This window comes from Lolium rigidum, chromosome 7 (genome assembly GCF_022539505.1).
Source record: "Lolium rigidum isolate FL_2022 chromosome 7, APGP_CSIRO_Lrig_0.1, whole genome shotgun sequence".
NCBI classification, from domain to species: Eukaryota; Viridiplantae; Streptophyta; class Magnoliopsida; order Poales; family Poaceae; genus Lolium; species Lolium rigidum.
The window spans coordinates 85,855,945-85,928,033 of NC_061514.1; the positions used below are offsets into that span (position 1 = coordinate 85,855,945).

Below are 72,089 nucleotides of genomic sequence, written 5' to 3' on the forward strand. Positions count from 1 at the left end.
GTCAACCGGCAAGGTGCCGTTGATCAGAAATTCCTTAATAGGTTTAACCCAAGATGGTGCCTCTCGAACCAGAAACACCGGTACGTCTATCTCCATGTTATCCACCAACATTGCTTCTTCCAGTATGGACGCTGCAGTCCCCGAGCTTACCGGAACAGTCCCCGAGTTTACCGGAACAGTCCCCGGGTTTACTTCATCGATATCCATCGGTACAACATGTGATTCCGGTATGAAAATTGATTCCAATTCCGGGCTCGGCTTGATTGATGGTACTCTTAAGTGTGCCAAGGCTATTCCGGGAGGAATTTCTTGCCTGGACGAGCCCAGCTTGGACAAAGCATCCGCGGCTTCATTTTCTGCTCGTGGCACATGGTGAAACTCACAGCCCTCAAAGAAGCCGGAAATCTTTTGCACGTGAAACCGTTATGAGGCCATGTTGGCATCTTTTGCGTCCCAATCTCCGGAACACTGCTGCACCACAAGATCTGAATCACCATAGCAAATGATCCGGTGCGCACCGATTTCTTTTGCGACTTTGAGCCCATGAATCAGAGCTTCATACTCAGCTACATTGTTTGACGCTCTGAAATGCACCTGTAGAACATACCGGAGATGATCTCCCTTAGGTGAGGTAAGTACCACACCGGCACCTAGACCCTCTTTGAGTTTGGATCCGTCAAAGTGCATCTTCCAGTATTCTATTTTTTGGTCTGGTGGCTTGTATTGCATTTCCGCCCAATCAACAAGGAAATCAGCCAAAGCTTGCGATTTTATGGCATCTCTTCTTTCGTATTGCGGTACGTATGGGGATATCTGAATCGCCCATTTGGCAATTCTGCCACTTGCATCTTTGTTACACATGATATCTGAAATGGGTGCCTCACTCACCACTTTCATGGGATGTTCTTCAAAGTAGTGCTTGAGCTTTGTGGCTGCCATGAACACGATGTAAGTCATTTTTTGGAAGTGAGGGTAGTTTTGTTTTGAGAGGGAGAGCACCTCGCTCAGGTAGTATACCGGTCGCTGCACGGTTTTTCCTTCCTCTTCTCTTTCAACTACAACCACCACACTCACAATCCGGTTTGTTGCTGCTATGTACAACAACATGGGCTCCCTTTCCAAAGGTGAAGCTAGTATAGGCGCAGTGGCTAGCATTGTTTTTAGCTCTTTAAACGCCGCGTCTGCCTGAGGGGTCCAGACAAAAGTATCGGATTTTTTCATGAGAGCATAGAGGGGCAGAGCTTTTTCTCCCAACCTGCTTATAAACCGGCTTAGCGATGCCAAGCTTCCGGTAAATTTTTGCACATCTTTGAGATCATGCGGTATGTTCATTCTTTCGATTGCCCGGATTTTTACCGGATTCACCTCTATGCCCCGGCTTGATACGAGGAAGCCAAGCAACTTGCTGGCAGGGACACCGAAGGTGCATTTTGCCGGATTGAGTTTCATCCGGAACCTTCTTAGGTTATCAAACGTTTGCCTCAAATCATCGATCAAGGTTTCCTTGACCTTAGTTTTTATCACAACATCGTCTACATAGACTTGCACGTTTTTTCCAATTTGATCATACAAACACTTTTGCATACAGCGCTGGTACGTTGCACCAGCGTTGCGCAAACCGAAAGGCATAGTGACATAGCAATAAGCCCCGTGCGGGGTGATAAACGCAATTTTTATTTGATCTTCCTTTTTCAAGGGGATTTGGTGGAAACCGGAATAAGCATCCAGAAAAGACAACAGTTCACAACCGGCAGTGGAATCAATCACTTGATCGATCCGGGGTAGCGGGAAAGGATCTTTTGGGCAAGCCTTGTTCAGGTTGGTGTAGTCGATGCACATGAGCCATACCTTTGGAGCTTTTGCTTCAAGGTTCTCTTCTTTCTTCTTCTCGACCAGCACCGGATTGGCTAGCCACTCAGTGTGCAGCACTTCCACGATGAAGCCGGCAACCAACAACTTTGTCACCTCCTCTCCAATGATCTTTCTTCTGTCTTCAGCAAACCGGCGCAGCGGCTGCCTTACCGGCTTAGCATCCTTCCGGACGTTCAAAGAGTGATCAGCCAGCTCCCTCGGAACACCTACCAAGTCATCAGTAGACCAGGCAAAGATATTTCGATTCTCACGGAGGAAGCTGACGAGCGCGCTTTCCTATGCCTCACTGAGACCGGCACCGATACGAACGGTACGCTCGGTGGTAAGCCGGGTCCAGCGACGATGTCTTTTGTTTCATTGGTTGGCTTGAATGCCGGTGTGCCCAAGTTTCCACTCATTGCCGCTAAACTCAACTGTGAGGATTGAGCCAGCGCAACCGCAGTTTGCATTCTTTTCTTTTCCTCTGCGATCACCAGCGATTCGGCCAGGTTTGAGCCGGCGGAAGCGGTTTCCAGTGAGACTTTGTTGTTTCCCACCACAGTTAAGGGTCCACGAGGTGCCGGCATCTTCATCTTAAGATAGGCAGTACGAGTTGATGCCATAAAAGCTGCCAGTGCCGGTCTCCCCAGCAGCGCATGATAAGGGCTTTCCAGGTCCACTACCTCGAACAGTAGATTTTCCACCCGACAATTATCACGTCCACCAAACGAGACATCCACCCGGACTTTTCCCATGGGCGAACAAGATAAGCCCGGAACGATTCCGTGGAAATTCGTGTGTGTTGGTTGCAGCATGTTCTCAGTTATCCCAAGTGTGCGCATAGTGTGCCGGTACATGATGTTTATGCTGCTTCCATTGTCTACCAGCACCTTGCTGAATTTGACTCGAGCCATTGGCCCATGCATGATAGGGTCCACAACCAGAGCGTAACCACCCGGATTAGGCATTATTTTAGGGTGATCCTTGAACGACCAGCTGATTTCTTGATCAGACCACAGCATGTATTTTGGAACTGCCGGCATCACCGCGTTCACCTCCATGGAACGGCGACGCGGGCTTTGCTTGTCTGTTGGCTCAGTAACAAACACAACACAGCACAAATCCGGATTGTGATAAATGTTCCGGCCTAAAGGTGCCGGTGGAGGTGGTTGGCCATTTCCTTCTCCCACCTGGTGAACTTGTTGTGGTGGAGGCCGGTTTTGCTGAGCTTGTACCGGTATGGCATTTGGTCCGGTAAGCGGGCGTGGTGGTGGTAACTTCCCGGCATCTTTTGTTGTGCCTTGGCCCATCAACCTTCTGGTCCAAGTACAATCTTTTGTCAAATGGTTTGCCGGCCTCCCGGGGTTTGGTGTGTGCCACCGGCATGGCTGATCCATGGCGGATTCCATGGTGTATCTTTCCTCATTATTTTGCCACGGCTTCTTTTCAACCCACTGTTTCTTTGGACCCGCCCATGGCTGTGATCCGGTTTTCTGCCTTTGGCTTCCGCTGGCGCCAGAATTATCCTGCACCGCGGCTACTTGCTGTGGACCATACCTCCGATCCGAAAACTCTTCCCTTCGTTTGTTTTGTCTGTTATCCCGGTATTGTTCTTGGCGTTGCTGAGGCTGGTTTGTTTGTTCCGGCTCAGCTTGTACTGCCGGTTGCATTGGGTCTCCCAATGCGTAGCTATCCGCCACACGTATCATTTCTGCCAAAGTTGTCGGCATGTTTCTCTGTAGCTTTTGCCACAAAGGTGAACCTCTTCTGCACCCGTTGCAAAACCAAGTAATGGCTTGTGCCTCGATCACCCCTTCACAGGAGTTTCTTGTGGAATTCCACCGGGTTAGGTAATCTCGATCTGTTTCATTGGAGAGCTGCACGCATAGAGCGAGCTGTTGCGGCCTGTTTTGCCTCCGGTAAGTGCTACTGAAGTTGCTTACAAAGGCCTCCTCAAAGTCCAGCCAGCCATTTATACTTCCTGCCGGCAAATTGTTTAGCCAGATGCGCGCTGGTCCTACCAGGAAAGATGGTACAATTCTTACGGCCCAGCGCCGGTTCCCTCCACCAGTGATGGTTCCTCCACCACCGGCAACATATACTGCGGTCACGTAATTCGTGAGCCAGTCTTCCGGCTTGGTGGTGCCATCGTAAGTTTTAGTGTCACGGGGCAACGTGAAGTTGCGAACCGGTGGTTCCTCTCTCATGATCCTTGGGCCAAAACACTTGGGGCATGGAGGACCTTCTGCCTCCACTATCTCAGATAGGTACACCCTATCCAGCATGTGCCGCGCATCCCGGTCTGGTAGGCATCTTTCACCTAACCGGTCTCCCAATGGATCCCGGTAAGCTGCAACTCTCTCAGCTCCTGAATCAACCTCTTCATATCTTTCCGGTACCGCGGCTCTTGCCTGCCGGTACCTTGGTGGAGGCATTTCCTCTTCCACGTACGCTGCTCTTGCAGCGCGAAAATTTTGCCCACTTTCTTCTCTGCCGGCATAATCTCTTGCGGTGTAGCCGTTTCCGGCATAGACACCGGCTGCCCCTTGATTTTTTCTACCGGCCTCGTACCGCCCGGCTTGTTGTTTTCCGGCAAGTACCGGATCGTACACAGTCATTTGCTGTGCATTCATTTTTTTCTTTTCTTTTGTCCGGATGGGGGACGATGCCTGCCCATGGGACTTGCTACCGGCATTATTCGTGGAACGCACAGATTTTGACGCTGCAGCCTTGTTTACTTTTGCGAGCTGCTCAGCATTTTGCTGCTCAATCATGTCAAGCAACTCCCTAACACGTTCTTGCTGTTTTGCCAACGCATCTCCGGTAAGCGACTCACATAGCTCTACCGCAGCCCTAGCAGCTTTTATGGTTTTATCCGGGCTACTGTACTTAGGTTTCTCTATGATGATCACAGATGCAGAGGTACTCTTACCGGCAAGAACTTCCTTACGCAGATCCTGATCTAGATTGCGAGCCTTAAGCCGGTTTTCCGGTTGCCTAGCCGGATGAGCGCTAACAGAAGCAAAGCCATGGGCAGCGTTATACTCACGTAGAGTTAGGTTCAGCTTGCGCTGCGCCCGGATGATGTCATTGCCGTTCTTGAGCAGCCTCTGGCGTTCTGCCTCCAGCTCCGCCTGATCCGCTGCCGGGTCGATGTTCTGCGCGATGGGCGTGGCGAGGACGTTCATCGCCGCTTGGAGTGGAGTTTCCAGTAGCGCTGCGGAAGCGCCCGCAACCACCTGGTCACGCTCGGTCGGCGGCTTGGCCGTGCACGTGGACTTCGTCGGTCCAGCGCCTTCCGCCGCAGCTCCTATGCCGGTGTCGCCTGCGCCAATGACCAGCACCTCGACGCTGCCGGCGGCGCGGCCGCTGGGAAGCGCAGATCTTGGCGGATCCGGAGCCACCAGCACCGGCGAGAGGTTCTGGCGCTCGGGGACGGTGCCGTAGTAGACGCGGAAGCTCCCGAGCTCGACGGTGTGCTTCTTCTTGGGGAACTTACCGCCGCTGGCGAAGTAGCCTGTGTTGTCGTTGATGAAGTCCATGTCGAGGACACGGTCGATGAGCGCAGTGACGACACGCTCGCCGTCGATGGTGAGGAGGCCCGCCCGAATATGAACTCCAGCAAGCGCAGCTGCTGGCCCCACGGTGGGCGCCAACTGTCGTCGTGGTGAATAGACAGATGCCATGGGATGGCTTAAGTTGGGGCCGAATGTGCGCTAGAGGATTCGGGGGAGGGTTTTGGATTAGATTGGATGAACTTCCGAATGCTTTCCTCAAGAACACAACCAAAGGCAGCGATACAAGAAGAAACACACAAGGAAGAACTCTGCTCTAGATCTTTCTCTTTATTGATCTTCACAGGATACATGTTTTTGGATACAAGGTCGAACCCAACATCACATGCCCGTGTAATGGGGCTGCCCCCTCTCCTTATATAGGGGAGAGGGTGGCTTACAGAGCAAGGAACCCTAATGGCATCTTTGACTAGACAAACTACTTTTACAAAGTAACTTTAATCATAAATGGCGGCGCCGGTATCTTTAATCAGGGAGGCTGACGTCATGCGGCTGCTTTTGGCGTCACCCTCCTCTTTGGCGTCAAGGCTTCGTTTAAAGCTACTTTGCTTAGCTCATCTTTGTCCTCTAGCTCTGAAGAGAATCTTTGACCAGCTTTGCCGACATGCTCTTCTTTACCGGTAGCCCGGTGTCTTCTTTACCCGGTTCCGGTATACCCTTTTTGGGGATACCGGCTTAGCTCTAGTTAGCCAAACACTTAACTTTGTCCTCCGGTATAAACATTAAACCGGTATCTTGATGGCTCAAACAATCCGGTTTGGCATGCCATTGGCATACCGGGGGTCATCCCCCCAACAGCAACAGTCTCCCACTTGCACTAGAGTCAATAATCTAGATTACATTGTAAGGTACCTAACACCCATGGCATTCTGGTGTTGGTCATGCTTTGCCCTAGGGAGAGCTTTAGTCAACGGATCTGCTACATTCGGATCGGTGTGTACTTTGCAAATCTTTACTTCTCCATCTTCGATGTACTCGCGAATCGAATGATAACGCAGCTTGATATGCTTCAGCCTCTTGTGTGACCTTGGTTCTTGTGCATTGGCGATGGCACCCATGTTGTCACAGCAGATGACTAATGGGTCCAATGCACTAGGAACCACACCGAGCTCTACAATGAACCTCTTCATCCATACCGCTTCTGATGAAGCCTCTGAAGCCGCTATATACTCCGATTCTGTTGAAGACTTTGCCACCGTGCACTGCTTTGAGCTTGCCCAGCTTACTGCAGCACCATTCAATATAAACATGTACCTAGACTGTGACTTAGAGTCATCAGGATCAGTGTTCCAACTTGCATCGGTGTAACTGGTTACAACGAGATCTTGGTCACCTCCATAACAAAGAAACATATCCTTAGTTCTTTTCAAGTACTTCAGGATATTCTTGACCGCTGTCCAGTGTTCCATTCCTGGATCACTTTGATATCCGCTAGTCAAACCGACGGTATGTGCTATATCCGGTCTAGTACATAGCATGGCATACATGATAGAGCCTACTCGCCGAGGCATAGGGGATCCGACTCATCCTTTCTCTTTCTTCTGCCGTAGCCGGTCCTTGAGTCTTACTCAAGACCTTGCACTGGTAACATAGGTAAGAATCCTTTCTTACTTTCGTCCATTCTAAACTTCTTTAGAATCTTGTCCAGGTATGTACTTTGTGATAGCCCTATTAGGCGTCTTGATCTATCTCTATAAATCTTGATGCCTAATATATACGATGCTTCACCAAGGTCTTTCATTGAAAAACTATTATTCAAATAACCTTTTACACTTGCTTAATAGTTCTATATCATTCCTAATCAATAATATGTCATCTACATATAATATCGGGAATGCTACAGAGCTCCCACTCACTTTCTTGTAAATACGAGTCTCTCCATGACACTTGTATAAACCCGAAGTCTTTGATCACCTTATCAAAGCGTCGGTTCCAACTTCTCGATGCTTGCTTCGAGTCCATAAATTGAACGCTCGAAGTTTGCATACTTTGTCGGCATTTTTAGGATCGACAAAACCTTTGGGTTGTACCATATACAACTCTTCCTCAATGTCTCCATTAAGGAACGCCGTTTTGACATCCATACGCCAAATCTCATAATCGAAAAATGCAGCTATTGCTAACAAAATCCTCACAGATTTTAGCTTCGCTACAGTGAGAAAGTCGCATCGTAGTCAACACCTTGAATTTGTCGGAAACCCTTTGCGACAAGTCGAGCTTTATAGACGAGTAATATTACCATCGGCATCTGTTTTTCTCTTGAAGATCCATTTATTCTCGACAACCTTTCGGCTATCGAGTAAGTCTACCAAAGTCCATACTTTGTTATCATACATGGATCCCATTTCGGATTTCATGGCTTCTTGCCATTTGTTGGAATACGGGCTCATCATCGCTTCTTCATATGTCGCAGGGTCCTCATCATTGTTATCCACAATCATGACATTTAGACAAGGATCATACCAATCAGGAGTTGCACGTTCCCTTGTCGATCTGCGAGGTTCAGTAGCTATCTCGTAGTTTCATGATCATTATCATTAGCTTCCTCTGTTGTCGGTGTAGGCGGCACAGGAACAACTTCCGGTACTGCGCTACTCTGATCAACCAGTGAAGATTCATCAATCTCATCAAGTTCTACTTTTCTTCCAGTCACTTCTTTAGTGAGAAATTCTTTCTCAAGAAAGGTTCCGTTCTTAGCAACAAAGATTTTGCCTTCGGATCTATGATAGAAAGTGTACCCTATAGTTTCCTTAGGGTATCCTATGAAGACGCATTTCTCTCGCTTTGGGTTCTAGCTTGTCCGGTTGTAACTTCTTTACATAGGCTTCGCAACCCCAAACTTTAAGGAACGATGACTTAGGTTTCTTGTTAAACCATAATTCATACGGTGTCGTTTCAACGGATTTTGATGGTGCTCTATTTAAAGTGAATGCGGCTGTCTCTAATGCATAACTCCAAAATGATAATGGCAAATCAGTAAGAGACATCATAGATCGAACCATATCTAAGAGAGTTCGATTACGACGTTCGGACACACCGTTACGTTGTGGTGTTACCGGCGGTGTCAATTGTGAAAGTATTCCGCATTTCTTTAAATGCATGCCAAACTCATAACTAGGATATTCACCTCCACGATCAGATCGTAGAAATTTAATCTTCTTGTTACGTTGATTTTCTACTTCACTTTGGAATTCCTTAAACTTCTCGAAAGTTTCGGATTTATGTTTCATGAAATAGATATACCCATATCTACTCAGATCATCTGTGAAGGTTAGAACATAACGATAACCACCGCGCGAGGCTACACTTATTGGTCCACACACATCGGTATGTATGATTTCCAATAAGTCTGTAGCTCGCTCCATAATACCAGAGAATGGAGTCTTAGTCATTTTTCCCATTAGACATGCTTCGCATCTATCAAGTGACTCAAAGTCAAGTGATTCAAGTAATCCATCGGTATGGAGTTTCTTCATGCGTTTCACTCCAATATGACCAAGACGACGAGTGCCACATCTAAGTAGAATTATCATTCAATTTAATTCGCTTAGCATCAATGTTATGAATATGTGTATCACTACTATCGAGATCGAACGAGAAATAAACCATTCTTTTCGGGTGCTCGACCATAAAAGATATTATTCATAAAAATAGAACAACCATTATTCTCGAGACTTGAATGAATAACCGTCTTGCATTAAACAAGATCCAGATATAATGTTCATGCTCAACGCGGGTACAAAATAACAATTATTGAGGTTTAAAACTAATCCCGAAGGTAGATGTAGAGGAAGGGTGCCGACAGCGATCACATCGACTTTAGATCCATTTCCAACGCGCATCGTCACTTCATCCTTTAATAGTCTTCGTTTATTCCTTAGTTCCTGTTTTGAGTTACAAATATGAGCAACCGAACCAGTATCAAATACCCAGGTACTAGTACGAGAACCAGTAAGATAGACATCTATAACATGTATATCAGATATACCTTGTTTCTTCTTCTTGACAAGGCCGCTCTTCAGATCCGCCAAATACTTGGAGCAATTACGCTTCCGGTGTCCCTTCTCCTTGCAGTAATAGCACTCAAGCATCGGGCTTAGGGCCGGTCTTAGGTTTCACGAGAGGCGTGGTAGCTTTCTTGCCACCCTTCTTGAATTTTCCTTTAGACTTGCCCTGTTTCTTGAAACTGGTGGTCTTGTTGACCATCAACACTTGGTGCTCTTTCTTGATCTCAATCTCAGCAGCTTTAAGCATGGAGAAGAGTTCATGTAACTCTTTGTTCATGTTCTGCATATTGTAGTTCATCACAAAGTTCTTGTAACTAGGTGGCAGTGATTGAAGGATACGATTAATCCCCAGTCTGTTAGGAATAACTATTTCCAAGTCACTGAGTTTCTTCGCATGCCCGGTCATAACGAGCATGTGCTCACTAACGGAGCTACCCTCTTCCATCATGCAAGCCGAAGAAGTGTTTCGATGCTTCATAGCATTCCACGGCCGCATGAGTTTCAAAAATAGTCTTCAACTCTTTGATCAACTCATGTGGATCGTGGTGCTCAAAACGTTTTTGAAGATCGACTTCCAGACTGCATAGGATGGCACACTGAACTTGAGAGTACCGAGTTTTCCGAGTCGCGTAAACATTCTTTACTTCATCGGTTTCAGTTTCTGCAGGAGGGTCACCTAGCGGTGCATCAAGCACATATTGCAGATTTCCGCCAGCGAGGAAAATCCTCACATGACGGAACCAGTCGGTGAAGTTGCTACCGTTGCTCTTAAGATTTTTTTTCTCTAGGAACTGGTTAAAATTGATTGGGGACGCCATATCTACAACATAATTTTGCAATAGTTTAGACTAAGTTTATGACAAATTGAGTTCAAATTTTAATTCAACATAATTAAAAATCTAGGTGAACTCCCACTCAAAACAATATCCCTCGAATTGTCTTAGTGATCACATGAACCAAATCCACCACACCTAAGTCCGATCATCACGTGACAAGATGTAATTTCAATGGCGAACACTCAAAGTGTTCATCATATCATGAAGGAGATATGCCCTAGAGGCAATAATAAAGTGGTTATTATTTATATCTTTATGTTTATGATAAATGTTTATATATCATGCTATAATTGTATTAACCGAAACATTAGTACATGTGTGATATGTAGACAAACAAGAAGTCCCTAGTATGCCTCTTAAACTAGCTTGTTGATTAATGGATGATTAGTTTCATAATCATGAACATTGGATGTTATTAATAACAAGGTTATATCATTATATGAATGATGTAATGGACACACCCAATTAAGCGTAGCATAAGATCTCGTCATTAAGTTATTTGCTATAAGCTTTCGATACATAGTTACCTAGTCCTTATGACCATGAGATCATGTAAATCACTTATACCGGAAAGGTACTTTGATTACACCAAACACCACTGCGTAAATGGGTGGCTATAAAGGTGGGATTAAGTATCCGGAAAGTATAAGTTGAGGCATATGGATCAACAAGTGGGATTTGTCCATCCCGATGACGGATAGATATACTCCGGGCCCTCTCGGTGGAATGTCGTCTAATGTCTTGCAAGCATATGAATGAGTTCATAAGAGACCACATACCATGGTACGAGTAAAGAGTACTTGTCAGGAGACGAGGTTGAACAAGGTATAGAGTGATACCGATGATCAAACCTCGGACAAGTAAAATATCGCGTGACAAAGGGAATTGGTATCGTATGTGAATGGTTCATTCGATCACCGAAGTCATCATTGAATATGTGGGAGCCATTATGGATCTCCGGATCCCGCTATTGGTTATTGGTCGGAGTGAGTACTCAACCATGTCCGCATAGTTCACGAACCGTAGGGTGACACACTTAAAGTTGGATGTTGAAATGGTAGAACTTGAAATTGGAATGGAGTTCGAATATTTGTTCGGAGTCCCGGATGAGATCCCGGACATCACGAGGAGTTCCGGAATGGTCCGGAGAATAAGATTCATATATAGGAAGTCATATTTCAAGTTTGGAAATGATCCGGTGCATTTATGGCAGGTTCTAGAAGGTTCTAGAAAAGTCCGGAAGAAATCACCATGGAAAGTAGAGTCCCGGAGGGACTCCACCTTGCATGGCCAGCCAACCCTAAAGGGGAGGAGTCCAAGGTGGACTCCCCTAGGGTGGCCGGCCAACCCCCTCATGGAAGGGGGAATCCCACCCCAAGTGGGATTCCCACCTTGGGTAGGTTTCCCTACATATGGGAGGTTTCATTGTTGGGGTCTTATTCGAAGACTTGGATACCAACACTTGGGGATTTCCACCTATATAATGAGGAGGAGAGGGAGGGGGCTGCCTACACTTGGCCGCACCACCTAGGGCTGCCCTTGGCCGGCGCCCTAGCCTCCCCTCTCTCCCCAAACCCTAGCGGTCTCTCTCCTCCACCACATCCCACACGCTTAAGCGAAGCTCCGCCGGATTTCTCCACCACCACCGACACCACGCCGTCGTGCTGTCGGATTCAAGAGGAGCTACTACTTCTGCTGCCCGCCGGAACGGGGAGGTGGACGTCGTCTTCATCAACAACCGAACGTGTGACCAAGTACGGAGGTGCTGCCCGTTCGTGGCGCCGGAAACGATCGTGATCAAGATCTTCTACGCGCTTTGCAAGCGGCAAGTGAACGTCTACCGCAGCAACAAGAGCCTCATCTTGTAGGCTTTGGAATCTCTTCAAGGGTGAGACTCGATATCCCCTCGTTGCTACCATCTTCTAGATTGCATCTTGGCTTGGATTGCGTGTTCGCGGTAGGAAAATTTTTGTTTTCTATGCAACGTTATCTTACAGTGGTATCAGAGCCGTGTCTATGCATAGATGGTTGCACGAGTAGAACACAATGGTTTTGTGGGCGTTGATGCTCTTGTTATCTTTAGTTTGAGTGCTTTGCATCTTTGTGGCATAGTGGGATGAAGCGGCCCGGACTAACTTTACATGACCGCGTTCATGAGACTTGTTCCTCGTTCGACATGCAACTTGTATTGCATAAGTGGCTTTGCGGGTGTAAGTCTCTCCTACTATAGTGAAGATTCAATTTACTCTTCTATTGACAACACTAGTATCACCGTTGTGGTCCATGTTCGTAGGTAGATTGGATCTTACTCGAAAACCCTAAACCACGTAAAATATGCAAACCAAATTAGAGAACGTCTAACTTGTTTTTGCAGGGTTTGGTGATGTGATATGGCCATAATATGATGATGACTATTTATGAGATGATCATTATTGTATTGTGGCAACCGGCAGGAGCCTTATGGTTGTCTTTAAATTTCATGTTGAGTAGTATTTCAAAGTAGTTGTAATAGTTGCTACATGAGGTGAACAATCATGAAGACGGCGCCATGGACCTTGACGCTACACCGACGATGATGGAGATCATGCCCGTTGATGATGGAGATCATGTCCGTGCTTTGGAGATGAAGATCGAAGGCGCAAAGACTAAAGGGCCATATCATATCACATATGAATTGCATGTGATGTTAATCCTTTATGCATCTTATTTTGCTTAGATCGCGACGGTAGCATTATAAGATGATCCCTCACATTAATATCAAGATAATAAAGTGTTCTCCCCTCGTATGCACCGTTGCACAGTTCGTCGTTTTGAAGCATCTCGTGATGATCGGATGTGATAGACTCAACGTTCACATACAACGGGTGTAAGCCATGTTGCACACGCGGAATACTTGGGTTTGCTTGACGAGCCTAGCATGTACAGACATGGCCTCGGGACAACGAAACCGAAAGGTTGAACACGAGTCATATGGATGATATGATCAACATGTTGATGTTCACCATTGAAGCTACATCATCTCACGTGATGATCGGTTTTGGTGTAGTGGATTTGGATCGTGTACCACTTAACAACTATGAGGGATGTTGTATTAAGTGGGAGTTCATTAGTAATTAGATTAAAACATGAACTAATTATCATAAACATAGTCCGAGTAGTATTTTGAATTAATTTTGTAGTATTGGCATCCGTTTTCTACCATGCGCTAGTCTTGTTATTGAGATAGAAATACTTGTTAAAATCGACAAGAAACTTTACGGATTGGTACCGTATTGTTAAAGAATCAAGAATTGATTAAGTCCTATTGCAAACTTTTAGTAAACCTCACATTGTTGATTCAAAGAGCTATGGTTTCAATTAGTACCTAAAGTTATCTTGTCTCCGTCAAACTTGAAGTTCAAATTTGTTTGAAAAGTAAGGAGCTGAAAATTTAGTTTTCGGAAATAATCAAGGTATGAGATATATGTGATATCTAAGACCTTATTGCAAGATGATAGAATATAATTTGGTGAGACTACATAAACTCATAAGTTTTATGGGAATGTATGAAGGTTGAAGACGCCGGGCGTCACAATCCTCCAACTATTGGGGCACTAACGATATTCGCATATCCATGAAGTTATCATCCTTAGTATGCACCGTTGCTAAGACTCGTCGTATCGAAGCATCACGTGATGATCGGGTGTGATAGATTCTACGTGTGCATACAACGGGTGCAAGCCAGATTTGCACATGCGAATACTGAGGTTAAAACTTTATGAGCCTAGCATGTAGAGACATGGTCTCAGAAAGTCATCATGATACAATGGATAAAATTATGAGTGAAATTGTTCATCATATTACAAGGTTACTAATAGTGAAATCCGAAACACTTATCATATGATGATCAACTTCAAAGTAAGAACCTCAAGGTTATTGGTATTTGACCAACAAACCTAGAAGTTAATGATGTTGAAGTGTTTTCTAAATAATGAGGAAAGCTAAAAGAGAAACGCAAAAGATATTTTGGCAAAAAGAAAAGAAAAGACTAGAAAGTCTAGCTCAGGTGTATATAAATGATATACATGTTATGGTTGTATTCCTAGTTAAGTCACACTATGAAATTCTTGGGTATTAGTACTATATTGGTTGGTATGAAGTGTCATACAAAACAACGCAATACAAGAATACAATGACCTAAGTGACTGACAAGGAATATGATAGGAATGCACGTCTGGAACAAAATAAAGTGTTATTATGTTCGTCGTTGGCATTCTATCTAGCCCTTAGAATTTATAATAAAGAACTTAATAATTGTTATTTTGCTCTGGTCAAATGAAAACAATGAGTTGTTCAAATTATGACATTACTCCATTTACGATGGATAAGTTATTATAAATCTTAATGGTGAAACACACATACATAACACTGACGCTAAAATGCCATAAGGCAAATGATTTGAATTCCACTTATTTGTGGAACCGCCATTTAGGTCATGTTAGAAAGAAACGCATGAAGGAACTCCATGTAAATGGATTTTTGGAGTCATTTGATTTTTGAATCATTTGGCGCTTGCAAATCTTTTCTAAAGAGAATGATTAAAATACCGTTCATAGGCCAAGAGTTGAACGGGCAACTAACTTAGTGGAAAAATACATGATGATGTATATGGTTCACTGGGCATAGTTGTGTGCGGGAGATTCTTATACTTCATGAAAACTTTCAACAATGAATTGAGTATATATGTGGATATATTCAATAAGGAAGAAGTTTGAAACATTTGAATGGATTCAAATAAATTTCAGCATGAAGTGGAAATCATCGTAATAGAAAAGTCAAATATCTATGATTGGATCATGGTGAAAATATTTGAATTACGAGTTTTAGCGAACATCTAAGAGAGTCATGAAATTGTTCTACAACTCACATTTCTTGGAGTATCACAATGATGATATAGTATCCGAGAGATGTATCCAAACCTTGTTGGATTAATGATGAGATAAAATATTATGATGCCATTATATTTTTGTGGATTATGCTTTAGTGACTACCGCTTTTACACTAAATAGAGCATCATCATGATCCGTTGAAATGACACCATACGAGTTATGGCATGGGTATAAATCCTAATAGTCCTTTCTTTAAATTTTTGGTCTAAGAGTTTACAAACCAAAATCGGATGAATGTCTTTGTTGGTTATCCCAGAGATTTAATTGGGAATTCTTCCCACGAGACAAAGACAAAAGTGTTTGTCAATGTTTCTTATTTCCGAGAAATTGTTTCTAGCGAAGTATTTGAGTGGGAGGACAATAGAACTTGATAAGGTTTATGAACCTGAGCATAATGATCAGAGTAGCGCAGCATCGGAAATTGGTTCCGGAAGCGACCGCGACAATCATGGCTCTCAAGACTACAAAGTGTTTTTAGCCATGAAGATCGAAGTACATATTGAACCTTGTAGGTATGGTTTACTTTGTGGTCAAATAAATGATTTGTGGACAAAGGATTGATTTTGAACAATGATAAACCAACTACAAACAAAGAAGTTATGATGGGCCCTGACTCCGTTAAAATGGCTATACGCCATGAAATCCAAGATAGATGAATACTTTTTGAAAGTAAATGGATCTATGATATTGATGGACTTGGATGAAATATCCTTGAAGAAGCTCTACTTGTCGAAAAAATTGTTTACGACAAAGTTCAAAGAGTTGACTACGATAAGATTAGATCTTCCGTAACAATGCTTATAGTCTATGTGGATTATTCTAGTAATCACTACATATTTCTTTTATGAGATATGCTAGTAGGATGGCAAAATACATTACTTATCAGAAGTATGTATTAAAGGTGTATACTAGATACAACTAAGAGTTTTGCTGATCCATGAAATACTAGATAGGTATACAAACTTCAATTGGATAAAGTGAGTATCGCGGAGTTGGAATCTTCACCAGATGAAATAGTCAAAGAGTTTTTGATTTCATCAGAGACGATGAAGAGGCTTGCGTTTGCAAGAAATTAAGTGGGAGCGCTGAGACATATTTATAATACTTATGTAGATGACATATAGTTGGTTATAAATGATGTAATTATATACTTGATTAAAAGGTTTCATTGAGAAATTAACTTCAATGAAAAGATAATGACTGAAACAAATTTAGTGTCAAGATCTATGAAGATAGATTGAAACACAAAATAAGTTTAAGTCAAAGTACATAGAATGGATATTGAAATAGTTCAATATAGAAATATTAAGAAGATGTTCTTGTCATGTAAAGTTTTAACAAGACTTGAGTGTATCTGACACTCAAAGAGTAAAAACACATGAGTGATTATAGATCACGAATAATATGTACAAAATCAGATATCATGTGCTATAAAGTGTTATGAGCATTTACCAGAATGATTCATATGATGATCATTGGACGACAGTAAGAATATCCTTGAGTACTTTAGAAGAACTAAGGATATATATATATTTTTGTATGAAGAAATGACAAACAAATCGCTGTAAGGTGTTACACCAATATTGTTTTTTGTCACATATAAAATATAATTTCAATCTCAAATTAGACTAAGTGTTGTTTAAAAGGTAGCACAATGAGCTAGAAGTTGTCTATGCTAGATTTAGAAGAGTTCTAAATATTGTGATGGATTCTACAAAAGAAGGCAGAGTATGTCATTGTTTTGACAATGACAAAGGATGTTAAGTCAAGAGGTTCTTTGAGAACTTGGTGTAGTTTCGACAGAGTCAGAACTTTGAAGCTATATTGTGTGTGACAATATTAGTGACATATTTCAGACCGCGGAATTAAGGTTCCACCGGAAGACCAAACATATTTAAATGCCGACTCATTTGGAAATGAGTGATGCGTTGAGACGCAAATGAATTACAAAATACATACGTTTACGAGCGTGTCAGATCCGTTGACTAAAAACCTCTCCCGTGAGCAATACATGATAAAGCACCATAAGGCCAAGGTGTTATATCTTTACAAATGTAAACTAGATTATTGACTCTAGTGCAAGTGGGAGACTGAAGGAGATATACCCTAGAGGCAATAATAAAGTGGTTATTATTTATATCTTTATGTTTATGATAAATGTTTATATATCATGCTATAATTGTATTAACCGAAACATTAGTACATGTGTGATATGTAGACAAACAAGAAGTCCCTAGTATGCCTCTTAAACTAGCTTGTTGATTAATGGATGATTAGTTTCATAATCATGAAACATTGGATGTTATTAATAACAAGGTTATATCATTATATGAATGATGTAATGGACACACCCAATTAAGCGTAGCATAAGATCTCGTCATTAAGTTATTTGCTATAAGCTTTCGATACATAGTTACCTAGTCCTTATGACCATGAGATCATGTAAATCACTTATACCGGAAAGGTACTTTGATTACACCAAACACCACTCGCGTAAATGGGTGGCTATAAAGGTGGGATTAAGTATCCGGAAAGTATAAGATGAGGCATATGGATCAAGAGTGGGATTTGTCCATCCCGATGACGGATAGATATACTCTGGGCCCTCTCGGTGGAATGTCGTCTAATGTCTTGCAAGCATATGAATGAGTTCATAAGAGACCACATACCACGGTACGAGTAAAGAGTACTTGTCAGGAGATGAGGTTGAACAAGGTATAGAGTGATACCGATGATCAAACCTCGGACAAGTAAAATATCGCGTGACAAAGGGAATTGGTATCGTATGTGAATGGTTCATTCGATCACCGAAGTCATCGTTGAATATGTGGGAGCCATTATGGATCTCCAGATCCCGCTATTGGTTATTGGTCGGAGTGAGTACTCAACCATGTCCGCATAGTTCACGAACCGTAGGGTGACACACTTAAAGTTGGATGTTGAAATGGTAGAACTTGAAATTGGAATGGAGTTCGAATATTTGTTCGGAGTCCCGGATGAGATCCCGGACATCACGAGGAGTTCCGGAATGGTCCGGAGAATAATATTCATATATAGGAAGTCATATTCCAAGTTTGGAAATGATCCGGTGCATTTATGGCAGGTTCTAGAAGGTTCTAGAAAAGTCCGGAAGAAATCACCATGGAAAGTAGAGTCCCAAAGGGACTCCACCTTGCATGGCCAGCCAACCCTAAAGGGGAGGAGTCCAAGGTGGACTCCCCTAGGGTGGCCGGCCAACCCCCCTCATGGAAGGGGGAATCCCACCCCAAGTGGGATTCCCACCTTGGGTAGGTTTCCCTACATATGGGAGGTTTCATTGTTGGGGTCTTATTCGAAGACTTGGATACCAACACTTGGGGATTTCCACCTATATAATGAGGAGGAGAGGGAGGGGGCTGCCTACACTTGGCCGCACCACCTAGGGCTGCCCTTGGCCGGCGCCCTAGCCTCCCCCTCTCTCCCCAAACCCTAGCGGTCTCTCTCCTCCACCACATCCCGCACGCTTAAGCGAAGCTCCGCCGGATTTCTCCACCACCACCGACACCACACCGTCGTGCTATCGGATTCAAGAGGAGCTACTACTTCCGCTGCCCGCTGGAACAGGGAGGTGGACGTCATCTTCATCAACAACCGAACGTGTGACCAAGTACGGAGGTGCTGCCCGTTCGTGGCGCCGGAAGCGATCGTGATCAAGATCTTCTACGCGCTTTTGCAAGCGGCAAGTGAACGTCTACCGCAGCAACAAGAGCCTCATCTTGTAGGCTTTGGAATCTCTTCAAGGGTGAGACTCGATATCCCCTCGTTGCTACCATCTTCTAGATTGCATCTTGGCTTGGATTGCGTGTTCGCGGTAGGAAATTTTTTGTTTTCTATGCAACGTTATCCTACATATCAATCATATGATTCATGCTCTACCTTTCGGTATCACGTGTTCCGAGACCATGTCTGTACATGCTAGGCTCGTCAAGGACACCTTAGTATCCGCATGTGCAAAACTGGCTTGCACCCGTTGTATGCACTTGTTGATTCTATCACACCCGATCATCACGAGTTGCTTCGAAACGACAAGTCTTGGCAACGGTGCTACTAAGGATGAACACTTTATTATCTTGATATTTTAGTGAGAGGGATCATCTTATAATGCTACCGTCGCGATCTAAGCAAAATAAGATGCATAAAAGGATTAACATCACATGCAGTTCATATGTGATATGATATGGCCCTTTTGTCTTTGTGCCTTTGATCTTCATCTCCAAAGCACGAACATGATCTCCATCATCAACGGGCATGATCTCCATCATCGTCGGCGTAGCGTCAAGGTCAATGGCGTCGTCTTCATGATTGTTCTCCCATGTAGCAACTATTACAATTTCTTTGAAATACTACTCAACATGAAATTTAAAGACAACCATAAGGCTCTCGCCGGTTGCCACAATACAATAATGATCATCTCATACATATTCATCATCACATTATGGCCATATCACATCACCAAACCCTGCAAAAACAAGTTAGACGTCTCTAATTTGGTTTGCATATTTTACGTGGTTTAGGGTTTTCGAGAGAGATCTAATCTACCTACGAACATGAACCACAACGGTGATACTAGTGTTGTAAATAGAAGAGTAAATTGAATCTTCACTATAGTAGGAGAGACAGGACACCCGCAAAGCCACTTATGCAATACAAGTTGCATGTCGAGCGTGGAGCAAATCTCATGAACGCGGTCATGTAAAGTTAGCCCGAGCCGCTTCATCCCACTATGCCACAAAGATGCAAAGTACTCAAACTAAAGACAACATAAGCATCAACGCCCACAAACCATTGTGTTCTACTCGTGCAACCATCTATGCATAGACACGGCTCTGATACCACTGTAGGGATTCGTTGCATAGAAAAAAAAAATTTCCTACCGCGAGAACGCAATCCAAGCCAAGATGCAATCTAGAAGACGTGAGCAACGAGGAGATGATCGAGACTCACCCTTGAAGATTTCCAAAGCCTACAAGATGAGGCTCTTGTTGCTGCGGTAGACGATCACTTGCCGCTTGCAAAAGCGCGTTGAAGATCTTGATCACGGTGCCACGATCGGGCAGCACCTCCGTACTCGGTCACACGTTCGGTGTTGATGAAGACGACGTCCTTCTACCCGTTCCAGCGGGCAGTGGAAGTAGTAGCTCCTCCTTGAATCCGGCAGCACGACGGCGTGGTGACGGTGGCGACGGAGATCTCCGGTGGAGCTTCGCTAAGCGTGCGGGAGAGGTGGAGGAGAGAGGGGGCAGCTAGGGTTTGGGAGAGGGGGTGGCCGGCCTCAAGGGGTGCGGCCAGCTTGTGGCTTTGTGGTGGCCGGCCCCCTCCCCTTGTCCCTCATTATATAGGTGGAACCCCCAAGTGTTGGACTACAAGTCTTCGAATAAGACCCCAACCCAAAACCTTCCATGTGTAGGGAAACCTACCCAAGGTGGGATTCCCACCTCAAGTGGGACTCCCACCCTTCCATGAGGGGGAGGTGGCCGGCCACCTTAGGTGGAGTCCACCTGGGACTCCACCCCTAGGGTTGGCCGACCATGGGTGGGGGAGTCCCTTCGGGACTCCGCCTTCCAAAGTGATTTCTTCCGGACTTTTCTAGAACCTTCCATAAATGCACCGGATCATTTCCAAACTTGGAATATGACTTCCTATATATGAATCTTATTCTCCGGACCATTCCGGAACTCCTCGTGATGTCCGGGATCACATCCGAGACTTCGAACAATACTTCGAACTCCATTCCATATTCAAGTTCTACTATTACAACATCAAACCTTAAGTGTGTCACCCTACGGTTCGCGAACTATGTGGGCATGGGTGAGAACTCTCTCCGACCAATAACCAATAGCAGGATCTGGAGATCCATAATGGCTCCCACATATTCAACGATGACTTAGTGATCGAATGAACCATTCACATACGATACCAATTCCCTTTGTCACGCGATATTTTACTTGTCCGAGGTTTGATCATCGGTATCTCTCTATACCTTGTTCAACCTCGTCTCCTGACAAGTACTCTTTACTCGTACCGTGGTATGTGGTCTCTTATGAACTTATTCATATGCTTGCAAGACATTAGACGACATTCCACCGAGAGGGCCCAGAGTATATCTATCCATCATCGGAATGGACAAATCCCATTATTGATCCATATGCCTCAACTCATACTTTCCGGATACTTAATCCCACCTTTATAACCACCCATTTATGCAGTGGCGTTTGATGTAATAGTGAAACTTGTATTTTTGCCGTACGTTGCCCATAGGGCCTCATCTCTATTTATACTCATAATCAACTTGTACAACAAGGTTACAATCAGATCGTGATCAAGCTATGATACGATTCTGTAGACAGGATCTCATATACATGGATAGGATCTCATATACATGGAAGCTACCGATACACAATTATACACAGCGATACACGCGCGATAGCCTCGTCTAACATTCCCCCTCAATCTGAACCTACTGAAATTAGGTTGAGATTGGTACGTAATTTTTGGAGCATCTGTTTAGTTACTGGTTTTGTGAATGCATCGGCTACCTGATCAGCGGAAGACACAAACCGAACCTCCAATGCTCCTAGAGACACCTTTTCCCTCACAAAGTGGAAGTCAACCTCGATGTGCTTCGTGCGTGCATGAAACACGGGATTAGCAGTCAAGTATGTGGCGCCCAAGTTGTCACACCACAAAACTGGTGGTCGAGGTTGTCTGACATTCAACTCCTTGAGCAAAGACTGCAACCATATAGCTTCAGCAGTTCCATTTGCGAGCGCCTTATACTCTGCTTCTGTAGATGATCGGGACACTGTCGGTTGCTTACGAGCACTCCAAGAGATAAGGTTGGGTCCAAAGAAGACCACAAAACCGCCGGTGGATCGCCTGTCATCAGGGCAACCAGCCCAATCTGCGTCAGTGAACACACTAATAAGTGTCGAGGCAGATTTGCGAATGCTCAATCCAGTGTCAACCGTGCCCTTAACATATCGCAGAATACGTTTCACCGCTTCCCAATGAACATCAGTTGGCTGTGATAAGAACTGGCACACTTTATTCACCGCAAAGGAAATATCCGGGCGTGTGAGCGTAATATACTGCAGGGCCCCAACAGTGCTGCGATATTGAAAGGCATCCTCATCGCCAAGAGAGTGACCATGCTCCCGAGATAGCTTCTCTTGAGCGCACATAGGCGTTGTGACAGACTTGCAATTCTCCATGCGAGTACGGCGGAGAAGATCGAGAGAGTACTTCTGTTGAGACAGACTGATTCCCCCTGAATTGCGAGTCACCTCAATGCCAAGAAAATAATGGAGGGGCCCAAGATCCTTGACCGGAAAGGAGAGCGTGAGCTGATGTAAAAGGTGCTCAGCAGCAGCAGTAGTCGAGCTAGCAATGACAATATCATCGACATAGACGAGCATATAGATGGTGACACCTCCCTGGCAGAAGACGAACAACGACGTATCTGCAGCGGAAGGGACAAAACCAAGCTGATGAAGACGCTCACTCAAGCGAGAGTACCAAGCACGGGGCGACTGCTTCAACCCGTACAGAGCCTTCTGAAGCTTGCAGACATAGTCAGGGTGATGAGGATCCTGGAACCCCGGTGGCTGCTGCATATAAGCTGTCTCGTCCAAAACGCCGTGTAAAAAGGCGTTGCTGATGTCGACTTGACGAAGGTGCCAATCACGAGAGACGGCGAGGGAGAGCACCAAGCGAACCGTCGCCGGCTTGACAACCGGACTGAAGGTGTCCATGTAGTCAATGCCATACTGCTGGGTGAAGCCGCGAGCGACGAGACGGGCTTTATACTTGTCGATGGAGCCATCAGCGTGTTGCTTTACTTTAAAAATCCACTTGCAACTGATGATGTTCTGGTCGCGGGGACGAGGTACAAGAGTCCACGTCTTGTTCTGGTGCAGCGCGTGCATCTCAGATTCCATAGCCGTCCGCCAGTTCGGATCAGTCAGCGCCGTGCGGTAGGAGGAGGGCTCGGCGAAGAAAGCACGCCGCTGCGGATCATACCGCACCGTCCCGTCCGTACGAATAAGCGGACGTGAGATATTGTTGCGCAGACGGGTGACTGGCCGAGTCACAGGTGGAGGAGCTGGTGAGGCCGACGGTGGCGACGAAGCTGGCGGAGTCGGCGGGGAGCTGGCCGAGAGCGACGGAGATGGATCCCGCGACGCGCCGGGCGACCCTGACGCAGAGACGCTGTTGGCCACGTCGCCAGCTTGGCCGGCCGATGCAGGCCCAGTGGAGATGGGCGATGGAGAGTCCGTCGCGCGAGGCGGGGACGGCGGACGGACCAATGGCGTCCCATGCAGCGTGGAGGCTGACCCAGCCTGGTCAGCTGGTGCACGATCGGCCGACGCAGCAGGCTCGGGTGCATGGCCTCCGGGCGAGGTCCCGACGTCGATCGCGGGAGCGCTACGACGCGGCAGCGCTGGCGACGTAGTCTGGGCAGCCGCAGATCCTCCAGTACCTGAAACGGACACAGAGCTGCTCGGGGCAGGATTAGGCTCCAACAAAGTAAGGTTGTAATTCCTCACACGATCATCATAGAGAACCGGTTCAGAAATAGGAAAATGAGATGATGGTGCAACGGGAGCAGATGCCGATGAAGAGTCGGCTGCAAATGGATACACTGATTCGTCGAACACGACGTCACGAGATATGTAGATGCGTCCCGTGGACCTATCGAGGCACTTGTACCCTTTATGCATATAGCTATATCCAAGAAAAACACATTGTCGAGAACGGAACGCAAGCTTCCGATTATTGTAAGGCCGCAAATTTGGCCAACACGCACTCCCAAAAGAGCGAAGAAAAGTGTAATCTGGTTGTTCATGAAATAAACGAAAAAGAGGGGAGGCATTGTTTAATGTGCGAGTAGGCATGCGATTTATAAGATATGTAGCGGTAAGGAATGCTTCGTCCCAAAAGCGAACAGGGAGCGAAGAATGAGCAAGAAGAGCGATGCCCGTCTCAACAATGTGCCTATGTTTTCGCTCGGCAATGCCATTTTGTTGGGAGGTATGAGGACAAGAAACGCGGTGAAGGATTCCCTCATCACGAAAGAACCTATTAAGGCGATGATATTCCCCACCCCAATCGGATTGAACAGCCAAAATTTTAGAGTTGAATAATCTCTCGACATGTTTTTGGAAAGAGTAAAAAGCTTGCTCCACCTCTGATTTGTGTTTGAGCAAATATATCCAAGTAAAATGGCTGAAATCATCTAGAAAACTCACATAATATTTAAAACCCCCGCTAGATGTAATAGCGGGTCCCCAAACATCGGAATGAATAAGTTCAAGAGGACTATGGGTTACATGAGTAGAACGATCAAAAGGTAATTGGTGCACTTTGGCACGTTGGCAAGCATCACAAACTAGAAAATCACTCGAAGGTGCACAAGCTATTTTATTTGTCCGAAGGACCGACTCGACGACGCTTTTAGATGGATGACCGAGCCTCCGATGCCACCGATCCGAGGAAACTTTGGCACCGGAGAGACCATGACGATGGGACGCTAAAATGGAAGAGATGGAGCTTGGCACCGGGTAGAGACCGTCATGGCATTTACCGCGAAGAAGAACCCTCCTCGTGGCTCGATCCTTAACATAGAAACAAAAAGGGTGAAATTCAACAAAAGCATCGTTATCATAAGCGAGTCGTTGGACAGAAAGGAGATGCTTGCTAAGCCTAGGAACATGTAAAACATGCTGAAGATACAAAGGCTTGGAAGAACCGGTTATCAATGAGTGACCAATGTGAGAGATGTGCAAACCTTGCCCGTTGGCGACCTGGACAGTGTCCTTGCCGGTGTAGCGCTCGCCGACGTGCGGGCGATCAAGGTCGCTCGTCAGATGATCGGTGGCGCCGGAGTCCATATACCAGTGGGGGTCGACGTGGTAGGAGCGATCACCGCCTGCTTGGGCGGAGTTGCCAGAGCGCTCACCACGATCACGGGCGTCCTCGGGCTGGAACGCGTGGTTGAAGCGTTGACGGCAGCGAAGAGCATCATGCCCGAACTTGGAGCAGACCTGGCACTTGGGGCCATTGCGACGCTGCTGACCGCGGCCGCCGCGGCCGCCGCCACGTCCGCCTCCCTGGCCACCGCCAGAGTGGCCGCCTTGGACACCACCTTGCCCACCAGATCCTTGACCGCCACGAGGAGGGCCGCGGCTGCCATCGAGGTGACGCGCGGCAGAGTTGGCGGAGGAGTGGATGTCGGTGACAGCAGCTTGTTGCTCGAGGCGCAGCTCGGCGCCGACGAGGTACGCGTAGAAGTGGTCGAGGCTGACCGCCGCGTCGCGAGTGGTGAGGGAGGCGACGAGCGGTTCGTACTCCGGGCCGAGACCGGCTAGCATGTAGCCGAGCACCTCCTCATCTCCCAGGGGCGAGCCGATGGCCGCCATGGAGTCGGCGAGGGCCTTCACGCGATTGAAGTACTCGGTGGCGGTGAGGTCCCTCTTGCGGATGTTGGAGAGCTGGTAGCGGATTTGCATCACCCGGGCGCGGTTCTGCGAGGTGAACATGGCGTGTAGCGAGGCCCATACGCCCGCCGAAGTCGTGAGCTGGGTCATCTGACCGACGAGGCCCTCGGACATGGAGCCAAGGAGCGCGATGAGGACGAGCTGGTCCTGCTGGTACCAGCGAAGGAACGCCGGGTTGGCGATCTGGCGGGCAGCGTCACCTTCGCCCTCGGTGAGGGTCGGCGGGGGCGCGACGATCGTGCCGTCGACGTAGCCGAACAGGTGCGCGGCATGGAGCGCAGGCACCGCTTGCGTCTTCCACAGGAGGAAGTTCTCCCGGGTGAGGCAGATGGTGATGAGGCTCGTGATGGACTGGATGGAGACCGCCGGAGCCGCTGTAGCGACGGCAGGTGCGGAAGCTAAAGCGTCGCTGCTGACGATCGCACCAAGGCGAGCATCCGCGGCAGCAGGCATGGTGTCCATGGCGTGGAGCGGAAGGTGGGATGGGATCGAGCCTATCTGATACCAAGTGAAACTTGTATTTTTGCCGTACGTTGCCCATAGGGCCTCATCTCTATTTATACTCATAATCAACTTGTACAACAAGGTTACAATCAGATCGTGATCAAGCTATGATACGATTCTGTAGACAGGATCTCATATACATGGATAGGATCTCATATACATGGAAGCTACCGATACACAATTATACACAGCGATACACGCGCGATAGCCTGTCTAACAGTAATCAAACTACCTTTCCAGTATAAGTGATTTACATGATCTCATGGTCATAAGGACTAGGTAACTATGTATCAAAATCTTATAGCAAATAACTTAATGACGTGATCATATGCTACGCTTAATTGGTGTGTCCATTACATCATTCATACAATGATATAACCTTGTTATTAATAACATCCAATGTTCATGATTATGAAACTAATCATCTATTAATCAACAAGCTAGTTAAGAGGCATACTAGGGACTCATTGTTGTTTACATAACACACATGTATCAATGTTTCGGTTAATACAATTATAGCATGGTATATAAACATTTATCATAAACACAAAGATATATATATATATATATATATATATATATATAATAACCACTTTTATTATTGCCTCTTGGGCATATCTCCAACAAGGCCCGCTGTCGATGCCTGACAACACCACCACCCTGCGTGCGTCCATCATCACACGCCACCTCTAGGAGGAACGCCGCCACTGATATCATCCACTGGTCCCTCAAGGAGAGAACGGAACGCCAGAATTTTCCAGCAAGAGAAAAATAGCCATGTGTTCGAGTTGTTGATCGATGATCTTCACTCCTCGAGATTGGCGGGTTGTATTGTAGCATTCTAACCCTAGTTTCATTGTTTCCTGGGTGTCATTGAGTCGGTGGTGCGTGCGTGCGCATCAAGGGTCTATGTTTTATACACCGGGTGTACTACGTCCTTGTACAATTGTTTCTCTTCTTCTAATAAAAGTTCGGCCATAGGCCCTTGAAATAAAAAAAAATATTTTTATTATGACGTATCAATCGTTCAACCGTTTGTGGTGGCATCATAGATTCATAGTCCCCAAGTTTTGTAATTTTAAGATCAAAATTATAAAATACTGTATATACATCAATTGAATCAACCATACATCCTCCATAGAATTGATGACCACTTTGACAATTTTTAAGTAGGCCTCTGTTAGGGTGAATTGACGGTACCAACTATCTTCATATCATTTTGTAAGGAAAATGGTTTAGTTTTTTGTTTTTTGAGAGGATGGAAAGTGGTTTAGTTTTTTTTTGAGAGAAGAAAGTGGTTTAGTTTTTTTTAGAGAAGAAAGTGGTTTAGTATTTTTTTTTTGAGGTTGAAGAAAGTGGTTTAGTTATTCCTTCCTTACAAGATTCCGTGCCTTGCGGCCCGTGCGGCCCACCTGGCCCTATCGACGCAAGTATTACTGATTCCCCCATTCCAGCTTCCACAAAAAAAACCATTCCACATTCCCCATCGGTCCAGCCGAGAAACGCCGCCGCCGTCGTGTGCCCGTGAGCAATCGACGCCTACGCCGCCGCCTCTAATCAGTTCCATTAATCAGCGCCATGGAAGAGAAGAGTTCTGGGAAGAAGAAGAAGACGCGGACGAGCAACCCTCCGGCGGAAGCGTCCGTGCCGGCGGCGGCGGTGGCTAGCCACCTCACGGACGACATCATCGTCGAGATCCTCTCCCGCCTTCCCGCCAAGTCCGTCCACCGCTTCAAGTGCGTCTCCCCGTCCTGGCGCGACCTCATCGCGGACCCCGCCCACCGCAAGAAGCTCCCACACACCCTCCTCGGCTTCTTCTACAACACCTACTCCAGGGTAGACCCCCGATCCCGCAGATTTCACTTCGCCAACGTCTCCGTCGGCGCAGCCCCGTCGGTCGACGTCGACCCGTCCCTCCCTTTCCTGCCGCAAGACAAGTACCTGTACGTCGCCCAGCTAGACACCTGCAATGGCCTCCTCCTCTGCCTCGGCTGCATCGCCCCCTCTTCTTCTGTTCTGGCGCCCGAAATGTGGTCGAATCCCATTACATCGTGTGCAATCCGGCCACCGAGAGGTGGGTTCACCTGCCCCCTCTACCCGAGGTGCCACCCGGCGCTGTATTCGCTCGTTTGGCTTTTGATCCAGCAGTCTCGTCCCACTTCCACGTTCTTCAGTTTGACGAGACCGAACAGGAGGAATCCACGTCGGGAGTGACTATATACTCATCGCAAACTGGAGCCTGGAAGCATAGAAAAACCAGTTTTGCAGCCTGCTCTGGCGTTACAAGCGTCTTCTTTCATGGCATGCTGCACCTGCTTGGTTGGCTGCACCCCTTGAAAACCGCCGTCCATGTTGTGCTGGTAGCGGTGGACATGGATGGGCGGGTGCGGAACACTATCCCTCTGCCGTCGGGTGGTATGAGTTTCTATACAATTGGATTGTCGCAGGGGTGCTTGCACTTTGCTACCACACCCATAAACTGTGTCGACAGGAACAAGAAAGGGAAGAAGCATGATGATACATCCCTACCTTGCAAGACAGCACAAGTCTGGTACATGAAGGATTATAATAGCAGAGAATGGGTGTTGAAGCATAGTTTCAGCAAGGATGAGCTGCGGACCGAAACTGGGGTGGAGTACAAGGTGGCTGCTGTTCATCCACACTGCGATACCATTTTCTTGAATTCGTGTGCCGCTGATACATTGGCATCATATGATACCCGACAGCGGAAACTCCGTCATATCCTTTATCTTGAGAAAAACAAGGCGGCTCTATTTGAACTTGTACCCTATGTTCCACTGTTCTCAGACTCATTTGCAGGCGCAGAAGGGCAGTAGTGTTGTGTTGCGACTTGCGACCCAAGCTCCAAGAGTTGGCTCTTCTGTAGGCTGAACTATATGTCTGAGTCTGCTCAAATCATCATGGAATTCCATTTGCTGCTGCTTACGCTCTCTCTGGTTTGATTTTCTTTTCGGAGCAATGCCTGGTAACCTTAGAAATTAAGCATACTAGTAATATTGTAATTGTCCAAAGAACATGGTATTCTTCTTGTTTGCCTAGCTATTATCCTGGATACCAATTAATTCCATGTGGCTAAATTATTCTAAAATCTGGTTTTCTTGATCTGTTTTTCCCCAAGATTGGTTTTATTTGTCCTAATATTTATGGATTATGTGTACTAAATCCTAATATTACCGAGTTCAGTTCACAAACTTTTTTAGTGTACTGAAAGTGTCGATCAAACTGTTGCAATGTCTATTTGATGCTACTCCTCAGGATTTCGGTGAGGTACTGCCACTGAGTTTCTTTTTATCTACTTTGGCTGTTTATCCAGGAGACTGCAAATTGCATCAATCATGAAAAAAAACACCAGCTTCCCTGAGAAACCTTTTTAGTGGGTGAGAAAAAAAGACATGGCTATTTATACCCATTATTTCTCTGTCCGGGAGTCATTAGCAGGTGTAGATGGGCAGTAGTGTTTAATTCAGACCATGTTTGTGTATCCCCCCAAGAATCTGCCTTTTCTAGACTGAATTATTTGTCTCTGGTTTTAAATCAACTTATTCTATCTGCTGGTGCTTCCCCTCCAGCTAGCTTGTTCTCTGTTTGGAATGATGCCTGGTATCCCAACAGATTATGCATACTGCAATTGCAAAAAACAGCATGGTTACTATTGTTGTTTGTCTAGCTATTGCCCTAACACAAATTTGTCCATGTGGCTAAATTATACTGTAGCCTGGCTTTCTTGGCAATAATGTGCAAGGAATATGATTGTCATAAACCATAATATTAGTGAGTGCAGCTTGTCAACTTGTTAGTGTACTGAAAGTCTCGGTTGGAATGTTGCAGTGTCTATCTGAATTATGCATTGCATTGAACAAGCTCCTTCTATCTACCTTCGGGAACCTGCCTGTTACAGTGGATCATGTTCATGTAGTCTTTCTTGATATATTTTTGTTATTCATCAGGTGATAAATCGAAGGTACATCACTTGTAGTCTTGTGTCTGTGGTCCACATATGAGAAAGGGATTTTGGACAGGGCATTTGTGTGAGGTGGCCGAATTTTATAGACAATGGGTCATCCTCTCATTTCCGAAGTTAGATTCTCCTCCTTGAAAGGATTCAGGAATCACAGTGCGCAGGGATTCAAGAATCACAGTCCTGAGTGACATTGCCAGGTTGTTATTTTTTTTACATTGATGTTATGAAGATCTATCGATTGTATAACCGGTGATTTATGGCCCATCAGATCAACGCTCATAAGAGGATTAGACACAAGAATGGTGATTGTATACGAGGGACTAGCTCTTGTAGGTTGCGGAGAATGTTGCTTCAGCATCTTCCACCTGCTTATTCCAGTGATTTTTAATCGCGCTCAGATCTCTTTCCCCCAGTCAGACAAAGCAGGCCGCCAATTGTCAGTTCCGTTGGGTTTTTAGCACCTTACGTCAGTTTAAGACGAGTGCCTGAGTGGGATGTCTGATGTTGCTTGGTCTTGACCAACTGGATTTAGTGTGAGACTGAGTCTGACTCCTATACTTGGTGTGCAGCATGTAAGGAGGTAAACCGTGTGAACTGGTCTACGTGTAGTCTTTTTCTTATCAGGCATTTAACGCATTTAGTGGTTGATAATTTGGAACGGTGACAGGCTGACAGCTGACAGATTTGCACAGAGCGGAAACGAGGAGGCTAATCTGGGATGGCTTTCCAAACACGGTGCTTCCTGGTGAGCGGGCGCCAACTGGACCAGCCACAAGTGACTTGTAGATCAGTATAGACAAGGAAACTGGGGAGTAATCAGTGTCCGATTCTTGCCTTACTCGAGTGATCTGCGTGCACACACCTCTCCCCGCCGTGTAATTCGAGGTGCTTGACAGCGCATGTCACATCACCGATAGGATTATCTGTGTGCTAATCACTGTCTTCTTCCTCGTACTCCCACCCAGCAGTCTCACTCCCCGTTGTCTCCTGCGCACACCAGGTGCGCAAGTGCTCGTGAAAGGCGCCGGCTTTCTTGTCGGGCGTCGCTGTTAGCCTGTTACTACCTCTCAACGCGTGAAGAAGCCCTCGAGCGTGACATCAATGGCGACGGAACGGTTCGCCCTGCTCGTCTTCCTGTGCTATCTGTCCTCTCGATTTGCAGGTACGCAGCCTCTGATTTCTTCTTCTTATATACGTCTGCTTTGCCTCTCTTCTTCCAACTCCTTTCCGTCTTGCGCGTTTCTCTCATGGATTGCGGCTGATCAATGGTGTCATTATGGCTGTCGCAGATGCATATGATCCGGTGGATCCGCAGGGAAACATCACCATCAATTGGGATTTTACGAGCATGGACACTAGTCAGTACACGGTGCGCATACCTTCTTGCTTGTGAGTTTTAGAATCGCTGTTTGTTTATACTGTCCGTAAATCATCCCCGTTTTCCTGATGAAATGGAACGCTACTCCTGACATAAATCACGATGTTTCTGCCACTGAAACTGTTTACAAATCAGTCATCTTCCTTTCCTGTGTGCGCAGGTCATGGTGAGCATCCACAATTACCAGCTGTACCGCCATATCGAGCGCCCGGGATGGCGGCTGGGCTGGGCGTGGTCCGGCCACGAGATCATCTGGGACGTCAGGGGCGCCGAGACGACGGAGCTGGGCAACTGCTCCGGCGTCCACTTCGACCCCGGCCACCCTCCGCACTGCTGCGAGAAGCGGCCCGTCGTGGTGGACCTGCCGCCGGGCGCGCCGTACAACATTCAGGTGGCCAACTGCTGCCGAGGCGGCGTGCTGTCGTCCCTCACGCAGAATAACAGCACGGCCACCGCCGCGTTTCAGATGTCCGTCGGCGGTTTCGACCGCGATGATGGGAACCCAGACGGCCACCCCGTGAAGCCGGCCAACTTCAGCCTCGGCGTGCCGGGCTACACCTGCAGCAACGCCACCCAGGTGCCCGCGACGAGGTCCAAGGTCGACGAGCAGCGGCACGTCCAAGTCATGCGTAAGGATTTTCTTTTCCTTCTTCACTTGACTGACATGTTGCGAGCGATGTCTCTGACCTAGCTTGCTCTGCCGTGCAGTGACATGGCAGATCATCTGCTCGTACTCGCAGTTCAGAGACGGGCCGTCGCCGTCCTGCTGCGTCTCCCTCTCATCCTTCTACAACAGCACCATTGTGGGGTGCCCGCAGTGCAGCTGCGGCTGCCCGCGCTCTCCATCGGCGCCGCAATGCTTCAGGCAAGGCCATCATCTTAAAACATTGGCTGCTGTAGGGAGATTGTAGAATGTATCTATCTGCTTTTTTCTTTGCCCTGTTTGCTCTGTTCTGCCCATCGTTTTGCCTCTGTTTGCTCTGGTTTTCAGGTCCGAGATGCATGATGTTCACTGAATTTCAGTTAAAATCTGAAGTGTTCGGTCAGTTGTTAGTCAGGTTTTTGGCAAAATTCAAATGAAAACTTCACATGTTTGGCCAAATTGAAAACCACAGAATTTCAGCACCGGGCGAATTCTTTCTGAAATTGAAAGTCGAAACCATGGTCCAGCACATGCCGCCTCCTTCTGATTTCTTCTATCGTGTTCTGATTCTTGTGTTTGATGTTTCTTCAGCGACGACGAGCAGTCCAAGCTCCAGGCTCTGCCTGACGCGGATGGCAATCCGCCGGCGCCGGTCATCCGGTGCACGGAGCACATGTGCCCGATCCGGGTGCACTGGCACGTGAAGCAGAACTACCGAGAGTACTGGAGGGTGAAGGCGTCGATCACCAACTACGACGTGGTGAGCAACTACAGCGACTGGAACCTTGTGGTGCGGCACCCCAACCTCGCCAACATCACTCAGCTCTTCAGCTTCAACTACCAGCCTCTCATCCAGTACGACACCATCAGTAAGTGCCACTCACCTGACAAACTTAGCATGGCCACATATGTAATCTGCCACAAGGTTAATTTAGCAGGGCGCCGAAGCAAGAATTGTAAGGAATTTATTTGATTTTGCAGATGACACGGCCATGTTCTGGGGGATCGTCAACTACAATGAGATGCTGCTGCGGGACGGGAACGTGCAGACGGAGATGATACTGAAGAAAGACCCGAGCGAGTTCACCTTCTCGGGGGGCTGGGCGTTCCCGCGGAGGGTCTACTTCAACGGACACCAGTGCGCCATGCCCTCGCCTGACCAGTACCCTTCGCTGCCCAACGCTGCCTCTGACGTGCGCGTATCCGCGGTGCAGAGGTGGCTCATCACCGGCTCCTGTCTGCTCTTGCTATCTATGTTCCATGTCGTGTAAGATGCATGGGAAGCAAATCTCTGCTTAAGTTTCCCGTACAAGTTACACCTGGTGCATGTGCGAGGTTCTCTGATTTTGTAGCTGATCTCTCTCTCTCTCTGTCTTTTTACCAGTTGCAGTCTTGTAGATTAACTAGTGGCATTGGTTTTCGGATGTTTATTCAGAGGGGATTGGAAGCACTACATAGATTAGCAACGGTAATAGAGTAAAAAAAAGTTGGTACACAGATAGGTTCAAAGAAAATATGACAATATGTGACCTCATGTTAAGCAGCAACTAAGGAAATATATTACACATATGACATGTTTCCCAAGGAGAGCACAGTGTTGTGCATCCATAAGAGCATCTCCAACTGCGTCCCCCAAAGGTTTTTGGGACGCGTCGGAGATATTTTCAGCCCCAGTCGCACGCCCCAAGCCTCCTTCCATCCGGCGCGGTCCAATACGATGTCCGGCGTCCCGAGCCCGTCCCCGCTCCAAGGGTACGCTCCGGGCGCGTCGGATATAACGAGAAGCGAGGCGGGGAGTGGCGGGCCTGACTCGTCATTGACACACGAACGACGCACTAACCGCCGGAATGGAGGGCGAACTCTTCAGAAGACAACCGCAACCTTCTTCAATATCTGTGCCGCCATTCATCCCCGCTCAGTAAGACCCCACCCCTACGTCTGCGCATTCGATCTCCAACCGGCTGGCGCCCTTCATCTCTCCTCTCCTCTCTGACCATGAGCAACCTCTCTTTGCCATCAGACACCGATAGCGAGGGAAAGCCGCAGGGATGGCGCCATTGGTGGGACAGAGTTGCAACGCCTAACAGCTCTAGTTCCCCGCTGACGGACGGCCAAAATGAGGATTGGGAGGCCGACGATGGCCATGAGGAGGAGGGGAAGGCAGTCGGCGACGACGTCCATGAGAAGGAGGAGGAAGAGGAATAGGGTGGAGATGCCAGGGGGAGACGGTTGAGGAGGCGGCAGAGGCAAAGAAGGAGGCAAGGGCCTGGGCGAAGGCGAAGGCAGAGGCGCAGCCAACGAGCCATGAGGAGGAGGGGAAGGCAGTCGACGACGACGTCCATGAGAAGGAGGAGGAAGAGGAATAGGGTGGAGATGCCAGGGGGAGACGGTTGAGGAGGCGGCAGAGGCAAAGAAGGAGGCAAGGGCCTGGGCGAAGGCGAAGGCAGAGGCGCAGCCAACGAGCACCGACGATGACGAATACAATAAGTACTACTCGTCGGTCGGGGACACACGATCCTCCAACATGTCGAACGCCACGACCTCTTCGGAAGAGGTGACGAGCATGAAGCGCCTCCGTGGGGACGACGAGGCGGGGCCATTAAAGAAGAAGTAGTTGAAAATTAGTTTGAACATATTTTTCGTAGTTTATGTTTTAATTTGTTTTAACATGTTGCACTACTTTGAAAATCTCGATTATACCTACAAATTCCTTCTCTCTATTAAAATAAAATAAAAAAATAAAAAATATTTTAATGTTTGGGGGCACGTTTGGAGGCTGTGGCTGGGCAGCAGCGTCCCCTAAACGCGACACGAAGCGGTCCCTCAAACGCCTCAACCCAACGACATTTGAGGGACGCTACTCGAGATGCTCTAAGGCTCACATACATAACCGGAGCTAGGCACAGCTATGTACAGGTCAGGCAGTAGGACACACTTGGGTCATAGGGGATTGGAACCACCGGTTGCAGCCCCGCCTCTCATCTGCTTTTGCAGCTGCGCCGCACGGGACTAGGAGAAGACCTCGATACGATTGATCGATCAAACTTATCCGGTTCGGTCCATCCACGCACAAGTTTTGATAATTTGCCAGGGGTATTATGCCATTCCATGTCGGAGTAAAAAAAAATTATAAAATAAAGAAGGAGGGCAAATTGTCAAGGGTAAACCTAATGCGGGGCAAATAACCAAGGTCCAACGTAAAACGGGGCAAATTGCCAAATCTCCTAGCCACCATCATGTCGTCTCATGTCAAGCATGGCGAATCGGTCACGACCCTCCTGGTGGGCGGTGGCCTAGTATTCCCCATCTAGTGAGATGTTGTGCCACGGTCCTATCCTTGCTTCTCGCTGCAATCTGATGTGTCACCCGGAGAACATACATCATCACTCTATTGTTTCGAAACCCTAGCGCCAAGAGAGCGCCGAACGCGACGGAGCAAGGGGCTCGATGGTAGAGAAGTTGACTGGTGGGGCAACAACGATGGTGATGTCGTTGTCGATGTCACCGTGTAGACCATCTCTATGGCCCACACTCACACAACCCCGAGATTGGTGGAGATGCGAGGGCTCGTCGGAGCACATCCATAAAGAAGCGGTGCTTGCCACTACTTTCGATGAAGGAGACCATGCGAGGCGACAATGCAAGTGGTGGCTTGCGCTTCTCCTAGCAATGGCTTGAAGTCCTCACCCTTCTTTGGTTCGGCCTAGGCGTCGGCCTCTTGTGCCACACAATGGTTGATGAGCTCCTTTTGCCGAACACCCATGAGAAAGAGAGGAAAGAGCACAACAACGACACCGCCCGACGAAGGGGGCATGACACAGTACGAGAAGGATTGGTGGAGTTGGAGAAAGAGGGTGAGGAGCTCAATGATAAAGGAGTAAATTAGACAGCGCCGGGGAAAGGAAGATGAGTAGGTGGCGGCCTCAATTTGGCGGTTGCGCCATCAATTTGACTGGCAGCGCCCGGGAATCGACCGACCGCACGCTAGCCTTCGAGCGATTGCGCGCTTCATGTCTATTTGAGACGATAGAGAGGATATGAGAGAAATACATACTCGCACCGATTCGGTGGTGGCACTTGGCGGTGGCATTTTTTTGTAATTTTACTAGATCGCGCTTTTACTGAAACGATGAGCGAGGCAAAGGTTGCTCCTCAAAATTGCATCGCCGCTCCGCTCCGTGGTATCAAATTCATGGAGTTGATGTGTTCGGCACCGCTCCGCCCGCTCCCAGTAGTGGAGTTCGGAGCTGAAGTGTTGCCAAACAGTGTCTATATATAGAGTAAACACCTCTTTGACTACTCTCCAATTGAATAGATGCTATTATTATGAAGAAGTTTTATCTTCCTGCCACTAAGTAAAACCAAATATAAAGTCTGCGCGTATCAAGCATAATGTCATTCCTGCGTGGCTGCATAGGCATATAACTCAACATCTTCACAAAGAAAGGGCAAATAAGATGTTCCAAAGAGGTTGTTGTTGTTGTTCCCCCTTGCTTTCGAACGAAATTTTCTCAATATCCATTGGGCAAATTTTTTCCTTTCCACCAATCATGTGCCTTTCTTTCCTCTTCCACTCGGCTTTCGAAGCCTGACCTACACAAGCTCCAAAATGCGGCTATAAAGTTTGTCCTAGTGCAGTCCATCGCCGATGTGCCCTAGAGCTGCCGTCGTCCCATAACTTACCGTCATCGTCCGCACCTTAGTCTCGAACCCTCCGTCGTCCCTTTCTCTGCCGCTCACGCGCGTCACCAGCGGTGGTGCCGTTCCCATTCCATCTCACCAGGACGTCGCCTCCCAACTGGCTCGATCCCACCGCCCGTAGTGCAGGCCACTAGTTTTTGAGGTATGAGCCTTTTGTTATCCAGGGATTAGTTAAACACCACTGACCTCCACAGATTGTGGGCGTGCCGGTGCACATCCTCCACAGATTGTGGATTTGGTAGCTTATGCTGCAACAGCTAGGTCTGATACTCGTTCGTTTTGCCGTTTTAATTTCGAAACATGTTTCTATCTCTTCTTGCTTTGAGTTATCGTTAGGTTAGTATAACTCCCTCCCCCCCCACCCCACCCCCACACACATCATACGCTTCTGCCCAAACACCGCACCGCATGGCGGAATGATTCATCGAAGTGTCTCTCACTGTCGCTGGGGAAGTGTTAGCTATAATACTTTTTCTGATCACATAAGTGTGACTAGCGCCGGGGGCATCAGGGGGGCGGGGGATTTTTGGACGGTTACAATTTGCGCTCGAAGTGTCTAATTCATGATTTTTCTGATGTCTTGCATCTTATTCTGCCATGGTAGAGAAGTTCTATCCAACTTAGCAGGCTGAATTGTTGCTTAAGAGTAGTTTGCTTGTAGGTGATGCTCTAATGTGTGGCAACGAGACATGGACCATGCTATTGTTGTTGTTTTGGATCATCTATTCCAGTGTCATGCTTAGCAAGTATAGGCATTTGAAGTGACAAGTCTAATTAGTTTTGTTCTAGTAGGTGCAAAACACAAGAGAGGTGAAGGTGGCTAACCTGTTTGGGCAGTCGCCACTGTATGTTATGTTTTAGGGTTTCTCCAGGAGAGAACCCTTCTATATAAACACACAGCTACATGGGCCACATGGGCCAAAGGGATACACGCTAGAAAAGCCCAGTATCGGTTCAACACTCCCCCTCAAGATGGGTGATAGACATCTAGCATTCCCATCTTGTCACAAGCCAAATTGCACTCATTAGTTCCCAGACCCTTGGTTAGACAGTCTGCCACTTGATGCCCTGAACTCACATAAGATATTTTGATAATTACTGCATCCATTTTTCCCTTGATGAAGAATTGGTCTATCTTCACATGTTTGGTTCGATCATGCTGCACAAGATTATTGGTAATGTTGATGGCTGACTGGTTGTCACACCACACATTTAGATGGCCATGTCTCTCCGCCACCTTCAGTTCACTAAGGAGATTTATCACCCACAACATTTCACTTAGCCCTTGAGACATTGCTTTGTATTCAGCTTCAACAATTGATTTGGACACTACGAGTTGCTTATTGGTCCTCCATGGCACCAAGTTCCCTCCAACAAAGACACAATAGCATGAAGTTGATCTTCTATCAGCCAGACAACTCGCCCAATCAGCATCGCTGTACCCATCAACTCCTAAGTGTCCATTGCTCCTAAACAATAGCCCTTTACATGGACCACCCTTTAAATACCTCAAGATTCGGTGAACAATATCCAGATGCCCACTCATTGGCTCATGCATATATCTACTCACAATACTCACTCCATAAACAATGTGAGGCCTTGTATGACACAAATATAAAATTCGCCCAACCAGCTTTTGATATCTCTCTTTATCAACTGGTTCACCAGACATAGCAATCACTTTATGATTTTGATCGATGAGAGTTGGATTTGCCCGGCATCCAACCATGTCCATATCACTGAGAAGATCCAAGGTATATTTTCTTTGAGACAGAGCAATTCCCTTTGAAACCTAGCAACTTCTATGCCTAAGAAATATTTAAGTTTTCCAAGATCTTTGACTTCAAATTCTTTACTCAAGCACTCTTTCAGCTTCACTATTTCAGCTTCATTATCACCAAAAATTATGATGTCATCAACATACACTGCAAGTATAGTGATTTTCTGGTTCGATGTATATAAAAGACGCTGTGATCTCCATTACATTGTACACTTCTTCTTTTAGATCACCATGCAGGAAGGCATTTTTAACATCTAGTTGGTGTAAAGATCACCCAAAATTAGGAGCACAAGAAACCAAAATCCTCACAATGTTCATTTTCGCCATCGGAGCAAATGTTTCATCATAATCTATGCCATAGGCCTGACTATATCCCCTCGCCACTAGTCTTGCTTTGTATCGATCGATCTTGCCTTCTGAATTTTATTTAATTGTATAAATCCACTTGCAAGACAGTGCCTTCTTTCCTTCTGGAAGATGTGAAAGTTCCCATGTTTTGTTCTTCCTCAAAGCATCTAGCTCCTCCATCATAGCTTGCCTCCACTTTTGATCTTGTTTAGCTGCTTTCCAATCAGTTGGAACTGAGATAGATTGCAGAGAAGCAACAAATGCTCTGTACGAGGGAGACAAGCACTCATAAGACACATAGTTTCTAATGGCATAGTCAACTCCATGTTTACTCTTCCTCAAAGCAATTGGCAAATTCATTGACTCATCAATGGCTACATGCTCATTTTGGGACTGGCTACTGCCACTAGACGTACTCTCATCAACATCATCCTCATGTTGCTCCCCCTCCATTTTTTGTTCCCCTTGCACCTGTTGCCTCCCCCCCCTGCAAATGTTGCTCCTGTTGTACTCCTTGTCAAGGTCGGCGCGAATACACCAGCATGTTGTGCCTCCACCTTTATACGTTTTCAGGTTGTACAACAGGTGGTTCAACATGGACATTAGACGGCGCATCAGGCAACAACTACAGAAATAGGGACTGAAACCACAATTGGTTGAGGGGCATGTTGTTCTGGACTTGCAACAATACTCTTCTCCCCCTCTTGGCCAACCTCATTATTCTTCTGTTGGTCAAGCTCCTCAAACAACATACTTATATCAGTCTTTTCACCATAAAAGGGCTCAGATTCTCGAAAAGTGACATACATACTTACAAAGGTACGTCGTTCTGATGGACTCCAACACTTGTAGCCACACTTCCTAGATGCATATCCAATAAAAATGCATTTTAATGCTTTTGGGTCAAGTTTACCAACAGATGGTCTGTGATCTCTAACAAAACAAGTACAACCAAAAAAAAATTGTGGGACTAGAAATGTATTCTCACGCATTAACATCTCATAGGGTGACTTCATGCCCATAACTCTAGAAGGCATTCTATTTATCAAGTAGGTGGAAGTCATCACTGCTTCACTCCACAAGAGCTTAGGTACATTCATAGTAAACATGAGAGATCTTGCAACTTCTAAAATATGTCGATTCTTCCTTTCTGCTACTCCATTCCGTGGAGGTGTGTCTGGACAAGAGGTCTGATTTAGGATGCCATGCTCTGACAAGAAAGTATTATCCTTTATTAACATACTCTGTTCCGTTATCAGTCCTGGTCATCTGTACATGCACATTGAACTGGGTTTTCACATAAGAATAGAAGTTCTTGAAACACTTGAATACTTCATCCTTGTGTTGCATCAGATAAACCCAAGTCATACGGGTATGGCAATCAATAAATGTCACAAAATACTTCATTCCACTCACAGATATAACAAGACATGTCCACACATCTGAATGAATAAGCATAAATGGGAATATACTTTGAATTCCCTTACTCACATAAATGGTTCGTGTGTGCTTGGCATACTCACAAGCATCACGTTTTAATTTGTTCTTATCAACTCCATGCATTACATCAGGGAAGACCCTGATCATCTTATCAAAAGACAAATGACCCATTCTACGATGATGAATCATGGTAATATTCCCTTTCATCAGCAACAACAGCAAACACCGAACCTCCACGATCCATGTACCACAGTCCTCTATGCCTGGTTCCAGTCCCAATCCTCATGCCCATCAGCCTCTCCTGAATCACACACATTTTCTTATCAAGATATATTATGCATTCCAGTTGATCAATTAAAGCACTTAGAGATATCAAATTGACAGGGAATGCTGGAACATGTAACACTGAAGATAGTTTTATAAAGGGGTTGCACTGAACAGTCCCTACACCTTTGATGGGTTGTGATGTGCCATCAGCAGTTTGTATGGTTTCAATCTGAGAGTAGAATATTTATCATAAGATTCAAATTCTCTAGTGTTGCTGGTCACATGTTTGGATGCCCCTGAGTCAAGGATCCACTCTGGATCAATTTTATGGGTAGCTATAGATGCTTTTTCAATATTACCTTATTTTGCGCAGGCGAAATGTGCAAAGTTTCCAAAGGTGGCATCCTCCTGTCTTCCCTTCTCGTTCTCGTCATGGGTGGTTGCACTTACCCGACCGTCTTTAGAAACAACAACATGCGCTCTCGGTGGTCCCAAGTTATTATGGCCACCTCGACCTCTACATCCACGATACAATCCCCTGTTGTAACCTCTTCCTCTACCCCGCCTGGGAGCTGTGCAATCGTAGCTCAGGTGGCCTGGTTTTCCACAAGTGTAATAGTCCCTTGTCTCTTGACTCTCTGTCACAAAGAAGGCAGGATTGGAGGCATGTTCACCTCCTTTTTCAAGTTTTAGCCTCATCTCCTCTTGTGCCATAGCTGCAATAACCTCTCCAATAGATGACAGTTTAGTTTGGTGAAAGAGATTTGCCCTCCTTCCTTTAAAACATGGGTTGAGTCCCTTCAAGAGCTTGATTACACGCCTGCGCTCTATCCACTGTTTTGCATAGACAATGCACTCAGCATGTGCAAGCTCAAGTGGATCACAGTCATCCAGATCAGACCACAAACGTTGCAGTTCAGCCACATACTCCATGAAAGGATTTTCACCTTGCTTTAAATCATGCACCTTATCCTCAATTTGTGCCATCAGCATGACATTTCCCTTCCCCGAGTACAAGTCTGACAGTGTACTCCATACCTCTTCTGCAGTAGAGAAAGCTTCCACTAATGCAGCAATCATAGGAACTAACGAGTTTAACAGCCAAACCATCACCACAGAATTGGTGGTTCTCCATTTCTTCCACTCTGAACTTGTCTTGTCCACTGACTCACCGACCTGACCAGATACATACCCCTCCAAATTCTTGGTCTTTAGGATTAGAAGAGCCCTTCTTGACCAGCTCAGGTAGTTTCCCACACCTTCTACTTTGATCTCATTTGGCATGAGATCGATCTTCTGAATTAGCTCTACCTGTTGAGGAACTGCACCGGAGTAGCTAGCACCATTGTCCTTCTTGGCGATGAGGAACTCCGTCAGTTTCTCCAAGACCTGAGCTAGCTATTGGTTGTTGCCATTCTCCCCCATCTCCTCCTTCCAGCACTACCACCAGCTCCTCCAAATCCACTGCCCCTGCAGCAGATCTGAACTTTCCCTTTCCTTCTTCACTCCACCAGAGAGGTGCACCTCCCAGCAGCAGCAGTCTTGGCCACCATCACCATGGAACTTTGCTTTGATACCATGTAGAACACAAGAGAGGTGAAGGTGGCTAACCTGTTTGTTGGGCAGCCGCAACTGTATGTTCTGTCTTAGGGTTTCTTCAGGAAAGAACCCTTTTATATATACACACAGCTACATGGGCCACATGGGCCAAAGGGATACATACTAGAAAAGCCCAGTACCGGTTCAACAGTAGGTGATGAAAGTTTCTGATTACCTTTGACTCTTCGAAAATCAATTGATTGCCCACTACTGAGAATTTTGATCACATTCGAGGACAACTCCCCATTCCTATGAAATGTCACTGCTTAGTAGATTTTTGTAAAAGCGGCCTCCCGATGGATTACTGGAATTCATTGACAGGATCTACGGTAAGCTTGTGAAGGACTGTTGGTTTGTTAACTTCTACACTGATGACCTCATTTGTTTATTTTCTGTACCAATTGATTTTGTATCTCACCATGTTGTGCAGTTTTTGATTCATGCTTCTGGACTGAAGTTTTGCCGCGTGGAATGTACCCTGTCTATTTGAATGGGAGCATTACAGAGTTGCAGGAAGAACGCGCAGAGTCTTCTTTTCTGGCGATTAACTTCAGAGATGGGGATATCCTACATGAATACGAAATTCCAGTAATTGACTACCCACGTCATTTTGAAGGCTGCCCAGTGCTCCCTCTATCTCTTATCCACCATTTCCTTCGTGTCTGTGAACACTTGGCTATCTACTGGGAACAACCAAAATATTATACTGCTCCACTGCGAGAGAGGGGGCTGGCCATCATTGACATTTCTGTTATCTTGTTTTCTTATTTTCAAGAAGTTACACAGTGCGGAACATAAAACTCTATGTTTGCTCCCACTGGACAGCTGCAGCAGAATCGTTGCGCAGGCTGCCTTTTGATGCTCAGTACAGTATATGCAGAGGCTCGTGGGACAGAGATTTGGTGCACATATCTCGTTTTTTAAATAAATGAAAATCATATTTTTAAGTTTCAAAGAATTCTGAAAATAAATCTGCATATAGCCAATAATGTATCCCACAAACGTGTAAAATATCAATTTCAAATACTTTATATTTTAAGCTACACAAACAAGACAAAAGTGCAGATCTGAGTAGTCATTTTCAAATCTCCAAAAACATGTCAGATTTTGTTATTTTTGTCCAGCACAGAGTAAAAAGAATTTTGGGTTGAGAGTTTCCAGGATTGTGAGATGTATCACTGACAATCTACAGAATTATTTTTCAGATTTTTTGATAACTAATAAACATTTTTTATTTTTTTTTTAAAATGGCGAGAGCACTAGAGCTCGGGAGTCAAAAGCACTTTTCGCATTAGCAAGTAGTAGTGTTATATCTACCGATTGTTCCAGAACGTTTTTATCTTGAAAAATAGCTATTCCAATAAATTTTTACTGGATTCAGTTTTCATGCTTATTTTGTTAATAAAAATATGCAGGTTGCGATTACAAGCTATGGAACTTTTTGTGATAGTCAACAGCGGGGGTGAGAAGTCTTCATGCCGCTGTAGTGTGTACATATAGCAGTTGCCGATATATAGCGGTGTTACATGTACATAAAGTTAGCGCAAGTGGAAACAAAAGCAAAATGCACGATCGTTGTAAAATTCTTGTGTATTATCAATAGCCCATGTTATCATACAATGTATTGTGCATTTATGCAACTTCTTGCTCGCGTAGGGTTCAAGTTTATCATTAACTAAAAATATCTTGAGAAAAGGTTATCTGGGACACAGCACCAGACACATCATATGTTACCAATACTTGATTTTACTCAACTCGCCGCTAAACACTCTACAAGGCACCTGAGTTGCAGCTGGGATGGTTTCTCAAGCAAACACGCAGAGAAGCCCTTGGAGAGCAATTACAACATCCTATATCGTTCTTACGCTAGCAAGCATCGACCGCAGACCTGGTACGTATTCTTTGGGGGCTACCAACGTGGTATGTTTTATTCGATTATCTGTTCAATCATTTACCAAATACTTGGCAGTAATTTCTTTTGGACAGACCCATTGAGTCAGGCTGGAAGCTGGATATAGCCAGTTCCGCTATTCATGTCCTGGATAGGCCGAGGAAGGTGAAGATGAACCGGATGTAGTTGTAGCGGTAGAGGTGGCGCATCATGGCGATCTTCTGCTCGTCCCAGGGCGGGTACCTGAGCATGGCCTCCACGAGGAAGCCTCGCTTGAGGACCGCCTTCTTGTGGCTGAACATCTCGAAGGAGTACTTGCCGTGGTACTGCCCGAAGCCGCTCTGCCCGACGCCGCCGAACGGCAGCGTGTCGATCCCGTACTGCAAAACGCAAAGGAATCCTCAGCTGTTGCTAGCACACAAATGGCGAAGAAACTAACTGTTCTGCATGTGCCTACTTGAACGACGGCGTCGTTGAAGGTGACGCTGCCCGACGACGTCTCCTCGACGATCCGGCGTTTCAGCGGCGCGCTGTTGGTGAAGGCGTACACCGCCAGCGGCTTCGGCCGCGCCCTCACGAACGGGATGCTGTCCTCGATCTTCTTCACCTGTGTGCAACAGGTAAACAGAGAGGCGTCACAATTACGTTCTGCTGCTTTGCTTGGAGCAGTTTGCCGGTTCAGTGTTGAGTTACCGTGATGATGGGGAGCAGAGGGCCGAATATCTCCTCGGTCATGATCGCCGAGTCCAGCGGAGGGTTCAGCAGTATCGTGGGCTCGATGCACCTGAAGTTAATTTGTGGCGAGAACGTCAGTCACAACTTCGAACGAGACGTGGAGATAGCAAGGATGGCTGGGTTCAGACTTCAGAGTTCGCTTACAGGCTCTTGGCGTCTAATTTGCCGCCGTGCAGAACGGACGCCGCCACCGCCGGGTCCTTGAGGAGGCCGGTCAGCCGCTGGAAGTGCCGCGCGTTGACGATCCGCGCCATTTGGTCAGAGTCGGCCATGAACCTCTTCAGCGTCGACTTGAGCATCTTAATCTTCAGCAGCGAAGAGAAATGTGGTTAGATGCAGCGCGGGCGATGCTCAACTCGCATGGTCTGATCATCAGAATTATGAACCAACCAAAACAGAAGCGTACCAGGGTGGGCGCGAAGCGTTCCTCGACGAGGATGTAGTCGATGGCGACGCAGGCCTGGCCGGCGCAGGACGACCACTTGGCGAAGATGACGCGGTTCACCGACGTCTGCAGGTTCCGGCCGGTGCCGACGGAGGCGGAGTCGAAGATGCAGGGGCATTTGCCGCCAAGCTCTAGCGCCACCGGCGTCAGGTGCTTGGACGCCGCCGCCATCACCATGCGCGCCACGCGAGGGCACCCTGACATTTTTCGATGCTAGCAGATCAGTTGCTTGCTGGTTTGCGGAATTATTGAGCAATGCTGGTGGTCAGTTAAACTTTTACCGGTGAAGAGGACCTTGTCCCATCTGTGCTCCATGAGCTGCTCCCCGACCGCGGGGCCGCCCTGGACGACCTTCACGGCCGTGGCGTCCATGTAGTCGCCGATGTTGTCCTCCAGGAACTTGGCGGTGGCCGGCGCCAGCTCCGACGGCTTCAGCACCACCGCGTTCCCGGCGGCTATGGCCCCGATCAGCGGCTCCAAAGACAAGCCTGCGTGGTACGTACACAAAGCAGGCATGCAAGTGACTTACAAGCCAAGCACGGTAACTTTTATACTGGCCTGTTTTTAACTATGCCGTGAGAGCACGATCCTGAGTTCTTGACACTAGGTAGATGCTGTGCCGGTACCACTGCGAAAATTTGTTTTTACACGCGCCTGTACCTACTGGAGTGACGTCAGCAATGACGTCAGCCATGTGCTGACCAATTTTTGTACCAAATTGTGAAACAAATTTGAAACATAATTGAAACATAACTGAAACACTAATATTTTTGTGAAACAAACCGTAGTGACGTCAGCAATGATGTCATCAGTTTCACTTTTTGTCAGGCTGTTTCACAATATTTTCCATGTATCACTTTAGTTTCAGAAAAGTTTCACTTGTGTTTCAATTATTAGTTTTATATTAGACAAATGTCAAAAGCCTCACCAATCTCAAAGCAGAGTATGAAGGGTAGATGTAACACCTACACCTACCGGCGCCTTTAAAATCACCGCTCTCGGTACCACTGTCTGTTAATGCGTTCTTTCTCTTGGCGAACGCAGCTGCGACAGTGTAATTCGAGACGCGCAGGTAGCGCTACAGGATAAGGTTACGGCAGGTTGGCGCGTTCCAAATGCGGTGGACCTCCTGGGACCTGGGGCACGCCGCAGAAGCTTATTACTATGTCGCTGACTCTGGTCTTTGAGATGGGATCCATGGGAATTTGCTGTTTTGCAACAGCGGTGAAATTGGAAGCACTGTGGCGTCATGTGCGCGCTGAACTAGCATTGAAAATGTGCTGCTCAGTAGGGGCTGAACTAGCATTGAAAATGTGCTGCTCACTAGGGGTGAAAACGGAGCAGATAGGTTGAATAGTAGTGAAACCATATTCATATTCATCCTTTCTTCGGAATCAGAGCGGATCGGAGCTTATCGGTTATGAATACAATCCAAATACGGAGCGGATACGGTTCGGTTCTGAATAAACATTTTGTTGGATCTATCTTTGAAAATAAAAGCAGCAACAACTAGTTGAGTAAAATTATCTTGTAATTTTTTTCTACAAATAGTAAATAGATGCTACGAGCTAGGGGTTCGGTGTTACAAGGAGGGGTATGGTGTAGGGGGAATTGAAGGAGGGTAGGGTTCCAATCACCATGGTTCCAATGTTAGGGTATATATATACACAGAGGTCGCCAATCGTGGGATGGGCTAAAATTTTATATATTAGTGGACCAAATATTTGATGTATTAGTTGCCGGATATTGGTCGAATATAACCATAAAATACAGTATATGTTCGGATACAGATGGATATTAGTAAAACCATATGAAGAAAGTTCACATTTAGTCCTAAAAGTTTTATCTGGTTCAAATTAGACCTTGAACTTTCATAATTGTTCAATAGGGTGGTTTTTCGAAAAAAAATTATCTAAAAACCGAAGATTGATCCAATTGGACTGAACCGGGCAGAATCCGTCTGTCTGGACCGATCTAAAATCCACAAATTTGAGGTCAAAATAACCCTCTCAATCTCGAGCAGCTTTGGCGCTCAACTGCATCTCTCGTGCTATTTGCCGCGCTGCTCGTGTGCATAACTCTTGTGCTCATCCAGTCCAACGGCGCGGCGGTCCTCCTTGTCGACTTGGCGTCGTTCCCCTCAAACTGATAGTGGGTATGTGGCTCGTCCCGTCATCCGAACTAGCTAGACGACGTTGGCAGCCCTCCTCTTCAATGCCGCCATCACGATGGCAACCGTCTTAGCATCCCATCTTCCTGACCGTGAAGCTTGTCATCCACTAAACTGATGGCGACGGCCATGCCATTCGCGTATCGTCAGCCACCATCCATCCATCCCGCCATTCAAGCGGTGGTCCTCCTCGCGGGCCCTCCTGTGGCCAGTAGCTAGAGTGTAGAAACAGGACAAAAAGGGCTCTTCTTCTCTTTTGCTGCGTGGGAGGGAGTTCGGTGGCGTAAGGCGCTGCAAGGGGCATGCGAGGGAGACGAGAGGAGACCACGACTTCATGATCGAGAGCGATAAGATGTGGATCCTTCTTTTTTTCATGTGGACCGTTTAACACTTGAACCGGTTCGTTGGTTTTTAGCAACAAAGGTCATGTTGACACAAATCAGCAAACTTGTTGAAAAAAAAAGTGATCAATTTAAGAAGTTTAAGATCTATTTTAGACCAAAAAAAATGTCTTGGGACTAAAAGTGAACTCTTAGAAAATTTGAAGGACGAAAAGTGGACTTTCTTCAAACCTATCTGTTTCTGTATCTGTTAACTGCTAGCCATATCCGTGACCGTTTCTACCCTCCGTAAGCCTCTGGTTGGTCGCTCGGTCGGAAATTATTCGTTCCATTTTCACCCCTAAGGCACGGGGCACAGAGATTGGGTCGAATTGGGGCCAGAGGAAGGTTGCCACGTAATGTCTTCACCTTCTTGCTCCTGGTGGTCGAGGACAACGCCATGGAAGAAGAGAGAAAGTGTTGCGCATCACAGCTCTGACACTATTTGCGAGCTGTTTAAGGAATTGCCAACTACTAGTCCTAGCCCATTACTCATGGCCAACAGAGCTGACTGGTTGATTGTTCGGCCGCTGAGACGAGTTTTATCCTTCAGCCAAATATATGCAATTCAGGTAAAGAAAAATCGACCATTCTGATGGGTCGTCCCTATTGAAGTGGTTATGGACTAGGCAAAGTAGCGTGGTAGGGTCGTTCACCTTTGTATCTGTAGCTGAGCGCGGGCCTTGTTTGTTTTATGCATGTAGTTACATAGCCTAGCTAGTGGCATACTTCATGTTCCGATGTATCGGTGAAAATTCAGTGGACCAATGGAAGAAAATGTGAAACGCGGTACTAGTGAGTGAAATTCAGTAGTGGGTGAATTCAGAGTAGCAATGAGTGATCGATGGTGCTGCACCATTATTTTCGCAGTTTCACGAAATGGGGGTAGAAGATTATCGGTGCTACAGCTTGCAAGAAGTGAAACGACGAACTAGCTTCGTAAAAGAAAAGAAATGGGAGTAGAATAGACGTGGCAAAATTTTCATCTAAAATAGAATAGACGTAGCAAAGGTGGAGAGATTGACAGCGAAATGCTTACCCAAGGGAAGTTCCAGCAGGAGAAGATGAGGACGACCCCGAGCGGCTCCGGCACCACCTGCGCGTTCGCCGGGAAGGCCACCAGCGGCGCCCAAACCTGTGCTCCATCACCATGGCAGCATCTCGGATGTGAGCGAGCAATATGCAGAGCGAATCGGAGTGAGGAAAAAATGAATCAAGCTTGCCTTCTCCGGCGCCACCCATTTCCCGACCTCCCGCAGCGCGGCGTTGCAGGACTTGATGAGCACACCGACCTAAACCCCCAGAGCCGTCCACCACAGAATACAGATTAGTGCGAACGAAATGGACGTCTGCACGGCGGCGATGTGAGTCGACGGCGACGGTACCGTGCAAATCAAAAAGAAAACGAGAGGAAAAACCTCGTCTCTGTAGGCCTCGGCGCGGTGCTTGCCGAGGTCGTCGTGGAGCGCCCGGAACGCCTCCTCCTCCTTCTCGGCCAGGAGCCGGAGGAGGCCGCGCAGCTGGGACTGCCGCCACGCCAGGGGCCGGGTCCTGCCGCTCTCGAAGGTCGACCGCAGCTCGCCCAGGTGCTGCAGCGCGTGCAGCTCCAGGGCCTGCGGCGCCGCCGCACCAATCTCCTCGACGCTGGCCGCCATTGTGCCCATGCTTTCTCTTCGATCTTTAACTCTCTGCTCTGCTGCGGTGCTCCACTCCACAGTGTGTGTGAGCAGGTCGCCGCTGGTAGGTGGTGGCAGTGGCGCACAAGAAGGAGAAGGCTCCGTCGCTATTCGCTAGAGACCGCCCTTCCTTCGTTCCCATTTATTTCGATGCTGGCGCCCATGCTAGGCACGAGGATTCAATGCTGGTACCAGGGCAGTTCACCGCAATTACTATTTTTTTCTTCCATCAATGCGGTTACTGCAGCTCGGCTTTGATTCATTGTACAACCACGGCCCAAGTGCATCTTTCATCTTTGGGAGCCGTGGCCACTAAATACGGTATTTCTCTTTTGCCACGGAATCGTACGGGCGTGCAATGTCGTTTCTGTCACGTTTCGTTATCGCGTTGCGGTGCTTCTTTGATTGGTTTGGATGATTGAGCATGGTGTGGTAGGGAAATTGGTGAGATGTATAAATGAGTCTCCCAACGTATGCATCAAGTAGCAGTATACTCCATTCTATTTGCCTACCGGTGCATCAGGTTGAAACTTGTGTGACCAATCATTTTTCTTCAAAATTGAAAGGGAATATTTTCTTTACGCTGCAACTGTTATTTCAGTTGCAGCCTTAGCTATTCCTCATAGGGTATATTGGAATTATCTTGATGCACAAAGGCCAGAGGGATTTGTACATTGCATCATATCATCTACCTGCATCAAAATGCAATGCCCATATAAATGCATATCAAACATAACGTACAATCTGCATTGAGTTATCATGTCATGTCTAAAAGTGCCATATTCGTATCAACATATTTATGAGAAAATTCAAGTGAACCCATGAAACCGGTCCACCATTTACTAAAATAAACATCTACTTTAGTTGCATTTATAGTTTTAGCACTTCCTTATTCCGAAAATACAAAAAAGCATTACTTTACTTGCATTTGCAGCATTTATTTACTTTTAACTTGGTTTCATTTTATTCTAGTGTAATGTGTTGCTTGACATCCACAACATTGGAGTTGGGGACATAAGATAATTCCTGCTTGTTTTGCAGGATTATCTGAAGAGGGGAAAATGAAAGAAGTTAGCAGATTTCCAAATATGTGGTATAAACCTCGAGTCATTTTAGGGGAAAGAGCCAATTGCTATGACACTTGCGCTTGGAGTACATATGAGATGGTGTGCACATAGTTTCTTGCTATTATGTGGTTTCTTTTTTGGCCTGGTATTTTTTATTTCAAGAAACGTGCTTCGTTCCTAGGGGATATGTGTTCTTCCTCCTTGTTCTTCACTAATAGAGTGGGCGGCTTCTTGTTCCAAATCTTATCTTTGGATGTTGTCTCTCTTTCTTGTTTTGTTAGATTTGATGTTGCCTATTGAACTACCCTAGTCAAAGTAGTTGACATTGTGATGTCGCCGAGTATGAAACACTGCAGCAAAGTTCTAAAATGGCAGAGTTTTACTCTCTTGTTTGTTTATCTTGGAAAACACAATCCCATTTGTCAATGTTGTTGACCAACAAAATACTACTCTACAAACATACTTTCCACTCATAATGAGCCATAAAATCCAATGTATACTACTGTCGGGTATTCTGGTTACATGATCTATATTAAGATTCTTAAAACGATATTACGTTCATTAGATAAGCTATGTTATTTTACAAGGCTTATGATCCGGGAGATGGATCAGTATACGTACGTACTAGTTAGTACTAATTAATACTACAATGCATCAGCCCCCCATAAATGTACGGATACCTCGGTATCTAGAAAATCTTAACTTCAAACTAGCCGCACTTTGCCCATCCGACAAAGGAAAGAGATTTTGGTCTCCACCTCTATGTTTTCCCACCTCGTTCTCCTTTCCGGTAATCACTTCTCCCACCTTTGATGGATTCAACCACGGGTAAAGGACAATCAAAAAAAATTAATTGAACCCGGAGCTTATTAAAGTAAATATAATTTATACTAAACTTCTATACTTCATGGAAGTTTATTTCGTTTCTATGGTATTAAGAAATAATTTTTTCTATTACTTATAATGCATAATAGACCACATAATAAATTTGCTAAATATTAGTTGTAGAGTTATTTGTTGTACATTTGAATGTGTATCATTAAAAATATATTGCTTCTTATGTTTAAAATTGTATTTTGTATTAAATGATTTTTCTTGAATTCATTTTGTTTACAATTCCATAAACTATATAGTGTATATATATCCATCGTGGTTATTTATAAAACATATGGTCTAATAAATATCTTAATACTAGGTTTTAGCATAGGATTAGGTAAGCATATTCTTAGATACTTCTAGAATATGACTTGAACCTTTGGCCTGAATCTTTACAAGTTTTTTTGTGGTCAAACATGTCCTGCAAGTCAAGGGGGTTCAATAATAAGTGGACAATGTGTGGGGAAATCCGTTTCAGCTCCTAGGTGCATATGAACCCATTGAGCGAAAGCACATTTAAAATGTAAAAAACATCTGAAATAAAATTCATCATGTACATCTAGATATTTTAGTCCGTACACAAGTTTTTGGGATAAAAGAACATTTTTGCGTCCCATGTAAAAAAGATAAATCTTCATGCACCAACACGACTATTTACGGAGCATCTTTTTGTCTTTTTTGCACCGACCATATAAAATTTTCCTTTCCCCCGAAAACTTGTGTGCGAACATAGAATGTCTACATGTGTGGTTTATTTTGTTATTATTTATTTATTTATTATAATAGGTTCATATGCACCTATGAGCCAAAACACCACCTTCACAATGTGTGCATGTTGTAAACTTGGTATTAAATAACATCCCTAACAATTAATCAACAACGAATATAAAAGGGATTTCTATTTTCGTGCCCCTGGTTCGTTAGTTGTACTCAGTTTTCCCCAGCCCCTTAGTTTTTCCTCAGTTTTCCCCTCCCTCTAGTTTGAAACCCGTCGCAGACGCTCAGACGGGAGGGTTGCCGTCCGGTCGGAGGCCTTCACCGTTACCGGTGACGGCTAGGGAGCCGCGTTGGTGTTGAATTGACCGTTTCTTTCGAACTATGTTGGATCGTTGACTCGAGGAGCTCACCCAAAGCTTTCCACTCCGCCCGATACCGGAGGAGCTCACACACCGCCCCTCCGCCGCCACGCCGTCCTCGCCCTCCTACCTTATGGCGTCGTCCGCCGCCGAGCCGCCCCCGCCCCCACCACCACCCCGGGAGGCGGAGAGGGATCCGCCTCCACCAGATCTAGATCTACCCCTGTCGCGGTAGAGTTTGTATATCCGTCTGATGTACCGACTCTTCCCGTCAGCCGCGGAGAAGATTGGGAATCGGAGGGATCTAACGCATGGATTCCATCTGGGTAAGCATCGTCTGCCTATGTGAATTAACAGTAGGCAGTTTTTGAGCGCCAATCGTTGTTGCTCAACTAACTGCGTTGCTTTTCGAATAGGATTGATCCAGTCGCGGCTTTTCGGCTGGTGGTTAGGCTGGATTCTAGCTTTACGCGTGATTCTAAACGCGAAATGAATGGGTTTTACTTCCCTGCGGTGGTTGCAACCACCATCTCGTTGAGGGATTTGAAAGCTAACATCTTCGATAAGTACCCCTGGAGCCCTCGCGATGCGGTTCATTTCGAATATTTCAACAAGCACGGAGCGAAGATTGGTTCCACTAATTTCCGACGATGATCTGGGAATTCTTTTTGCTTTGAATGCTTCTTGCCATTTCGGTAAAATTCGTGTCCATGTGGACAGGGGCCAGGCATCATCAGGTGGTCGGGCATCATGTCTCTCTACTGCTGCTGCCTCTGCTAATAGTGTGCGCCGCGGTGATCCTTGTAGGTCCACAGCAGCACCATCTGTCCCCAGTGCGAGTGGTAGCCGGATCGTTCCTCGTGGTCAATGTGGAGGACGATGCGGAGATTGGGGATCGGTCTCCCGAAGATGATGAGGATGAGTTAATGTTTCCTGAATTGGTAGATCGTTGCGATAGCAGTGCAATGGAGGATCAATACATGGAAGATATTGCTTTTGGTGCCGGATTTGATGAGACCGATGATGAAGAGAAGAATGAGAACGATGACAGACCTCGTTTTAGCCGATTACGAAGGTGAAGACTTGCCAACAATTGAGTGGAACAGGGAGGATCCTCGACTTGCAAAAGGCACCGTGTTTCAAACGATGATGGACTGCCGTAATGCAATTACTACATATCACATTCTCACTAAGAATAATTATGAGGTTATTAAAAGTGAGCCAGGTAGGTTCACAATTAAATGCCCATACCCAAGGTGTAGGTTTAGGCTGCATGCATCCACAATGCGCGTAAGCGGCTTGGTTCAGGTACTACGCCAACCAGCTTGTGTATTTAGATCACGGTGTAAAATTTGTTATCTATTACCGACATCCCTTATCATTATGTTTCGGATAAAGGTTAATAAGGAGATCCATAGGTGTCCACCTCTAGGGGAGAGCCGGACTCGAAAACAAAGCTAGCGAAGACTAGGTGGTTGGCGGATATAATCCTAGATTGGCTGAGAGAAACTCCTTCACTTGGTCCAACGGCACTCCAGAAAAAGGTGGCCGAGAAGTATAAAGGGATGAAAGTACCTTACATGAGGATGTTCTATGCAAAGGAAATGGCTCTTGACAAGATCAATGGTCCATGGAATGAAAGCTTTCGGTTGCTTTACACTTTCAAAGTCGAAGTGGAGATGGCTAGTCCAGCGAGTGTTGTAGCAATAGACAAGCATACAGTTCCCTACAAATTGAAAAGCGGGAAGGTAATGCACAAGGAATGTTTTAGAAAGGCTTTTGTTTGTTTCAAAGCTTGCTGGAAAGGCTTTTTGGACGGTTGCAGGCCTTATTTGGCCGTGGATGCATCAGCTCTTCATGGTAGGTTTAAAGGATAGCTAGTTGCTGCTACTGCAGTTGATGGACATAATTGGATGTTCCCTGTTGCTTATGGAGTTTTCGAGGTTGAGTCAGAGGAAAGTTGGACTTGGTTTCTGCAGAACTTGCGCGACCTTATAGGTCATCCACCGAGACTTGTTATCCACACGGACGCTTGCAAAGGTTTGGAGAGTGCGGTAGAAGCAGTATTCCACGGAGTGGAGCATAGGGAATGTATGCGACACTTGGTACGGAATTTTACAAAGAAATTCAAGGGTAAAGTTTTTACTGACAACCTATGGCCAGCTTCATACACATGCAGCTCTAGGAAGCATAAGTTTCATTTGGATGTGTTGTATAAACAAAAACCTGGGGTGAAGGAGTACTTGGATGAACATCATGGTAGGTGATACGTCTCCAACGTATCGATAATTTCTTATGTTCCATGCCACTTTATTGATGATATCTACATGTTTTATACACATTATATGTCGTATTTGTGCATTTTCTGGAACTAACCTATTAACAAGATGCCGAAGTGCCAGTTCCTGTTTTCTGCTGTTTTTGGTTTCGAAATCCTAGTAACGAAATATTCTCGGAATTGGACGAAATCAACGCCCGGGTTCCTATTTTGCCCGGAAGCATCCGGAACACCCGAGAGCCGCCGGAGGGGGGCCCCGTGGGCCCCAGCATGATAGGGTGGCGCGGCTCGGGCCCCGGCCGCGCCAGCCTATGGTGTGGGCACCCCTTCGACCCTCCTGCGCCGCCTCTTCGCCTATATAAAGCCCCTGCATCGAAAACCCTTACGAAAAAAGCCACGATACGAGAAAAGTTCCAGAGCCGCCGCCGTCGCGAAGCCAAAATCTGGGGGACAGGAGTCTCTGTTCCGGCACCCTGCCGGAGTGGGGAAGTGCCCCCGGAAGGCTTCTCCATCGACACCGCTGCCATCTCCACCGCCATCTTCATCACCGCTGCTGCTCCCATGAAGAGGGAGTAGTTCTCCATCGAGGCTCGGGGCTGTACTGGTAGCTATGTGGTTAATCTCTCTCCTATGTACCTCAATACAATGATCTCATGAGCTGCTTTACATGATTGAGATTCATATGAGTTTTGTATCACTACTATCTATGTGCTACTCTAGCAAAGTTATTAAAGTAGTTCTATTCCTCCCGCACGTGTGTAAAGGTGACGAGTGTGTGCACCGTGTTAGTACTTGGTTTATGCTATGATCATGATCTCTTGTAGATTGCGAAGTTAACTATTGCTATGATAATATTGATGTGATCTATTCCTCCTACATATGCATGAAGGTGACGAGTGTGCATGCTATGCTAGTACTTGGTTTAGTCTTTTGATCTATCTTACACTAAAGGTTACTAAAATATGAGCATTATTGTGGAGCTTGTTAACTCCGGCATTGAGGGTTCGTGTAATCCTACGCAATGTGTTCATCATCCAACAAAAGTGTAGAGTATGCATTTATCTATTCCGTTATGTGATCAATGTTGAGAGTATCCACTAGTGAAAGTGTAATCCCTAGGCCTTGTTCCTAAATACCGCTATCATCGCTTGTTACTCGTTTCTATCGCGTTACTATCGCTGCGTTACTACTACATGTTTACTTCCCGCAATATTACTACCATCAACTGCCCGGCAACTAAGCACTTTTCATCCCTCATCAACTACGCGCCAAGCACTTTTCTGGCGCCATACTACTGCTCATATATATTCATACCACCTGTATTTCACTATCTCTTCGCCGAACTAGTGCACCTATTAGGTGTGTTGGGGACACAAGAGACTTCTTGCTTTGTGGTTGCAGGGTTGCATGAGAGGGATATCTTTGACCTCTTCCTCCCCGAGTTCGATAAACCTTGGGTAATCCACTTAAGGGAAACTTGTCGCTGTTCTACAAACCTCTACTCTTGGAGGCCCAACACTCGTCTACAAGAATAGAAGCACCCGTAGACATCAAGCTATTTTCTGGCGCCGTTGCCGGGGAGGAAAGGTAAAAGGTACTCACACTCCGGATCTCGGCTACTAAGCTATTTTCCGGCGCCATTGTGTGTGTGCTCAAAGCTATTTCCTTTAGACTCTGCAATTGCATCTTTTTGTTTCTTGTTTACACTAGTTAGGCATAATGGAAAACAACAAAAATATGAGAGATCTTTATGAATTTTATCTTGAATTAGGGCATGATGTGTTTGAAGAAAGAATTAAGAAACCCATGGAACTTTATATGCATGCTAATGGGAATGTTATTACTATGAATGCTTTGAACACCATTGTTGCTAATGCTATGGAAAATTCTAAGCTTGGGGAAGCTGGTTTTGATGAGCATGATATTTTTAGTCCCCCAAGCATTGAGGAGAAAATTTACTTTGATGATACTTTGCCTCCCATTTATGATGATTATAATGATAGTAGTCTTTTGTTACCACCTGTTATGGAGGATAAATTTGATTATGATTACAATATACCTCCTATATTTGATAGCTACTTTGTTGAATTTGCTCCCACTACAACTAATAAAATTGATTATGCTTATGTTGGGAGTAGTAATTATTTTATGCATGAGACTCATGATAAGAATGCTTTATGTGATAGTTATATTGTTGAGTTTGCTCATGATGCTACTGAAAGTTATTATGAGAGAGGAAAATATGGTTGTAAAAATTTTCATGTTACTAAAACACCTCTCTATGTGCTGAAATTTTTGAAGCTACACCTGTTTTATCTTCCTATGCTTGTTACTTTGCTCTTCATGAACTTGTTTATTTACAAGATTCCTATGCATAGGAAGCATGTTAGACTTAAATGTGTTTTGAATTTGCCTCTTGAAGCTCTCTTTTGCTTCAACTTCTATTTCTTGTGAGAGCATCATTAAAACTGCTGAGCCCATCTTAATGGCTATAAAGAAAGAACTTCTTGGGAGATAACCCATGTGTTATTTTGCTACAGTACTTTGTTTTATATTTGAGTCTTGGAAGTTGTTTACTACTGTAGCAACCTCTCCTTATCATGTTTTTGTGCCAAGTAAAGTTTCTATGTCAAAGTTGATGTTATATTTGGGATCGCTGCGCAGAAACAGCATTGCTGTCTGTCACGAATCTGGGCACAGTTCTCTGTAGAAAATTCGAAAAAATCTGCCAATTTACGAGCGTGATCCTCAGATATGTACGCAACTTTCATTAGTTTTGAGTTTTTCCATTTGAGCAAGTCTGGTGCCATCTTAAAATTCGTCTTTACGGACTGTTCTGTTTTTGACAGATTCTGCCTTTTATTTCGCATTGCCGCTTTTGTTAAGTTGAATGAGTTTCTTTGTTCCATTAACTTTCAGAAGTTTTGTGCAATGTCCAGAAGTGTTAAGAATGATTGTGTCACCTCTGAACATGTGAATTTTTGATTATGCACTAACCCTCTAACGAGTTTGCTTGAAGTTTGGTGTGAAGGAAGTTTTCAAGGGTCAATAGAAGAGGGTGATATAATGTGATCGAGAAGAGTGAAAGGTCTAAGCTTGGGGATGCCCCGGTGGTTCATCCCTGCATATTTTAAGAAGACTCAAGCATCTAAGCTTGGGGATGCCCAAGGCATCCCCTTCTTCATCGACAACTTATCGAGTTTCTTCTAGTGAAACTATATTTTTATTCCATCACATCCTATGTATTTTACTTGGAGCGTCTGTGTGCTTTTATTTTTGTTTTTGTTTTGTTATCTTAGTTCTCTGAATAAGTTCATCCTTGTGTGGGAGAGAGACACGCTCCGCTGTTGCATATGGACACATGTGTCCTTAGGCTTTACTCATAATGTTCATGGCGAAGTTTCTTCTTCGTTAAATTGTTATATGGTTGGAATTGGAAAATGCTACATGTAGTAATTGGTAAAATGTCTTGGATAATGTGATACTTGGCAATTGTTGTGCTCATATAGATCTTGTTTAAGCTCTTGCATCATGTACCTTGTACCCATTAATGAATAATTACATAGAGCTCATTAAAATTTGGTTTGCATGATTGGTCTCTCTAAGTCTAGATATTTTCTGGTTGAGGTGTTTGAACAACAAGGAGACGATGTAAAGTCTTATAATGCTTACAATATGTTTATATGTGAGTCTTTCTGCACCATTTTATACTTGAGTTTGCTTCAAATAACCTTGCTAGCCTAAACCTTGTATCGAGAGGGAATACTTCTCATGCATCCAAAATCCTTGAGCCAACTACTATGCCATTTGTGTCCACCATACCTACCTACTACATGGTATTTCTCCGCCATTCCAAAGTAAATTGCTTGAGTGCTACCTTTAAACCATTCAAAATTTATCACCTCTGATTTGTGTCAATGTTTTATAGCTCATGAGGAAGTATGTGGTGTTTATCTTTCAATCTTGTTGGGCAACTTTCACCAATGGACTAGTGGCTTCATCCGCTTATCCAATAATTTTGCAAAAAGAGTTGGCAATGGGATCCCCAGTCCCAAATTAATTAACAAAAATAGACACTCCTCCATGGTATGTGATTGTTGGACGGCACCCGAAGGATTCGGTTAGCCATGGCTTGAGAAAGCAAAGGTGGGGAGGAGTGTCATCATAATAAAACTAAAATAAAAAGGCACTCCTTCATGGTATGAGATTGTTGGCAGGCACCCGCGGATTCGGTTAGCCATGGTTTGTGAAAGAAGGGTTGGAAGGAGTGCCACCCAAAAATAAAATAAAATGGGAGCCGCTCTTTGAAGGTTTGTCTGGCAAGGGGGTTAGAGTGCCCGCTACCATTCGTTGACAACAACAAACACCTCTCAAAATTTTACTTTTATGCTCTCTTTATGTTTTTAAAACCAAAGCTCTAGCACAAATATAGCAATCGATGCTTTCCTCTTTGAAGGACCTTTCTTTTACTTTTATGTTGAGTCAGTTTACCTATCTATCTCCACCTCAAGAAGCAAACACTTGTGTGAACTGTGCATTGATTCCTACATACTTGCATATTGCACTTGTTATATTACTTTATGTTGACAATATCCATGAGATATATATGTTATAAGTTGAAAGCAACCGCTGAAACTTAATCTTCCTTTGTGTTGCTTCAATACCTTTACTTTGATTTATTGCTTTATGAGTTAACTCTTATGCAAGACTTATTGATGCTTGTCTTGAAGTACTATTCACGAAAAGTCTTTGCTTTATGATTCATTTGTTTACTCATGTCATTTCCATTGTTTTGATCGCTGCATTCATTACATAAGTTTACAATATGATCAAGGTTATGATGGCATGTCACTTAAGAAATTATCTTTGTTATCGTTTTACCTGCTCGGGACGAGCAGAACTAAGCTTGGGGATGCTGATACGTCTCCAACGTATCGATAATTTCTTATGTTCCATGCCACTTTATTGATGATATCTACATGTTTTATACACATTATATGTCGTATTTGTGCATTTTCTGGAACTAACCTATTAACAAGATGCCGAAGTGCCAGTTCCGTTTTCTCGCTGTTTTTGGTTTCGAAATCCTAGTAACGAAATATTCTCGGAATTGGACGAAATCAACGCCCAGGTTCCTATTTTGCCCGGAAGCATCCAGAACACCCGAGAGCCGCCAGAGGGGGCCCTGTGGGCCCCAGATGATAGGGTGGCGCGGCCTGGGCCCTGGCCGCGCCAGCCTATGGTGTGGGCACCCCTTCGACCCTCCTGCGCCGCCTCTTCGCCTATATAAAGCCCCTGCATCGAAAACCCTTACGGAAAAAGCCACGATACGAGAAAAGTTCCAGAGCCGCCGCCGTCGCGAAGCCAAAATCTGGGGGACAGGAGTCTCTGTTCCGGCACCCTGCCGGAGCGGGGAAGTGCCCCCGGAAGGCTTCTCCATCGACACCGCTGCCATCTCCACCGCCATCTTCATCACCGCTCGCTGCTCCCATGAAGAGGGAGTAGTTCTCCATCGAGGCTCGGGGCTGTACCGGTAGCTATGTGGTTAATCTCTCTCCTATGTACCTCAATACAATGATCTCATGAGCTGCTTTACATGATTGAGATTCATATGAGTTTTGTATCACTACTATCTATGTGCTACTCTAGCAAAGTTATTAAAGTAGTTCTATTCCTCCCGCACGTGTGTAAAGGTGACGAGTGTGTGCACCGTGTTAGTACTTGGTTTATGCTATGATCATGATCTCTTGTAGATTGCGAAGTTAACTATTGCTATGATAATATTGATGTGATCTATTCCTCCTACATATGCATGAAGGTGACGAGTGTGCATGCTATGCTAGTACTTGGTTTAGTCTTTTGATCTATCTTACACTAAAGGTTACTAAAATATGAGCATTATTGTGGAGCTTGTTAACTCCGGCATTGAGGGTTCGTGTAATCCTACGCAATGTGTTCATCATCCAACAAAAGTGTAGAGTATGCATTTATCTATTCTGTTATGTGATCAATGTTGAGAGTGTCCACTAGTGAAAGTGTAATCCCTAGGCCTTGTTCCTAAATACTGCTATCACTGCTTGTTACTGTTTTACTGCGTTACTACTGCTGCGTTACTACTACATGTTTACTTCCCGCAATATTACTACCATCAACTGCCCGGCAACTAAGCACTTTTCCTCCCTCATCAACTACGCGCCAAGCACTTTTCTGGCGCCGTACTACTGCTCATATATATTCATACCACCTGTATTTCACTATCTCTTCGCCGAACTAGTGCACCTATTAGGTGTGTTGGGGACACAAGAGACTTCTTGCTTTGTGGTTGCAGGGTTGCATGAGAGGGATATCTTTGACCTCTTCCTCCCTGAGTTCGATAAACCTTGGGTAATCCACTTAAGGGAAACTTGCTGCTGTTCTACAAACCTCTACTCTTGGAGGCCCAACACTGTCTACAAGAATAGAAGCACCCGTAGACATCAGTAGGGTGTGGTCAAGAAGCCAATTCAATGAAATTTGCAAGGTAGACTATGTAACAAGTAACCTTGCGGAGAGTTTCAACTCAAAGGTCAAGTCATTGAAAGGGCTTATGCTGTGGCAAATATTTGATAAGATTAGGCGGATGATCATGATAAAGATCGATCTGCGTCAAAGAATTGCATCCACAAATTATGTTGGCCATCTCATGCTCCCATCTTTGATTAAGTCTTTGCATGAGAGGGCAAAACAATTGAGGATGCAATGCGTCGAAAAGGAATGGAGGCTGAGGTAACCTACACCGACGGTAAAAACATGCGAGTGGAGGTATCCGAGTGAGTTTGGTTGATAGGACATGCCATTGTAGGGGATGGCGGATCCGTGGGATACCCCGCATACACGCATTGTTTTTCATGAGTGTTATAGGGGGTGAAGATGGTGAAGTTGATCGGTATGTGTCGAGTATTTCTCTGTTGCAAAATTTAGGGCTGCATATGCTATGAATGTTCCTACCTTGTTGGGAAAAGACCAATGGATGAAAGTCGATCCGGGCTTCAAACCGTACTCTCCAGTATTGACTAGACCGGCGGAGTAGGCCGAGGAAGAATAGGATCGAGCTAGTGCGAGAGGGTGGTGCACCGATTCGAAAACGTAAGTGCAAACGTTGTGGAATCCCTGGACACATTGCTAGGCTTTGTAAAAATGGAGTTGATCCGGCTTTTGGAATGGAAGATCAGGCGGGAGCGAGAAAATGCGAGAGGAGAATGAAGCGAGCAATTCAACTTGAGATTGAAGCGAGCAGTTCAACATGAGGAGATTGAAGCGAGCAAATGCGAGAGGAGATTGAAGCGAGCAGTTCAACATGAGGAGATTGAAGCAGCAAATGCGAGAGGAGATTGAAGCGAGCAGTTCAACATGAGGAGATTGAACCGATGGATCGAGAGCGAGAGGGAACAGATGGATGTAGAAAGGCTTCAACCGATGAGTCCGGAGGAGAGTGAACGGTATTATCGAGATTGCCTCGATAGTTGTAAGGCCATGTGTGATGCACACTTCGAAGAGCTCATGGCGGAAGAAAAGCGAGAAGCTTCGCGAAGAAGAAGAACAAGAAAGAGGGCAAAAGGAAGGTAGACACCGGTAATATCCCCGGTAGGGTTACCCGGAGTAAGGTGGTGGCCCCGGCGAGTCACACCAGGAGCAAGAAAAAGATTTTATTCGAACAACTAATTTGAATTTGTATGAACAATTTGTATTGGGGTTCCCTTTGTATTGGGGATCCCTTTGTGTTGAACAATTTGTATTGGGGATGCCTTTGTGTTGAACAATTTGAATTTGTATGAACAATTTGTATTGTGGTTCCCTTTGTATTGGGGATCCCTTTGTGTTGAACAATTTGTATTGGGGATGCCTTTGTGTTGAACAATTTGAATTTGTATGAACAATTTGTATTGTGGTTCCCTTTGTATTGGGGATCCCTTTGTGTTGAACAATTTGTATTGGGGATGCCTTTGTGTTGAACAATTTGAATTTGTATGAACAATTTGTATGCCACATTTAAGCCACATTTATCATTTTAGGGTTTTAGGGTTTTAGGGTTTTAACATTTTAGGGTTCAATTCAAAATAATTCAAAACATGGTGGAACCTTCCCATGGAGCCTTGTTATGTTACCTACAACCTAGAGAAATAATAATGGAAAAGGAAATATAGAGATATGAAGTTTTTATGCCAAAAGCTTCAAAACCACTTCCTAGTCCATGAGCTACTAGATATGAAGATGCAGGGCTTTTCGCTCAATACACCTCCCAAATACCCACTATGCTTACAAAGTTTGTCCAAATGAGTCCAAATTCGTCACACCTGTGTATCTTTGAGTTGCAAACAATATCTAGTCGGCCAAAATGTAATATATTGTTCAAATAACACAATTTTACAATTTTATGCCAAAAGCTTCAATTTCCCTTAGTCCGTTTATTATTTGGGTGCCCCTGTTTTACTTAGTGTTACTCAGTTTTCCCCTCCGGGCCCACTTGTCTTACTCAGTCATACTCAGTTTTGCCCTTCCGATAAACATTTCCTCACTTTTCCCCCTCTCGGTTCTACTCGGTTTTCCTAACTTGTACTCACCGGCTGATCTCTCGATTGGTCGAGATGTATGTCACACGGATCTTGGTTGGATGAAAGCTCAACGAACGCTTGCACCGTTCGATCATTTATGATCGGACGGCCCGTATCTATGGACCACGATGGACGCATACGGAGACAAGAGCGAGCACATACCTACCAACCCCGGCGGTCGCATATTCCAGTCGCATCCTCCTCTCTCTAACCGTGCGTGCGGCGGCGCAGATCTAACCGTGCGTGCGGCGGCGTGCGGCGGCGCGGATCTAACCGTGCTTGCGGTGGCGTGCGGCGGCGCGGATCTAACCGTGCTTGCGGTGGCGTGCGGCGGCGCGGATCTAACCGTGCTTGCGGTGGCGTGCGGCGGCGCGGATCTAACCGTGCGTGCGGCGGCGCGGATCTAACCGTGCGTGCGGCGGCGCGGATCTAACCGTGCGTGCGGCGGCCTGCGGCGGCGCGGATCTAACCGTGCGTGCGGCGGCGTGCGGCGGCGCGGATCTAACCGTGCGTGCGGCGGCGTGCATCTAACCGTGCGTGCGCCGTGGATCTAAGAGTGCCGGTGAGGATCTAACCATCAGAAATAGTTGAAATGTCTCTCTCTGTCTCACTTTCGATTCTATTCTCAGATCTGTTGAATGATGAAGAACACCAAGACGGCGGCCGTGCCGACAGGTGGTCATCGATGCCACGAACATTGAAGCCATCGCCTACAACATCGCTTCGACGGCGCGGACCCGGCCTGTTGATGTCTCACTTCCGGTGCCGAGAGTGCGAATCGATGCCAAGACGATTGAAGCCATCGTCTACAACCGCGCTGCAAAGCCGCCGATCCAGCCCTCCGCAGATCCGTCGCCGATGAAGTACACCAAGACGGCGGCGGTTCCGACACTCGGTCATCGATGCCACGAACATTGAAGCCATCGCCGATAACATCGCTTCAACGTTTGATGGCGCGGATGACCACCCCGCGGCCGCCCGTCGTCCCGGCCTTTCTTGCCCATCGCTGCGCGGCCGTGTTCGACGCCGCAAATTGGGATAAATTATTATAAATTTGTATTTTTCAATTTCCAAATGGGATAAAATTGTTCGAACTACTACCTCCGTCTCAAAAAAAGCTTCTTCACGTTCTTGATGTGTCCATGTACATCCGTATGTATGATTTGAATTCTATCCCAACTTGATTGGGAAGATATTGATATGTATTTGATCCGGAGGCTGGTACATGCATTCACTTTTGGGATCCCTTCACTTTTATAAAATGTTCATGCATGCTAAAATTATCGTGCGCATTACTTAGCACAAGTAGGAAATTGTACACCGAAATACGAGTGCTTAGAGCCACAACAAAATACGAGTGGTTAGAGCCATCTACTCGAATAACAATTCTATACTAAATCGTCTACCGGAACCACATAACTGCTAGGACAGGGATGAAACCTAATAAAACTGCACGGATGAATCTACTTTTCTCCTCTCCCATCACTTTAAGTTCATGTTCTAGATTTTCTACCACTTGATCAAATACGGCAAGATCTCGTCTCAACTCTCAACTTCTCCTTGCGAATAAGCTCTGAATTCTTCTTTTCTTCCTCCACAATACGCTTCAGCTCGAATATCATCGAGTTTTTACGGGCCAATTCATCACCTAAATTGGCCACCTTCTCCTCCAAATCCATCCTCTCGGCTACACCACCGGGTTGATTCATCTTGGTATGCAATGTACCATGGATCATCGGCTTGCACGGCTAACTGTAACAATAATGGAAAAAAGAACAACTGAAATCACCCCAACAAGCCATGGCGGAACTTCAAATTCAATGGTAGTACGGAGAGCTGAAGCTATATACCTGCACTTCCGACGAGGTAGGAGAAGTAGAACGTGGCCACGACATGATCGAATCCCCACCCTCGCCGGTGTACCCGCTACGACGAGACATTGAGGGCTATTTCGTACTCGCAAACTCCAATAAATTACGGGAACCGAATCGATTAGGGGGCGGGGAGGCGGAAGCGGAGGTCTTACCAAGCTATGCCAATTGGTGCGCGGAACAAATCCCGGTCGTCGTGGGCGGCGGATCCGCTTGCGGCGGACTTTCCTGCGGTGGGTACAATGCGTGCGGACGAAACAAGTGCCGGAGCCGTGGTTGACGTGCAGCGCCGCGGTTCGTCCCGACGCCGCCGGGGACGAGCCGGCGGCGCGACGAGGCGCCGGCGATGGCTGCTCCGTCCGACGGTGGGGAACGAGCTGCCAGCGCTTCTCCGGTCTAGCTTAAGAATAATTAATTAGCGAACTTGTTGCTTCTCTCTATGATATTCTCTAAAGACATATATCAGAGCGGCAATATATGATTTTTTCTCTCTAAATAAATAGACGACCCCACTCGGTCATTGGCTGCGGCAGCCCCACGTAGCGGCAATATATGTCTTTTCCTCGAAAAATAGACGACCCCACCGGTCATTGGCTGCGGAGGCCCCACGGAGCGGCAATATATGAGTTTCTCTAAATAAATAGACGACCCCACCGGTTATTGGCTGCGGCAGCCCCACGGAGCGGCAATATATGTCTTTTCCTGAAAAATAGACGACCCCACCGGTCATTGGCTGCGGAGGCCCCACGGAGCGGCAATATATGAGTTTCTCTTAATAAATAGACGACCCCACCGGTCAATTGCTGCGGCAGCCCCACGCAGCGGCAATATATGTCTTTTATCGAAAAATATACGACCCCACTGGTCATTGGCTGCGGAGGCCCCACGGAGCGGCAATATATGAGTTTCCCTAAATAAATAGATGACCCCACCGGTCATTGGCTGCGGCAGCCCCACAGAGCGGCAATATATGTCTTTTCCTGAAAAATATACGACCCCACTGGTCATTGGCTGCGGCAGCCCTATAGAGCGGCCCCATTTATCATTGGCAGCACCGCATATAAAATCATGAAAAATAAAACGGCCCACACGTCAGCGATAAATGGATGGCTGCTCCGACGTGTCTCCCGACCCTACCCGTCGGCACGAGACGGTCAGGGAGGAGCTGCCCCTGTGCGGCCCCACCCGGTCGGACTAACGGTCAAGGCCTCTGACCTGACGGCTACCGGCCGTTCCAGCACTTGTGCGTGTTTCAAACTAGAGGAGGGGAAAACTGAGGAAAAACTAAGGGACTGGGGAAAACTGAGTACAACTAACGAACCAGGGGCACGAAAATAGAAATCCCAATATAAAAACCATTGTTTTCGGGTACTTTTGCAGAACTGCAAGTTTATTATCTTATATGATACTTATTTTGGTCCACTCTATTAGTTGTGTGTGTATTTTTGGGGTATCTATTTGACCAACTTAATATGAGGTACTACCTCTGTTTCAATAAATATGGTGCACATGTATTGCGAGACGAATTTGACCGAAAATTTGAGCACAAAATCTTAATTATATTGTATGTAATTAATATTGTTGGATTTCGTATTGAAAAACACTTTATAGTGATGCTAATTTTATATCAACCATTCTTAATATATGAAGTAATTCTTGGTAAAAAAAAACACGAAAAACGAGGGTGACTTTTTTTTGAAAGGAATGTGCTAGGGAAAGTTCCTACAACGATTTTTTTTAAATAATTTTCTCACATGATGACTTAAACCTAGCTGGTTAGGTTATACATCCACTTCCGTAGATAAGTGAGTCAAGCTTACTTCTTGCGCCTTATTCATTGGGATGGCCGGAGTATATCTTACACACAATATATTACTCACACCGTACTGGTTTATTAGTCCTAGCTTAGATCTAGGTTGTCAATTTGACTAAATTAATATGAGGTATATGTTATGAAAATATATCACTAGAACTTTAGAGCTTATATTTTCTAATTGTATAATTTTATATTATATAGGTTAAATTGAAGATCTAGTTACACGTGCAAAACTAATAAAATGGTATGAAGGTACTATTAGAATCTTCAAATTGTGTACTTTCCGACAGTATAGCTTCTATGTTATAAAACGTAGATTATATAGATCAAATTGATGATCTAGGATAAGCGTAGAACTTAAAAACCGTCCCATGTAAGCAATAAAGCTTGCTTGAAGTGTAACTGAAATAATATATACTGATTGGTGAGCCAGCCAGTTCACTCAAAAGCCCAAACTTCTAAAAGTGGGCTAGTAATATATATATTTCAACACTCCCCCTCACATAAAGTCTAGTCACGCGGAAAGATTGTAGCAATGTAAAAAAACCTTAGAATAGGATTAGCGAAAGATCGTAACTATTTTAGATGTGAGTGAATAATTCTCAGTTGACTGAGAGTTGAATATTAATTTTATCACATGTTGTAACTCATGACTATCATGAATCATAAAGCAATCTCACATATTTTTCCGAGTTGTAACATAGGTTGCAACTCATGATTATCACGAATCATGAAGCGATGCCCCATATTTTTCTCAGGTTGCACCTCATGACTAGGAGACGAAACAATCTAATGTCCCGAGAGTATTTTCTCAATTGCAACTTATGGGTACTCCCCTTTTCGCAATTACCTTGCCTTATTGGTTCAGTTAAAGTCAAATTTTGTAGAGTTTGATCAAACACTAATAGAGAAAACACTTGCAATGGTGTGGCAAAACCACCTTTAGTGGCGTGGATTTGACACGACACTTGTCTCACGTCAGTGGTATTTGATACTTGTGGCGTGCCAAAAACACGCCACAGATACCAAATGGCCTAATCGTGTGTGGGTTAGTAAGCCACGCTACTACCGTAATTATATGGAATAAAAATTAAGCCACTAATATTTAAAATGATAGGAAAACATAATTTAAAAATCTCAGCAAAGATCACATATAGAAGACTTAACATATAGTAAACCACCCATCTAAATCTCAACATGGTTCACATGCATAGAGCATTTGTAACATAGATCAACACTTAGATGTCACCACATGAACAATTAATAATTGTTTATGATGTTGATGCATGTAAAATTTATGCATGAACTTTGTAGTTTGTTGACACATATTTCCACATATGTGTAACATATGTGATGTTATATCCATGTTTTATATTGATTTTTGGGGATTCACCAATGATCTCCTTTATTTGGCTTATAACTCTACAGGACAAGAAAACCCTATTTTGTGTGTTTTTTACTTTCACGGACCTTAACGAAGTCAAATTGAGCTAGGATTTTGGGGATGTCAATATTTCACCAAGAGAAGCATCTGGAGCGCTTGGACCAGGAGGGCCAAAAGAGGGCAGGGAGGCCGCGCCACCCTCCCTCTATTCCTCCCCGCTCGTCCGATTCGCTTGATTCTTTCTCCCACGGACCCTTCGTTTGACCTAAAACCCCCTATATATAGGACATCCCGAGGCTTCCTCAAGGAGAGTGCGGCGGAAACAGAGAAACACCAAAACAGAGCTAGAACCCATCAAAGATTGGAGGGGGGAACTCCGCCGGAGCCGCCGCCGGAGGGATCTCCACCTTCTCCAAAAATAGTATCTCTACATACACACACAAAATACAAATACCCTTAGCCTTTACTTGTTTTTATTTAGTTTACTTAAGTTGTTTAATTTACTTTATTTCTTACTTGTATTTCCTATTACTAATATGAAACATTGTGTTTGACAACCACATGGTGGATCGGTGGACCTGGTGATGGCACCAGCTGCTCCAACATGTACTCCAGCTATGACTTTAGAAGGGATGCCAATGGAGGATACCCATTGTTTTGTTAATTTCTTGTATGTCAACCAAAAAAAGAAATCAATGGCAAACGACTACCGTCACCACAAGATATTTATGCATGGACACACCAACGAAAATAAGAAAAACATAAACATACCATAGTGTTTATGTTGACATTTGTGCTTGATAGTCGGGTCACAAATGGCACCTCGATGCAAGCATTGAGTGGCGTAGAATTTCCAAGATATGGTTTTCCCATGCTCTGTAAGGTTGCATCTTTGAGCGAACATGGTAGCTTCCAATGCACCCTCCTCCTCATCCTCGGACTCCTCCTCTTCATCCTCTTCCTCCTCCTCATCTAGTATATCACCAAAGTTGAGATAGATAATTGTTATCCTTTGCACTTGAGCTGCCAATTTAAAGTGTATTCTTTCTCCTCTAGTGAGATTCTTCTCTCTAATGAGCCGCCTCCAATCCTTGGCCACACAGAAGGGTCCTCGTCATCTCTTTCTTCATGTGATGTTGTATGTGTCTCCATGAGCCTGGAAGGACATACTCCCTATAATAAGGTCACTGGCGACCTTACATTGCACGAAACAATCTAAGCACGAAAATGAAACTGAAACAAACATTAGATAAAGCAAAAACAATATACATTTCATCTAGTAAGTGTGGAAGTGGATGCACACTAGTTTTTTACTTACCACTTAATTTAAAAAATTATCAAAAAAACCATCAAAAAAGATAAACACTAAAAGAATCGCCCGTCGACAAGCTCGACGCACATCATGTGCATACATAATAAGAAGATGCCATATCTATCTCATCAATATATAAGGAAATACAGGTAGTCACTTTTTTAAATAAATGGAATATATTAATATCGAGATATACCAATTACACTCAGCCTCTGCAACAACGCAATCCCTAATGGTAGTACAGATGCACACAACCAAACAAATAGAAAGGAAACTAAGAAATAAAAAGTCCCGCTACGGTATTCCAGCACTAGCAGCAACAACACATCCACCACGAAGAAAACACATGAACTCCAGACTCTCCAAAAGCGACGCCTCCAAAAAGGGAACAATGAATAAGCGCCATCATAACCTGATTAAAAGATCTTAGATTTTCATTTGAAGATAGTGCCCGCTCTCAAAAAATGACTTCAACAAGGCCATTGCGAGGCACAACCAATTAAGGCTAGACCTTTGGTTTACACCCTGAAAGGTAAGACTCTGAACTTCACCTATACTGCCGCCCCACTTGGATACTGCTGCTATGAAAACCAGAACACCAAGAAAGTCCCTCAATATCACAGAATCGAACCTCCATTGTAATCCTCCAATCTAGCATTCATGATATTCTCCACCTCTGATTTCACCATGGAACAGAATATCATCTGATGGCAACCCAAAGCAGAGCGACACCCCCTCCAAAACCAAACGGTCGGAATAAAAGCATGGGTGCGCACGACCGAATACCGCCGATCCAACAAACTCCAGGCATAAGGTGCACTATTGAATTCGTTGGCGGAGCCTTTCATAACTCTCCACTCCGGCCAAATAAAGAAGGACCAGCCTCAGGAGGGTCACCATCTTTGCAAAAGAAGAACCCTAGGAAAACCACCTTTATTAGGCAGAACGGCTGGCCCCCACGCCACCGCCATGCCTGGGAACCGCGGTCCATCTTCCTCCTCCGACCCGAATGTGGTAGCAGCCTCCGAGCACCTCAAGGCGCGAAGGCCCAGATAGGGCCCGGGTGGCCCAGATCGAGCCCAACCTTTCTCTTCCTCCTCCCACGTCAGTAGCCACCGGGAAAAGCGACGTCGCGTGCCCACAACGCGGAGACGGCCGACCGCTGCTTGCCAGGATATCCTGGCCGAGCCTCTTCGCCGCCCCCTCGCGACCATGGGTCCTTGCCGCCGCCGCCCGACTCGCTGCCGACACACCAACCGCCGCTGTGACATCTAGTCACGACATCTTCTCCATGTGCCCAGCGATTTGCTATGTCCATAAGCTCTGCAATTATTTTCGGGTTGGATCGACCCAAATCCTCGATTAGGTCTTGCCTTTGGATCCCCCGATAAATGCGTCGATTGCTCTTTCGTCGGATACGTTCTCTGCCGAATTTTTGATGATGTTCCAACGCTGGATGTACGTTCTCATTGGTTCACCATACTTCTGCTTGCAAGCCCTTAGTTGCTCTATGGACGCGGGTGATGACCCACAAGTATAGGGGATCGCAACAGTCTTCGAGGGAAGTAAAACCCACATTTGTTGATTCGACACAAAGGGAGCCAAAGAATACTTAAAAGCCTTGACAGCGGAGTTGTCAATTCAGCTGCACCTGGAAAAGCACTAGCAACAGGGTGATGTGAAAGCGGTGGTAATATGATGCGGCGCCAGAAAATAGTTGGTACTACTTTGATGGTGTGTTGACAGGGAAATGTGATGCGGCAGTAATATGAGAGCAATAGTAACACAGCAGTAGCAGTAACACATAAGAGATGGCACCGGAAAATATCCCAGGCGCGTAGTTGATTGAAAAGCGATGATGATGAAATAAAGGACCGGGGTTCCCGACGATCTACACTAGTGGTAACTCTCCGGATAACAAGTGTTGGGTGAACAAATTACAGCTGGGCAATTGACAGAATTGTATTTAGCATTAAGACAAAATATCCAGTCTATTAATATCGTAGGCATGTTTTCCATATATAGTCATACGTGCTCGCAATGAGAAACTTGCATAACATCTTTTGTCCTACCAGCCCGTTTGCAACGGGGCCTCAAGGGAAACTACTGGTAATTAAGGTACTCCTTTTAATAGAGCACCGGAGCAA

The 72,089-nt window shown here is 45.7% G+C and overlaps 2 protein-coding genes across 2 annotated transcripts; one reads left to right on the forward strand and one right to left on the reverse strand.

Annotated features, from left to right (window-relative positions):
• The first annotated feature begins 31,759 nt into the window (after positions 1-31,759).
• Positions 31,760-33,510, forward strand: LOC124671619 (COBRA-like protein 7). Its single transcript, XM_047207971.1, has 4 exons — positions 31,760-32,225; positions 32,305-32,461; positions 32,831-33,108; positions 33,221-33,510. The coding sequence occupies exons 1-4, from the start codon at positions 31,760-31,762 to the stop codon at positions 33,508-33,510; spliced, it is 1,191 nt and encodes a 396-aa protein (XP_047063927.1).
• A 10,877-nt stretch (positions 33,511-44,387) lies between these two features.
• LOC124676766 (aldehyde dehydrogenase family 3 member F1-like) lies at positions 44,388-49,760 on the reverse strand. Its single transcript, XM_047212797.1, has 10 exons — positions 49,414-49,760; positions 49,219-49,287; positions 49,035-49,130; position 48,240; positions 45,727-45,933; positions 45,407-45,642; positions 45,145-45,305; positions 44,959-45,049; positions 44,723-44,872; positions 44,388-44,645 (listed from the first exon to the last, which is right to left on the reverse strand). Exons 1-10 carry the CDS (start codon positions 49,657-49,659, stop codon positions 44,406-44,408), a joined length of 1,497 nt encoding a protein of 498 aa, XP_047068753.1. The 5' UTR covers positions 49,660-49,760; the 3' UTR covers positions 44,388-44,405.
• Between the last annotated feature and the right edge of the window lie 22,329 nt (positions 49,761-72,089).

Coding starts and splice junctions, on each gene's coding strand:
- LOC124676766 (XM_047212797.1), bottom strand. CDS start 49,659: ATGGGCACAATGGCGGCCAGCGTCGAGGAGATTGGTGCGGCGGCGCCG. Junction 45,050..45,144: donor AAATTAGACGCCAAGAGCCT/GTAAGCGAACTC, acceptor AATTAACTTCAG/GTGCATCGAGCCCACGATAC. Junction 44,646..44,722: donor TCAACGACGCCGTCGTTCAA/GTAGGCACATGC, acceptor TGCGTTTTGCAG/TACGGGATCGACACGCTGCC.
- LOC124671619 (XM_047207971.1), top strand. CDS start 31,760: ATGGTGAGCATCCACAATTACCAGCTGTACCGCCATATCGAGCGCCCG. Junction 32,462..32,830: donor TCGGCGCCGCAATGCTTCAG/GCAAGGCCATCA, acceptor ATGTTTCTTCAG/CGACGACGAGCAGTCCAAGC. Junction 33,109..33,220: donor CATCCAGTACGACACCATCA/GTAAGTGCCACT, acceptor TTGATTTTGCAG/ATGACACGGCCATGTTCTGG.